This window comes from Adelges cooleyi, unplaced genomic scaffold, assembly GCF_023614345.1.
Source record: "Adelges cooleyi isolate 19-005CV unplaced genomic scaffold, UGA_ACOO_1.1 ACOO_flye_CR_arks_rails_tigmint_CR_PRNA_651, whole genome shotgun sequence".
Classification (NCBI taxonomy): Eukaryota; Metazoa; Arthropoda; class Insecta; order Hemiptera; family Adelgidae; genus Adelges; species Adelges cooleyi.
In genome coordinates this window covers 14,136,057-14,208,145 of record NW_026096352.1, presented here as the reverse complement: position 1 = coordinate 14,208,145, position 72,089 = coordinate 14,136,057, and the positions used below count along the sequence as shown (strand labels likewise).

At 33.4% G+C, this 72,089-nt stretch overlaps 2 protein-coding genes across 5 annotated transcripts in view; both read right to left on the bottom strand.

Moving 5' to 3' along the window:
• The window catches only part of LOC126844777 (ornithine aminotransferase, mitochondrial), a 12,468-nt gene extending 3,608 nt beyond the window's left edge, over positions 1-8,860 (bottom strand). The window contains exon 1 of one of the 3 annotated variants that reach the window (XM_050583183.1): positions 8,723-8,860. The gene's annotated coding sequence lies outside the window, so the exon portion shown is untranslated. Of the gene's footprint in view, positions 1-3,407; positions 3,550-5,688; positions 5,893-8,722 lie in introns of those variants that run through there. The other 2 variants (XM_050583185.1, XM_050583184.1) reach the window with 2 other exon arrangements.
• A 2,549-nt stretch (positions 8,861-11,409) lies between these two features.
• On the bottom strand, positions 11,410-71,686 carry LOC126844775 (uncharacterized). Of its 2 annotated transcripts, none has more exons than XM_050583175.1 (15): positions 71,032-71,686; positions 27,319-28,010; positions 26,138-26,400; positions 25,758-26,058; positions 25,441-25,671; positions 22,909-24,849; positions 22,498-22,651; positions 22,271-22,401; positions 20,084-20,344; positions 16,024-16,140; positions 15,683-15,946; positions 15,326-15,609; positions 14,953-15,245; positions 14,418-14,734; positions 11,410-14,261 (listed from the first exon to the last, which is right to left on the bottom strand). In XM_050583175.1, the coding sequence occupies exons 2-15, from the start codon at positions 27,865-27,867 to the stop codon at positions 14,052-14,054; spliced, it is 5,316 nt and encodes a 1,771-aa protein (XP_050439132.1). In that variant the 5' UTR covers positions 27,868-28,010; positions 71,032-71,686; the 3' UTR covers positions 11,410-14,051. The 2 variants fall into 2 exon arrangements, with proteins under 2 accessions (XP_050439132.1, XP_050439133.1); XM_050583176.1 differs by having other exon boundaries at positions 25,758-26,055.
• Between the last annotated feature and the right edge of the window lie 403 nt (positions 71,687-72,089).

Genomic DNA, 72,089 nt, shown 5'->3' with positions numbered 1-72,089 from the left:
AATATGCATAAAAACAGATGTATGGGATTATAATTTTTATGCATTACAATACAACCGGACACAATCTAGTATTTTTGTATATTACACACGTGTCACATAATAATATCTATGATATGATATTATAGGTAAAATGCATTTTATATTTTTATCTTTTATAAAATTGTAAATTCCAAATTGAATACTTTCAAAAAATAATTTTACTTATAAATTTTGTGTTTATTTTGACTATTTTAAGCAGGGGGTAAAAGCGGTTTGAAAAAAACGTTTCTTTACAAGAATGAAATTTCGGAATTTTCTTTACCGGTTTTTACTTCCTGATTTTAAATGCAATTATGCAAAATCGCTTAGTTTCTATTTTTCCCGGGCCGGTCAGATCATGTCTAACCGCCCCTGATAGTATCGTTAATGGATGGCAAGTATTATTATTGTATACCTTTTTTTAACGATTTATAATAAAATAGCTTAATTAGCTGATACGAGCATTTCGGCCACACAATAATGGTCTACCCGGACGGTTATCGACTAAAGGATAATTATTAAGATATTGAAGTGTTCCCATAAAAGATTAATGACCGTTTTGATGAATAATATCCAATACTTAACAAAAACACTTTCCGTGTCTTTGCATTCGAACGGGCTTATATTGTTACGTCAATTCAACACTAAACACAGATAAAGAATACACACAATAATTATTACCGTCATCATTATTTCGTTTATCGAATCTCAGACATTGCATTATACAATTATTTATTCAACGGGTCTTGACGGTCATACGATTTGAGCACAGCACAAGTTTATTAGTCAGATTTTTAAATACTATTTTCTATTTCAGATATATCCCTATCGTTTTTTAAATTTATATTTGTATTAATGCTGTGAACAATTCGAAAACAATTATTACTACTATTAATCTGGTAGTTTATAGTTGTGCTCTTATTAATCACTACAGGTTATGAAAATTAAGAATAATCTATTTAAATAACCGAAAAACAGTTAAAATATTATACTATACTATTATACAGTATAATTGTAGCAAATTATTGTTGTAATTCAATCTAGTCCAGACGGAATAAACGTTAATTTATTTCATTTGCCTACTATTCAAAATATCGATTAAACTTTGATATTGATAATTACTACACAACATATTACTTGCAGGCCTATTTCTTATCTCTATTTTTTTTTTTTAGTTTTAAACGTACAAAAATATATAAAAAACACAGTTAAAAATTATAATCAACTATAAATTTGAATACACAGCGATTTAAATATATATTTTAGTTCACTTATAAATAGAGATACCCAAAAATTGTTTACTTACTGTAGTATATAATGTGAGGGGGGGGGGCATGAAATTTTTAAACTATTTTTTTCAAAACTATTATTTCATAATATAATCTATAGTTAAAAGGATTATTAGAGTATATTTTTTTTTAAAAATAGAAAACAAATAAACGTGATAACTTTGTATTTTTTAAACTAAAAGAAAAAGACAATTTACAAAATTAATGTTTTATACTGACTGACAATGAGGTATAAGCATTTAAACCACTATAAGAAAAAGGAAATCTGTGGAGTAGTGCGCATAAATTTAAAAAAAAATGTTTGCTGTTTTTCAAAAACCTTGTGTATTTTATAGTCTTATGAATTAGTAAATAAGGAGTAGGGGGAACTAACACTTAGTAACTAAGTGAAGTAAACCGACCGGGTTCGGATATTTATTTTAATAAAACAATCGACAATTTTTAATTTATTTAGAAGCATAGATATAGGCTATAGCATTCGAGATATAACATGAAAACCCAAATAAAAATCATTAACCCTTACTCTGTTGGGATTGACATCATTTTTTAATTTTTTTTTGTAAGGCTAGTATTTGGACCGAAGTTTTAAAAAGTGGACTGATGGCTGTTTGTTAAGTATGTTTAAAAAATGTTCACTTAACGTCATAGGTTTATTAAAATTCTTTCAATTTAAATTTATTTTTTTAAGAATTGTGATCAGTAAAAAAAAAGGTGTAATAGAACGTCGAATTATATTTATGCATATCGTGTACCAATTTATAATTTGCACTGTTTTGCTTGACAATCAAATAACTAATATAATAGTAATAATATTATACGGCGCTCATAACATATTCAGAGATTATTCCAAAATGTATCATAATATGAAGCAATTACTATAAAAATAATTACAAACTCAAAATAATATTTTAATAAATGGTTTGTACTTAAACCCCTTCGGTCCCATAACCGCGCTTATGGCTCTTTTATCTACATGGAATATAGTGCTGAAAAACAGCATACTTAAATTGTAAAGCTACAATAAATAATTATTACATGTTTATAATTTTGCTGATAACCAAATACAATTTCTTATATTAAATTTATTATTTTGTTTAAATTGATTGATATTATATTTATAATTGCGTGCATTTCATTATAATATATAATAATAGAATACTATATTTTTCAATAATAACTGACGCAATTAAACGAGCAATAAAATTGCCTGTCAGATCTACTTCGAATTAAAAAAACAAAAATAACGTTGAGCATAATAAATATAATAGAACTAGACAAGTGTTAAAAGAAGTGTCATATTTTTATTGATACATATATTTTGTCAAAATTATTTTTGTTTTACCAAAGTAATTAACTAAAATGTAAACAGCAAATAGTCATACCTATTTGTTATTTGTACACATATTACATAACACATTAAAAGAGAGATACTAAAAGCTTAAAAGTAAGATGTACAAAAATACAATGAGTAGACTTTTTGACTTAATAGCCTTTTCTTCGGGCATTGAGAAGCTCAGACCCTACAAATGTCTTATAGCCTCGGTGGATTTTAAGTAAAAGAAAAGGCTTACTTTGGGCTAATTATAAATAGTCGATAAATATAGTATACTTATCTTTAAAGAAGTTAGAGATATAATGTTACGAACTCATTTAACCAAAAAGTCGGTTTAATCTAAATTGAATAACAGTAAGTTCCATAGAAATGCAATAAAATAGGGTGCATACAATTGAAAGACACCGATAAACTCAGATATGGCATTTTTTTTTTAAACATAAAAGTATAAAACATAAAAATTATTTTTAAAAAGACATAAACTTTTTAAAAATAATTATTGTATTTTTCGAAAATGATTGAACTCGATAACGCTTTAACATCAGACGGTTAAAATGGTTTAGTAACATTTCATTATTTTCAGTTATTACTTAAAAAAAAAACAATCGGGATTGCACTTGTATTAAGAAGTTGCAGTCACTCCACTTTACACCGATGCAAAATTTGTGCTAGACAAATAAACGACAATATTCTATGCTATATTCATTTCTGTTTGATCAATTCCTACCAATAAGGCGAAAAAAAAGCTATTATTACATTTGACTTACATTTTATTGGAGAAGGCAATAGTGTTGACAGTCCGGACGAGACGCACTGAATGAGACGGTGTGTCGTGACGGATGATAATATGCACTATATCTTGTCGTTGCACAAGTCTGCTAGCATTTATCTGGGTTCGATGTACAAGTGAAATACTTAACAAACTATAGGGTATAATAATATATGTATTATTTGCCTTTCGTGCAACGAGTAAAATTGAATTGTCGAGATAACGTCGATATATACATATAGATTGGAACAGTATAACATTTTAATATGTTAGTCCTGTTGTAGGATTTATGATACTTATTTTGTTTTCACTCATTAAGTATTATTTGTGTACACGAATAGAGATCATTTTCAAATTATCTTTACAGTAATTAATGATTTTTAAACCGTTACCGTCGCAGTTATTTTACCATTAAACTCGAACGTTCTAAACGATAACTCCTCGGGCTTAGATATTTGATTAAACGGATGAACCCAATCAACCAAAAATGAAAAAGCCAACGAAATAAACTGACGTATTACACTAATAGACAAAAACGGCTGAACAAGAAACAAAATGTACCTAATTTATAAGTGCTATTTTCTAATTGTCTAGTCTTTGTACGTTGTGTACAAAGACTGGAAGTTGTTTCCATGTTAGGTTAAATTAGTTCTTTAATAAAGTTGTAAAAAAACACTGATTTATTATATTTTCAACACGTTTTGTATTCTTCTTCAAAATTATTCCAATTATAGATACTTAAAAGTTAGAACTCATCTCGGAATCAGTATGTGAGTTTTAGTTTTTTTTAACGTAAATGAACATTTAAACTTTTATATAAATTTATTTTTATAGACTTTAAGAGTCTGTACAATGTACAATATGTCATAACTCATAGTATTAAAAATTGAAGAAATAAATTGTAAACATAATATTATGTTCGCTTTCAGAATTTTTTTTAAGGATACTACATAAATGTAGTATGATTTCTCTCTTAATTTTAGCGCTATATGTGTATGGCCATTTATATTTGAAATCAGAATTTAAAAATTTCCTATCACGTTAAAAAAAACAAAAAAAACCATAGTGATTTTGAGTGAAAATCTTAGATATAAATCTAAAAATATATGTGCACACTGTACATTTATATTATATATAATCAGTTATAGAATTGGTTTTAAGTTATTTACTTAAAACAAATATACTACAAATTCTATTTGAATAAGTCGGAAAATGCTTGAAAGTGTGTTTTTTAACAATTTTAAAAGAGGTTGTCAAAAAAACCTACTCCAGATTTGGATTAAAACGATCAAAATAATTTTATTAGGTACTATTTATTAGTACTATATTTTTGTAGAATATGAATTCAATTAAATACCAACAAACCCATTTTGAATAGATGGGTTTAATCAGATTTTCGATAAAACAAATTACTCTGTAAACAAATATCTTAAATTTGAAAAAAAATATTTTTTAGCGGCACACGCAAAAGAAGGACAAAAAGCTTATGTATAACACCAGACTCGAAATTCCTGCGTACGCTTATACCCTGTCATGTTTTAAGATGTTTCTATACGGTTTCACTACAAAATAATACACATATTTAAATGGCTAATGACAATAATCAAACCGATACACATGATATCAGCTGGTTAGTATTAGATGCATTCAGCAGTAATTACCAAAATTACTTGCACTAACAAAATTCAATGATTAGTACGGTCGGTCGACATGATTAACTGAAAATCCTAAGTTGTTATATCGTCACTAATTGTAAGTAATCATATTACGTAACATTACATTTTTTACATTAAAACGGGTTAGCCAGATTACTTACATATCTAGTTCCTAATGTTCAGTGAATAATAATTATAATTCAGCTATTTGTTGTATTTAAATTAAGTCTATACATATACACACTCTCGTTTGTAGTATTAAATAACTAGAGGATTTTTAGGTTTTTACATTTATTTATTGGCCTAATGCAGCTCTATACATGCATATAATATGTGGACAATTTATTGACCCGAGAATTTGTTAAGAAAATATAATTGCGCATATTTTGAAAATTAGGAATTATTTTTTACGGGTTTGGGCATTTTTGTTTTGAACATATTTTACCGGGTTTGAATGGAACGTCAAGTGAATATTTTAAGGTTTTCTTTTTTTTCGGTGGATTTTAGCATAATATTTTACAGCATTTAAAACGGGTCAATACGCTTTGGGGGGTGGAAATAACTATATATAATGTAATATTGTATAATTAATAAGGTATTTTAAAATAGTCGACACGTACTTACGTGTATTTATACTGCATGTGCGAATGGGCAGAATGTGTATATATATATATAATATATTATGTTACAGGTTTGTCTGCAGAAGCATAACGACGATGATGATGAAACTATTACAATATTGTTTTATCCTATTAAGCGGATTGCCAGACACTCAGTTGGCCAGAACTACACACACTCAAAGTATAGCAATGAATGAATGACCGACAGGTAGTACCTAGTATGATATACTAATATTATAACACTTTTGCTCAACCGGTCTACTATGGTGCTGGTCAAAAGATGACCTTTGATTATAGCTACACTAACATAATATAATATAAAAATGATTTACAATGAAATAGCTCGTGTTTGGAGAAGCACAGTTTTCATTACATTGTAAGTAATACCTGGTTGCTTGTTATTTCATTATCGACAAACTGATAGTTCTAATCAATTATAATGATTACTAATTAATTAGTATACCTACGCGTCTACTTGGGCAGGGACACTAAATAATTCAATTTATTATAATATTATTTCAATCAATGCCGTCAACGTTGTATGTATTTTTTATATTTAAATAAATATATTTAAGGGGATTGAAAGCGAGCGGTTTTTAAGCAGTTTTATATAGGCATTATAATAGGAAAAATTAGGTTTTTAATAAATTTCGTTCATGTCGATTAATAAAAAAAATCAGTTTCCGACATAACTTAGTAAAGTTATCAAACAACTCGTATCCCTTTACAGAATTGAAATCGGATCATCCTGAGTAGTTGACATTTTTTCAGGCTTTTTAGTCTAAAAAGTAAAAACGAAAACCAGACCCCTTTCAATCTCTCGAAGAGGAATTCTAAAGTGTAAACAGATGTTTTGATTTAATTTTTTTAAATTTCAAAAATTAATGAACTAAACTTTTCAAAATGAGGTAAATAAAACTATCAAAAATAATAAAAATATTTTTGTTTTTACATAAACTAGATAATAGGAAATCATTTCTAAAAACTAATACGTTCATACAACTAAAACTTTCTTTAGTTTTATGAAATAATTTGACTAAATTTAACATAGTAACAATTTAACTTTTTTTTTTAATTACTGTTTACAAAGTACACACTTTTTTTAAACATTTTATTTGGTATTAGAGTTTGCTAATAATATGTTCTTATTCTTCAATGAAGATATAATTACTCATTCTTAATATAATAAAAACCTTTAGGACAAACAACAGTGCATAGACAAAATAAAAATGTTTCTTTTAAAAATATTGTGATTGAAATTCATTATTGAGATATGCGATTATAAATAAATACATAAACTTTTAAATATTTCGATAGTTATAAAAAAAAATGTTAAGCATAATAAACTTAAAAAATAAATAAAGTAAAATAATAAAATTTTATATTTAGTTTTCTTCTTTACTGAAACATTTTAGTAAGTTTATAAAACTCAAAACTGAAATTTACATGACAATAGTTGGGGAAAGTATAATTGTAAGATTTAATAGTATTATAAAATAGTAGGCCTAACTAGTTTTCCATTGGATGTAAAGTGTGTACAGGTAATAAACCATTAAATATAGTCGAGCAACTATGCGATAATATTGTTATTGCAAGTCTTATTGTTTAATTTTCCGTTGCTTGTTCAAATAACGTTTAACTTGTTTACCGTCAAAGTTGTTGATTTTTAAACGATAAAAAAAAATCAAATATTTTTTTTCGCCTCTCTCTTTCAAAACAGTGTCCCGATAATATTATTCACTACAACATATTTAGATATTATTCTTGACTACAACATCGACACCGAACACATAAATGGGCATATCTAGCACGTGAACAGTGACAAAGTTTCTGTGTACAACCTAAGTACTACTATCGAGTACTGCGAGACTTAGGCAACCGATTCGATAACAGTTGACAAATATTTATGACAGTTTTATCAAATACACATAATAATAATAATATACAGCTATATTAGAACTCAGCTTGAAAAACCTTAATCCATAACGTTCATACAAATTACAATAAAACAAAAAACCATAAACAACAATAAATGGCAATAAGAATTACTATGGATTAATAGTAATATTAACTTTAAAATTTGTTACAACTTATACATTTGTGGAATTTTTGTTTTTTTTTTTTTGGGAGGGGGGGTGTAAATTATGTCTCAGGAAATACACTTTTCTAAAGGACAGTTCAACTTTTGCATAAAAAATGCATCTAGATTTTCTATCTTTTGATACAGATACTTAATACAAGCATCTATATATAAAATTTGTCTGTACATTGATACTGTAAATACATTTTTAAAGGGTTGTTAACTAAAAGACGTCTTGATGATTGGAAAAAAAAATGTTTTTGAAAATCCACCACCTTTTTGGTAACTTTACATATATGTAAAAATTGTTTAATTAAAAACTCTCACTAGTCATTTAGTTGTCAAATTTGTGTGGAAATGTCAAATGTTATTATTCGCGTTAAAGCAGACTTTGTAATGATTTATAAATCAATGTATAGACTTGTTTGATTGATAAACTGATACCCCTATCGATACCAATTGATACATAATACATTGTTATTTATCAAACATGTATTGATCACCATACTTGATACATGCCTACATCCGAGTACACCTAACATCTATACAAAATTAAACATCAATATTTAAGACATTGTCTAGGTCATTCTGGCTCGACGACTTCCCTATAACTCGGATTGTTTTATAAAAAATTGCCTATGGCAAAATGTAGATACACTATGTATAATATCATACACTAGGTATATGATGTCTTGACCTTCGATTGTCTATTATGGGCGTGCCTACTTTTTCGTTAAAACCGATTAGAGTGTTGAGACAAGTGCATATTATACTGCACAAAATAAAATCTAAGCAATTTATCGGTTTGATGGAAAAAACAAAATAAAGCGTGTAACAATTATAGGGATTTAAATGAAAATTTTCGAAAAAAATTGACTCGATTGTTTAACAACTGTTTTTAATACCCAAGTTGTGTGAAGTAGGTAGTCTTAAAATAATAATAATAACGTGTACTTACAATCGAATGGGTTTTGCAGTAAGTGAATCTGGGAGCAGTGCATATGGCAGTCGACAGGAATCGCCAAAAATGTAAAATGACTTGCACCCAAACGGGTTGTGTGTATTTATATTGTTTCTCGAACAACCTGTTATCTCGGAGATATAAATAAGTACAAGTACAACTTATACACTCGAGTGATCTGCCGAGCTACTTCGTTCAAGACACTCCATAGCGCGATCACATGATAGTCGATAAACCCGTCGGCGGCCGTCTTAGATAATCAAAGACTACTTTGGGTCCACTCGATAGGATTGCACCAACGTCTGGTGTAAAATATCACTAGAGTAGGCGGTAGACAAGTGGTAAACGTGAAAAAGCAGATTAAACACATCCAAGAGAATGATTTGAAAAAAAGACCACACCCTATTTGAGTATAATTTTGACTTTAGTCCACCGAGTGGGTACTTATATTATAATATGTAGCTACCTATAGTTTTCTCAGAAGTTATCGGTTGTTCTAGATTTTCAGACTACGGTTCAAATTGCATTTGCAACCGGACAGTGCAATTGCCAAATGTAGACAAGTGTCCAGAGGGTATAGGCCTGGACCTAACTACCTTTAATTTTTATTTGACGGAATTTTAGCAGGTAAGTACAAAGGTAGGTCGTGACAATTTTGGGTTACAGCAATTTATTCTATGACAGCAATTGTGTTGGCAAAAAAAACATAATATTAATAACATTACATAACACCCAGCCTGTGCCTTTTAACACATTATGTCCGTTTACAGGTTGCCGTTGCATTTTCCCGAGAATGGTCGGACCAATTAGATGATTCTTTCAAAGAAAACAAATGTCTTCGATGCGAATCAGATGCTAAATTAGTTATTAGTACTTAGACCATTGATTTTATATTATTATATTATACCGGGTGATTTTTTCAACGCCATACAACAGTTTTCTCTTAAAATAACTGCTATTTTGTAGTTTTTCTTTTTTAAAAAAATGTTGTTGATGTATCTATTTTAGTATTTTCTAGAGCTTTATCAACTTGAAACTTAAATGGTATAACGTATATATTTTATTAACTTTTTAAATAAACAATAATTTGCTGACATTTTTTACTGGTCGATAAACAGTTTTGAATAAATAGTTAAAAGGTATTTAAGTTTAAAATTTAGAGTTATTTTCATTTGCGCGCATTTTTTAGTCGCACTCCACCTCCCGTTCTAAATTTTAAACTGGTTATCGACCAGCCAAATATTTCAAAGTAAACCATTTTCTATTTAAAAAGTTAGTTGAATACATGCATTACCATTTAAGTTTCAAAATCTGATAAAGCTCTAATTATAAACTAAAATAAATACATAAATAAAACTGTTTTAAAAAAAAGAAACACTACAAAATTACAATATTATTTTAAGAGTTAACTAGTGTGTGTAGGGCATTAAGTTGCCTCTACAGTAGTATTTCTTAAGGTGCATTGTTATAGACAATTGTTCACTAAAATAACATTAAGCTAAATAATTTTTAAACGTACATATTATCATAGGAAATATTGAATCTATGTTGATATTTATTTTTTTTTTCAATTTTTATAACAATATAGGATTTGTTTTTCTAAAAAAAACATATGTTTATACTTCGAACAGAACTTACTTAAAAATACTCAGATTTAAGAAAAAACATTCGAATTCTTCATAACATTTTCAAGGCATCGATCGAGGCATAGTTTTAAAAATAATTTTTAGTTAATTAATCATTTCAATGTGAAAAACTGCAATTTTGAACTGAAATAATTAATTAACAAAACACAATTTTAAATTATGCCACGATTAAAAATGTTATGAAGAATTCAAAAATGTTTTCAAAACTTAAACCGGACAATTCTTAGGAACAGTACGTTTGAAGTAGAATGAGTTGGCCCTTAAATAAATCACGTGGCGTGTTATATAATATTATAATAAAATAAATGCTTAGACTTAATTAAGTAACGACCGACGAACACCATAAAATGAAATGGATTTAATTGGATTTACTAAGTCAATAACACTCCGGAGTGCATCGTGCGTTATCTCTGGTGAATATGTTAATATCTATAAGAACGTTTATAGCTCAAGTACGATATTGGGCAATGACCATGGTGATTCTGTGTAAGGCCAATTTTTAAAATTAATACTAAATGAGAAAACCTAGTATTTGATTATTTATAAAAATTCACCCGACTTCAGTGAGGCCATCAAATATATATGAAAATAATAGTAATAACTATTAATCTTAGTTAGAATGTTATTAGACTATATTATTATAACAAGAATAAAAATGATGTCATTGAGAAAAATAAATAATAACACTAAAATGTAATACGGTAATTTTGGTTAGCAAACAGCATTTACGTTGTTTGTTCAACATTATTAATGGTTACGGTAACACAGTTTGTTAGTACAGTTTGTCACTTTTTGTGCCAAAATAACATTATAAATAATTTTACAGTTCCGATAAAAACAACAGAGGAAGATCATTGTTACAACATAGCTGGGAAACGGCAAATCTTTGTCGCAGAGTCCAAGTAAAAAAAAAAAAAAAATACCTATACACAAAAGTTGTTTAATAATCATTCAGGTAAAAATAAATGAATAAATAAAACTTCTTTTAAACATTTTTTGGCAAATAAAACAGTTTATTTGATTTTTCTCTTTTGACAATTATTTACCAAACGACATTGAAAGCTGGAAAGTATTGTCCAGAAAGCACACCAAAAACGTACAATAGTGTACATTTTTTCGTTTAAATATTATACAATATATATTGTTATAAGTGTATACAATAGGATTATCTTTAATTTAAATATATATATATATATACGATTATATCGTTATTATGGGATGCATAATATTGTGTTGTACGAAAACGCAATGGTGACAACAAGCCGTATCGATAGTTTGACTCGCGTCAACAATTTACTGTAGTATTTTTTTCAATACAGGTAAGTACTTCTTAATAATACATAAATAACCAGCACTACTATAGTTTTTGATAAAATTCATAAGATCCCGGAAATTATTTTAAAGTACACTTTACAAAATATAAATGGTCGTCGACACACAGAGCGAGTGTGGGCAAAAAATGTTTAATAAAACAAAGACTAATTAATATTATTATCACTCCAAAACATGTACACCTAAATACTGATCCGAGAACATTGGTAAACATAATAACAATAGTATATTATGTTATTATATTCTCAAATCCACATCACATCAATCTTAATCTCGATAAGAAATAATAAAAATTACAGAAAAAACTAGATATATATAGGTATATATGTATATATATTATTATTATAAACCTACTACCTATGTTATACAATATTATTCGACGAGTGGATGGTAAATATGGTCGTTATACATTTATAATTAAAAATACTTACAAGTAAAAATTATCGTTAATAATTATTATAGTAATATAATATAATAATGTATTTTTAAAATTGTAATCACAGGGCAATCAGCGGTGGACGTTAAAAAAAAAAAAAACAAACAAGAGATACAAATTAGTGACCGTAGTCCATATATATATATGGACACAAATCGAACTACAATTATTATGAATTAGTTAAATCGAATCGAAGATAAAAAAAAAAAAACAAAAGCAAGCTTCCATAATATTATGTTTCCCTTACAACGGTTCTCGCGGGTTCCTTATCTGTCGTAACCTAAGTTCTCACGGTGGTAAATAAATAACGACATTATACCCTGTAAGTATATCAATCTCAAAATCTTAACGGTTTTGTTCACACTTTGCCAATTGTTTTTTTTTACTATTATTATAATATCACGAACAACCAACGTTCTTAATATTATATGATGCGGCAAGCAAAAAGCGACAACTCTTGTCGACAAGAAGTTTTTATGGCAAACTTCTACGTGTAATAACCTTAGTTAAGTTTTTTTTAGCCAAAAATGTGTACCCGGTCTCACGAATTGTTGAAAACTCAATCAAGAAAATTTAGAAAATAACATTGACATACATAATTTTTTGAAATTTTGCCGACAACCGAACCCTTCTTTTGGCTTTCCGCATCACATATTATGAGTTTTTAACAACTTGTAAACAATGAACACAACCAATAATAGAATCTAAGGGAAAAAATGTATCGAGCAACAAAATGTTGTGGTAATAACCAAACCATTTACGTCGTAGGTACAGCATTATCGTTTTTGTAGAGATAATTAATTATTATACACAATTATTATATTATTTTAAACATCGTGTTAATAGTAATAATAATAATATCATTAATTTAAGGAAAATACTCATTTGTTTATCATTTTTTGCTACTGAACACGAGATTGAATTTAATGACAAAATGTATGAGGAAAAAATGATGTTCAATTTAACAATAATTAATAATAAAACGGGTACTGTTTTGAACCGTTTAAAGATTAAACGGCCATGTGGAATTCCAAGTATATTGCCCGGAAACTATACTATACTTATCCTAATAGTTAATAAACTAAACCTATATATTTGTATATAATATATATCTACTTTTTTAAATTTTACAAATTTGTCACAACAATACCAGTAAAGGGGGGGGGAGGGGAGAGGGGGAATCATAAAACTGATTGGTAACTGTCGTTCTATGTAAACGAAGAAAAAAATGGCCGCGCATTTTAGTGTAAAATAAAATAAAATCATAACGTAAAAAAAATATAATACGTATGTATAATATAATAAAATCGACATTCGTTGTAAATTGTACTGTATCATTGTTATTATTATATGCTATAATATTTATTTACATGAATCTATATAATATTAATAAATATTTATAGAATGTTCAATGGATACTATATAAAAAGTAACAACAATGAAATAATAATTGTTAAATAATTTACATTGGTTTTTTTTAAACACGGCGGTTAAAAAAAAAATAAAATAAACTTAAAAGTCTAGATGTGTAAACCAGGTTACACGATATCACAATGAAAAAAATTAATCTTAAACAAAGAGAAAAAAAATACATCCGTCTTATTAAAAAATAAAATTAACTTTATAGTCCTTATGCTCAAATAAGCACCGTCGTAGAGTAATCGTAAACAATACATAATTATTTAAATAAAATAATAACAAAAAAAAAAAAAAGTCTATTATTCTATTTTGTTGGATTGATTTTTTTTTTTTTTTTTAGCTACAAGAGAAGGGGATGGACGTCTGGTATTTGTTTGTCTGGTCAAATATAAGTACAAGTCAAGTTAAGCGTGACAAAGTTTTTTAAAAATATTTTTTTATATAGTATTAATAATAATAAATGTAATAATAATAACATTAAAACCTAATATCGTTAATTTTCCGTCTTTTGCTGGCGCAGCAGAACCGCCACCGCGTCTTTGATGGAGTGATACATGATGTTCTTGATCTGGAGTTTGTCCTCGTGGTTGGTGTGACTCTTGGACAGTTCGCGAAACTCGTCTGTCAAACGGACACACTCGACCACGTGTTCGGGCGACACGAAATCTTCGGCCACTTTGATGCAATTATGCAAGTTTCTCACCTACACGCATAAACCGAACAAACGCGAACGTTAGCATAATTAGTGTTTAAAGTAGTAGTATAAATAGCCGGGTCCGCAGACATTGGGGCGACAAGCAGGAGTAACTCTAAACACAGCAGATTACACAGCGGACAAGACGCCGCTGTCGTTTCTTACCTGATGAGGTGCCCCGGCCGGGACAAATATGGCATCGCCAAGACACTGCACCACGGCGTAACCCTCGACACCGTACTCGTTGTACAACCTTGCCCTGAGATCGGCGTCCAGATACGACGATTGGTCGTGTATAGGATCGTGGTTGGGTTCGGGCGGTTTGCCTTTTTCGGCGCTCACTTTGTTCAAAAGGTCACGTATGGCGTCCGCGTCGTCAGCGTGGTAAATGTGCCACACCGCCCCGGGCATTTCTCTCGGTTCGCGGGCCCGTCGCCTGCTGGCCATGTCGCAATCGGCTTCGTCGATCGCACGGTACCCTTCTACAACAGAAACGACAAACTCGTTGCATGACAACAATATTTGATTTGGAACAGCGCTACAAGCGAGGAATCGGAAATTGTGTGCAGCGAAACCACGCAAGAGTAACTTGCGGGAGACGTTGAGCAAATGAAAGGAAGTAGGGAGGGATAAGTGGATTGACTTTGGTGCAAGAAGAACGCGAGAGATAGTGTGACGGTACTCGGATATTTTTTACTACCTTTGACGTGCCAATCGTGCTCTTCTTGGATTTTGTCGCCTTTGTTGTTGCTGTCGCGAGTGATGCCCACAAACGTCATAACGTTGACGGCATCGGACACGTCCAAATGAAGATTGGTGCCGCTCATCAACCGTTTGCCGTTCACACGTTTACCGGCATCGCCGTAAGCAGAGTACATTTTCGGACCGAGATCGGGTCGCACGAAACTCACCGGTAACCTTGACGCCAAATTTAGTATACCATCGCGGTGACAGTAGTCCTGCAGCGGCAGTGCTTCCATCAAGTTGTTGAACCTGAAATATCGGACGAACAACAACGGGGGTTAATCAAAAGTTTACAGCGAAAGGGACATGCCCCGTCAATGCGTTTTTACCGTGTGGGTAACGTTTCAGAAAAGTCCGCCGTGCCCGGCCAATCTTTGAGTTTCAGCAACATCTTTTTGCCGGAGCTGTCCGCCAACCGTCTGCTACAGTCCTCGAAACCGTCCCAGAAAGTTTTCATCCCTTTTTTGGTTACTACGTCGCCAGTGGAGCAATCGATGAGATCGTTTTTGGTACTGCCAAAGTCCCGCGAAAACGATTCGGGACTCCACAGTGTCGGGTCCAGTCTTCTTCCCAAGTCGCTCACCATCACCGGTTGTCCCCTTTTCCATTGTTCCTGCGAACGAACCACAAATCACGTTAGACCAAGCGAGCCCCGTCTTGGCAAGTCTTAGAACGTCGTCGCTTACCTGGAATATACCGTAGTTGTCAGAACACTCGGGGTCGAGTAGTCTGAGCATTTTGCCTTCGCACAGCCACGTGTGAGGAACGTTCGGATAGAGTTTTTGGCTGTCTGCTAGCGTCATCGTGCGCACCGGCCACTTATTCTCGTGCCTGGCGTTTAGATACTTGTTAGGTCTCCGGACGAAATGCTTGAGAGGCTCTTTTTTCGGTGACTCCGGTTGCTGCATCAGTGCTTCGAAAGACCGACCTGCTGCTGCACTGGTCGAGCTCTGAAAAAACAAAAAAAAATAATAATCACAACCGATTCTTCATCGATAACATCAAAACGCCGCGCCGTTCGTCTTACCCCGGCGACTGGCTTTTCTGCAGGACTATCCACCGGTTGTTGTTTACTACATCCGGCATCGGAATTCTCGGCGAAATCCATTTTGTCAACCGACCCGTCATCGGCAGTAACGCCGTTCTGAAACAACGTCAGAACAACCATTATTATACTATAGAAAATAATAATACGGTTCTAAGTTTGTCGCACGCAAGCTATGTACCTAAAAACATACGTGCCCCTGTCTCCAAGCGAACTCGACTCGACTTCATTAAAAAATCACACTTACACGAGGATTGTCATTGGTCTATTATAGGAAGCACACCGACGTGCGACGCTTATTGTGTCAGTCGAATTTGGGTTTCTAAGTTCCATTACATATTATGAAAAACACAAACCCCTCGGACACAGTTTCGACCGAATATAAAATATACTTAAGTTAATTATGTCGGGCGATTCGTTAAAGTACATTGCGAATCGTTTAACATTTAATGGGCCATTCAATGTCACAACTGACAACGGCGGCCATTAAATTTCAACCGACCGTTAAATTTACCAACGCTTTTCACATACCGCCGAGGCGTAACAATATTGACCTGATGGGGTCGTCAGATAAGGGTACACGTTTTTCATAGAAAGCATCAACTGTTTGAATGTGTAATTGATTGTGTATTAATGCAAAGGATTTATTTTTAAACAACACATGTTTCAGGAATAAATTAGTTTTTTACCACAATACAAAAAAAAAAAATGATTCGATATATTTTATAAAGTGCGTTTACACGACGATAGTCTAGTCGTGATAGGACAATAATAATTTACGTCCAACGGCACCATTGCATAAAGCAGCAGAGCGCCGATTTGTTGTCACGGTAAAACACAATTGTCATTGTCGGCTAATAGCTCGGCCAAGTCAGGTAATGTCGTATCGCGTGACAATGGCTATGGTTTGATTTATATCGCTTGTATAGTACCTCCTCTCAAAGGTGACTGTCGCGATGCCAACGACAACTGTCAACATTCAAAATGTCTGCCCGACTTCGTATAGAAGCCTAAGGTAGGTTCAGTTGTCAATAATGCGATAGCCTAAAGAAAAAGCACTTGAGACGGCAGGAGCTTTCCGTCAGATAGAAAAGAAATGTATTGCGATTATCTGCTGATCCGTGTTTTAATAAATAATAATAAATTCTAAACGTCCTTTACTCAAAAGCCCAAACATAACTACAAAGTTGTCAAGACAGCAATTTAAAAAAACACAGCCATTTGACAAAAGTCCCTCTTAAATTCTCCTTTTGACCGTTCATTCTAAATAGACCAAAATAAAGAGTAAATTAAAAAAAAAAAAATTATACTAATTAATATGTGATTGGCGCTTCATTCAACCGCTTGGACTCGCTTTACAGGTTTAAATAAATAATAAAAAGCCATTGAGGTTGTTGAGTGTTTATATTTGTTTTCGTCGTTCCGGTTATGTAATATATAATTTGAAAACGTCAAGACTAATTTCATTGTTCACATTCAGCTGATGGTAAATGTGTGTTTCTAGTACATAGTATTATTGTTAAAGTGACAAACGCGAAGCATGGCCAGAAGACGGATAACAATGACGGCGAAAAAAAAAAAGAAGAGCAAGTGTATTATATAAAATATTATATTATATTGGGGAGAGATATTTTTTTTTTTACTGGCAAAAATTATTTATATTGTATTTTCAAACTAAACGAGATTAAGCGAAATTCGATTTTTACCAGCTCATCAACAACGGCCGATGGTGCCATCAAATTATATTTTTTTTTATAATGTAGTCATTTATTCAACGTGAAAATAACCAGTAAACATAATTGCCTTCGAAAGAGAACATTGTCACTGATACGCAGAAATTATTAATGGGTTATTTGAAGCATAATATATACACTACCGTGGTCGTAAAAAAAAAATATATAAAACCTATTGTTTTCTATACTTCTATAAACATATAGAAGTATATTGACAAACATAGAAAACCGCGGCGGTTATAAGTCACAAATTTGCAAAGTTCATCTCAACGTGACGCGACGAGTTGGCATATTTCATACTTGACCGAGTAGAATACTTAATTTCAAAATACTATCACATACAGTAAAAAAATAAATCAAAATTACCGATTTTCTTTTATAAATACTCATCAGTACAACAGTGTAAAAACTGTTTGTATACTTATATTAAGTGTTAAAAATATTTTAAAATATACAATATGTTTGCAGATTGAACCCAATCAATAGACAATCCATTCGGCTATGTTTCATAACAAGACCACGTCCCACGTGCATACTATAATAATGTAAAGCTCTATTATGTAATTTTGTTAAAATGTTAAAAAACAGTTTATCAAAAAAAAAAAATAATAATAATAATAACTAATTTGAAACCGTTTCAAATACTGTTACGAGAACCCGTAACCCCCCCCCCCCCACTCGTCGAAATGGGAAAATAGTAATTTTAAAATAAAAAAAAAAGGAGATAATCTTCGCGGTGTTTATAATTCGTATGAACTATACAGATAATGCTGTTAGAACAATAATTGCTAAATTATTTGCTAATAAACGCTAAAAAAACATCATCGAAGCTAAATCAATTTTCTATTTATCAAACGAAATTCGTCGACTTTGTTATTTGCTCGACGATAATACATAATATTACGTCTATTATTATCATTATTATTATTTTTAACATAATAATATAACATACCTATTACTATTATTATTATTATTAAAAAATATAGAAACTTCAATACCGCAGGCGAGTTTCACAAGTCGTTTGCGCAACGCCCATTATCAATATATTATTATAATATAATATATTAAAATATTATTATATGTATTACACGAGATATACTCATTCTTTCGCTCTCTCTTACCCATCTTCCTATTGTCGTGGCCAAATCAACTACAAGTACACCACAAGCCGTCGAGTACACTCAAAAAATGTAACATACTGTTTTATAACTATATTTTAGCTTCGATGCGGAGCAGAGATGCTATTTTAACTTCAAACTATTTCAACACTGCAACTCGCCCGAGGAAACCAAACCGTGTGCGAATGAAATAATGACATAATAACATGCTCGTTGTATTTATAATTATTTTTCTATTTTTACAAGCACAACAACACAAAATAACCGAGTTCAAATTACTAGTCATCGAAACAGACCGTTTGACGTGTTAATTAAAAGAAAATAAGGTCGTTAAAAAAAAATGAGCTACGTTTGTGTAGATTATTAATTAAGTCAAATAAATGTATCTTATGTACATATGTATATAAAACAAAAACTGTTTTTCTACATACTAGCTCGGTTCAAACAGTTTTTACGTTTTAATAAAAGCTAATTCACTAGGAAATGTCTACGAATGCAATTTTAATCGAAAACCCATTCTTGGAAAAGAAACTAATTTTTATTAAATTCCTCCTGAACAGTTGTTCTTTTGGCTGATTCGATTCATAAGCGGGATTTTCGGTTAACAGCGGTTTCTACACAACAATACCTATCAGCCGAAGTACCTGTATAGTTTCAAAAAGAAGGTGGTAGTCGTTGTTTTTGTTTGCCAAAAGCACTTTGGAAACGAATCGGCTTAACTCGGAACACGGTTTTGTAAGGGACACGATAAGGAATTACACAACGATGCAATTATTGTTTGCCCCGATAATACTATTTTCTCGGTCTAGTGGGAATCGAAATCCCGAATAACTTCAAAAGTTTTGATCGATCGTTCGTAGGAAAAACAACAACACAATGTTCTGTTTTCAAAGTACAACCACTGGGACAACTTTTAAGTGATCCATATTGGATATAGCCACTAATCTCGCAGGTTCAATGTTTACAGATATAACCACTAATCCAGCTCTAAGAACAATTAAACATAGTCCCCAACAACGAATTACAACCGTACTAGGAGTTACTATCAGTGTGTCCCAGTCTCGCCGGTCCGGGTGAACCAATACTTGACGTGGGAGTTTAACTGTGTGTTTGTGCATAAGTATTGGGAAATACCTGGATACGACAATAATTACTACCGACTTATGTGAAATAAGACTTAAGAGAAATTACCTTTAGAGCGGCGTCGGCGGGTACTTCGTGGGTCGGACAACCGCATTCCAATTTGATGTCGAACGCCATGCAAACTTCGTGCATGCTTGCACACACCAAGTTCAAAGAGTCTCCGGCCACGATTTGGGTCAACATGAGCTTTTCAATGTCGTGGTTTTGTCGGTTCCAGCACGTTATCCACATGTAAGCGTCCCTTTCCCGAAGGTCCTTTTTGCTCATCGAAGCCGTATCGACTGGCCTTGCCGTGCCGTTGACACGAGACTGTAAAAAAAAATGCAATGGACACAAGTTAGGTTAGGTCGGGTTATAGATACAACTACAAGTGAGCAAAATATAGGCGATTGTTCGATACAAAAATTCGACTATACGACAATATGGCATGAGTATAACATAATATAGTCATTGGCGGAAAGGTAGAGGACAGGTCCATTAAAAACACTGCAAGTTTAAATTAGGACTTACATTTCAATCATATTCGACACATCTCTCTTTTTCTATCTCTAAAAAACACAATCTAAAACCATAGTTAGTTTTTTAATTGTCTGATCAGATCTTGCAACACAGTCGTTTAGCTAATATTGTAAAAAAAAAAATACAAAAGAAACATGTCTTTTTTGAGCGACTGAGCAGTAGTCTTCATCACTAAAAATACTTGATACTTGGAAAATTAAGTTAAATGTAAGAAAATACAAGTTTTTGTGTTATTGTAATAGCAAATAAACTGCGTCGTAAAATTTTAAGAACACATTTTTGTTAATTTATTTTTACTTATCATTAATGTTTTCCCGATTTGTCATCTAAACTTTCGTTAATATAAAAATATATTAAATTTTAACTTCGTACCTATCATTCTTTTTTATCAATTTTTAAAAAAGTTTGGCTGTCCAGAAAAAGGGTTTTACAAAATACCTGTTCGTTAGGCGAACAAATAAAATACTTGACCAATGTAATTTTCTTTTTTTTTTCCCCTGTGACACATTTGGTCCAAAACGGTAACAAGAAGAGTATTCTTTTTAATAAATAGAGTACAATAATATAAATACTATCATATTAATAATATATTTATAAAAAAATTAAAGCTCTTGTGAGGGGGGGGGGGGTCACCCCATACATCACTCTAAGACACCATGTAATGACGTCACTGCTACTAATTTCATGTTTCCAGAAAACCGTTTAAAAAACAAATTGTTTCTTTTGTTTGCGATTATTTTTATACAATAAAATATAATATTTTACATTCCGCCCAAACAACAATTCCATTAACGCCGAAATTGTTTTATCTATTTTATACATGGAAAATATCTACTAAAAGGCATCGCCTGACTGCTTTAAAAGCGAACGCCGGCGTTTAATTTTATTCGGATTTGCTTTTTACATTTTTATTAAAAGTTTTTTTTAAATGGAAACCAAGGGAGGACCCTTTTAGGGTGATATTTTTTTAATCGAGTGGTCCGGGGCGGCAATATACAGCCGCGATTTATTTAAATACAGACTAGCGTAAATGTTTTTTTAAGCGTTTCCCAGTAAAATTATTGCCGGCAAATGAGTTTGAATATTTTACAGTAGGTGGTAGGCACGCCAGCCAAATCTCGTCGACATTATAATAACAAAAAAAACCTTTTAAACACAACACAAACCGGCAAAAGTGTTTGCCATCGTTGTGAGCCTCTGGGCATACACAAATTATACAATTTAATCGTGGGCTGTAAAAATCAATATCGCAATCGGATGACGGCGATTTGTAATAGCCTGCAAATGGTGTTTTCGTAACAGATTTTGTTTACTACAACAGCAATAGCGTATGTTTACCGGCTATGATGTTTGAGCGTGGATTAATATGATTTAATTTAGTAAAAAAACACACACACAATCAAGTAGATAAGACCGATTGTAGTAATAGACACACCTAATGAGAACTGCTATTTGTATATTTTTTTTATATCAGTAATCGTTTGACGCCAACGGCCGCCGTTTAAAAAAGAAAATAACAATAAAAAAACGGTTATTCGTATGCAAAATATAAAACTAATCGGAACACGGGGTTTGAGAAGGAATACTGTTTTTAGAAAACACAACAGTCTACTTGGAGTGAAGAGTTTTGAACGAGAGGGGAAGTAAAACGGAAGTAGCTAAAATAGGTTAGGTCAGGTGATCGCCAACAGCTCTGGTCTAGCAACTACATCTTACCCGAACGCAGCCGATGCAAACTCCAAAACCGCATTTGTTACAAGCCCAGTGGTAATTGAATATGGTGGTAAGGCAGACGTCGCACATTTCCCTTACCCCGGTTGCAGCTTTTTTCCAGGCAACGGGATTCCCTGAAAATGTCAAATAAAAATTAATAAAACACCCGTCACCGGAACATTCAACGGCTACAAAACATCATGCGATCGACGACCGGGCGCAGATCTTACTTTGTGCGAACGGCGACAATGTCAAAGCCTCGTTCTCTTCTTTGACCAGGTAACAAAACTGTTGGCCGGCTTCCTCCAGCACTTTCCTGGCCATGAGCGTGTCCAGCGTGGCCATATTTAGGGTCGTGTTTGGCATCCACAAGTTGACGTCATCCTGCGAAAATACACCAAACACGATCAAAATTCTCAGTTCATTCGGATTAGCGTTTGGCTCCCAAAATCCAGCAGTCGATACTTGGACAGTTAATTTATCACAGCTGTCATTTTAACGCATAAATCGTGCAATTTTGTAAAACCCATCATAATGCATACTTCGAGAACATTTAACGGGAGTGGGGGGGGGGGGGCTATGCTTTTGAGAGCCAGTTTTAGGGTAGATTTTTTTTGTTGTCGGTTGATTTGGACACTTACCCGAGTGACGTCTTTGAACGGGTCGGGAAAACCGGCGCTGCACAGTTGTCCGTACTTGTTGGAGTACAGCAAGCGAAACGCGTAGAATCGGCAAAATATGTTATCTACTTCTTCTTGTGTGGGCGGTCTGTTTTTCAATTTGATGGAGAACAATCGGCATTCACGGCATTTATTTATCTTAGGGCCGGCCGTGAGGCACGGCCCTGCCTGAAAAAAATACTGCCCGATTTTGTAACCATTGCCGAGCTTCGTTTTTTTCGGGGGGACCGACACTTTGGGCTTTCTGCCCCGTTTTTTGGGCACTTTGACAGCCGACGACGTCCGTTTGTCGGGTGTCGCTTGCGACGAGCCACCGCCGTCCGCCGTTTCGTCGTAGTTCTCGCTGTCCGAAACCGTGGTGGCGCTCGACGCTTTCCTCTTTTTCGACGCCCTGCCGTCCGCGTCCGATTCGCACGACGACATCTCCGACAAACCCTTGGCCGACGTGGACGGCTGCAAGTTTTCGCACGGCAAAACCGGCGGCCCTTCGTCCGCCGGAAGCTCGTCTATCCGGGCAGCGGTCGACGAAGACGACGACGGCGACGACGTTCCCTTCAGGTCTTGGGCCCACGTGTGCCGCTGCAGCCACGCTTTCTTCAGTTTGTGATGATGCGGTCTGGGACCACCACTGCCGGACGGGATATCTGTGTACGGCGCAGGCATAAGCACGGGCGGCGTCTCGTCCCCGACCGGTTCGTCGTTGCCGGCGGCCCGCGGCGAATCCTCCTCTTTCACCAGAGCCGGCGGCGAAGGTTCATCGTCTTCTTCGTCCATTTCCTGCTGTTGTTCTTGCGGCGCTTCTTTTTCAGCGGCAGGCTTCGGCTCGTCGTTAGCCGGCGAATCCGACTTGCTGCCGCCGTCTCCGTCGTGCCCGTTTACAGGAGAAACAGTTACACGGTTTTCAGCGTACGCATCTGCCGGCACGTTGTAGTACGCACTAACGGGTACGTGCACGTCTGCGGCGTACGAATATACGGTCACGGTGGAATCCGAGTACACGTTCGGGGGCACGTTGGCGTTGGTGTACGTGACGTTTCTAGTGACGTCCACGTTGGCGTACGCGTCCACCGGGAACCTGGGCTGTTCGTCGGCGTCCGTGTCGCCCCCGGATTCGAACTCGGCCGTCGGTCCGGTGGACGCCGAACGAGAAAGGTGGCTGTTGCCAGTGATGGCTAGGTCCAGGGGTTCGCATTGGTCGGCCGTCGTCAGCGGCACCGGTACGGCACAGTCGGTCGGGTACTTAGTGTAGCCGTTGGCGTGTGCCGGCGGCGGCGTGTCCTTGCGGTCTTGGGTCGACGGTGGCGACGCTACGTCGGGCGGGTATGCAGACGGGACCGGCGGCGTCCCCATGATAGGCGTCTGCCGGTAAGGCGGATAGTACGTGGGCTGGTGGCGGACGGCCAGCGGCGGCAGATGTTGGCGGCCGTAAATTTGTCCGGGATAAGGGTAGATGGACACGGACGGGCTGCCCATCAGCGGACGGCCGTTGTTTTGCGTGCCGGACGCCGCGTTCTGCGGCCGCATTGTAAGATTGGCGGCGGCGTTGCGGTTGATCATCTGCCCCGGTGGCGGCGGATAATGGACAGCGGGCGCCGGCGGCGGCGGGGCCCGGGCCTGTTTGGCCGATTCCGCGGCCGGCGACTTGCGATTACCGGTGGGCGACTCGCCGTAGTAACCGGCCTCGGGCCTGCCGCCATTGCCGTTCTTGTACGACGCGTCGTTCCTGACTATCACCGACGAAGGGGAGGGCGAGGCGGGGTACACGGTACCGGCGGGCGGCTGCATGTAATGAGCGTATGAGATCATATTGTGGTTGACGCCGTCGTTCACGTTCAGTAACATATTGTTTTTGACGGTTTCGTAACCCGTTTTCGGCGACTGCTGGTTAACTGTGCATGTTTGCTACAAAACAAAACAAACAAGCGCATAAAACGTGGGCCACGACTGGTTTACCGGCACGAGCAACAACAATGCAACGTGAAAATGGGTAATGATTCGAATAACGGTTCGTCTACGTTTTGGTCGTTATTTATTGTCATTATTATTAGCTTCGGTCGAGGAAGTAATGGTTTTGCACAAATAAGTATTATGAAAATTATATTTTTTTTATCAAAACACAAGATAACCACTTCCGATTTCATATAGGCGGTTTGGTTAGGGATTTGTGTTGAAGATAGATTTGGCAAATTTGAAGAAAAAAAACGTTTTACCTATTTTTACGGCGTGGAACAATACGAACCGTCATAAGGCAACGTCGTAACGGTAAATAAACATAATAGTAATATTAATATAGTGTCGACGAATCTCTCTTTCTGCGAAGTAGAAAGCCGTATAGAGGCTCACACAGTTAAGTAATTATTTTATAGTATAAATAGATAACGACAATGACAATACACAAACATTCGGGCAAACGTTAGTATTATAATCGATCCGGATGTGTAGTGTTTGTAAAATGTATATATATATATATATCCGTGCCGTTGTTGTACTCACCGGTGAAGATCTGGAGTGAGACGATGGTGTCGGTATGGGAGTCAACCTGGGAGGAACCGACGCCGTGTATCTGTTGGGGTCCGTGTTGGACTTGTCCTTCCAGTTTTCGGATCCTCGACCGATTGGAGCCAACAGAGGTATTCCCTTGTTGGCTTCCGGTCGGCTTTTCGATCCTTGAGGAGGGTAAACGTTCCTCGGTGGGGTGGGCAAGCTAGAAATCCAGTTGGAACGCTAAAAAAACAAGAAAAATGTTATCAAAACGACAGTATTAAGAAGATTAACGTCTATCGTCTCTGCCTTTGATGCGCTACGCTTACTTTTTGTTGGTGGGCCAGCTTCAAGCTCTCTTCGAAATGCTGGTGGACGGCAGCCTCGGCCTTTTGCTTCTCCGAGTTTTCTTTGATCTGCTGCTGTGCCTGGTGCACGTTCATCTGACCGTGGTTCATCATCCTCTCGAGTTCCATGCGCCTGTAATCGCGAGACTCTGCGGCCACGAGCTGACCCGAAGGGCCTGGACCTTTGCCGCCGCCGCCGCCGTTGTCGTTGAACTTTGCTTTCTGCGCTTCCTTGTACTTGGCCGAGGAGTCTTTGTTGTCAGCGGCCGCGTTGTTGCTTCTGCTGAAACACACAATATTATTATTATATTATACAATTGAAAAATGGTAGTTTGTGCACAAATGGTGCGCTGAAATTTCACCTGGCGTTCTGCATGAGTTGTTGTTGCTTTTGCTGATGCTCGCTGAGACGTTGATAGTAGCTGATGGGTTTTTGATGGCCGCCGTTGGGGAACGAAATCGGCACGGGCGGTCTCCACACCATGCCGGGCACGGGCTGCATTGTGGGCGGCGGATGGAAAGGCTGAAAGGGTAGCGCCTGAGGAATTTGTGCCGCGTTCGACATGAACAGTTGCGCCTGATGATGAACGCTATCGGCGTGCCTCGAGGGTCCGTCCACGGGGTGCTGTATACAAACACGAAGAGACGAAGGTAATTAACAAGACAGGTACTTGACGCGGGAAACGGCGGTCGTCACCGGTTTCTTTATAACGGTTAGGCACGATTTATTGTCGGCTATACCTGCCGGTAATGGCGATCGCTTTGGCAAACCGTTTGTTTCCGGACGACCGCAATCGTACATTAATCGTATTTGGAACGGCTTACGACGAGACAAACGGCGTGTTGCGGTTTGCGGATTGTCGTTGTCGACGACAGTTAAGGTTTTTTTTACTACCTACCGAATTACCGAAGGGAAAATCCGGGCGGAAAAAAACAAGACAAAAGATATACGTGACCTACGCCGTCACGGTGATCGAGTGCCGGATATGGATAGTGACTTTGGGCGGGCGATCGATAGGTATTTTTTTGTTTTATGATTCAGATTCCGTACGGTTCTTATGCATATTTTCACCACGACAACTGTTATCTCTTATCATTTATCATTTATCTCTTTTCTCTTTATCACAGATTAAATAAAACTAGTTAGTGCACTTGATGGTAAAACAATAGATTTTCAAATAACAATTATTCGATTGGCTTAAACTTAATTCTCAGTAGGGTCAAAATACAATGGCGAAAATATCGTACACACTTTTTACAATAATAACGTAAACTGATAAGAAATATTGATAACAAGTAGTTGATTAACGATGGTTGATGGTGATAACATTTAATATGTTTGATAACATTTCTTAGACCACACTGTATAACAGAAGGATTATTTTTATCATTATTTGGTCACGCTGACCTGAGATTATTAAGGTTTGTTTACATTTTTCGATATTTTTAGAGTGCACTATCTGGTTTTATTTAATCTCATCTCTTATCGTATGAAAGTGAAAATGGCGTCATGAATCCAGTCCAATAACACATCCATGTTTACCTGTAACAAGTTGGGATCCCTCCAGAGTCGGCCGCTGTTGAACGGCTGTTGTTCGCCACCGAGCGGCGACGTGGCCGCACCGTGGTCGTCGGATCCGCTGAACGCGCTCGAGTGGGACCCGGACCTTTCGTCGCTTCGGGACGAGCTCAGTCCCGAATCGGACCTGTCCACCTCAGTGTTGTACGCGGAAGGCTGTTGTTGTTGCTGTTGCTGATGTTTATGATGCTGCTGTTGCAGTTGCTGGTGCAACTGGTGTTGTTGTTGCTGCAGCTGTTGCAGTTGATGTTGCTGCTGCAGCGCGGACGCGTTGACCGCGACGGCCGACAGGTACTGTTGAGTGGCGGCCGCCACTACGGCCGCTGCTGCCTGATCATGCTGTTGCTGCTGTTGTTGTTGTTGTTGTTTGTGCATTTGTTGTTGTTGTTGTTGTTGATAAGACGATTGGAATGTTCTTCTGGGACCACCGCCACCGCCGCCGCCACCGTTAACGCGACCGCCGCCGCCGTCAGTATTGCCGTTGCCGTTGCCGCCGCCGGGTCCTCCGTCCATTGAACGCGGCTGTGCCCAACGCGCCGTTCCAGAAACATTATCCGTGAGAATGCCTGGGCCTGCCCACGCCAAAGGCGGTCCGTGACCTGACGTTTTTATCCGCTTTGCTCACACTTTACGTTCAAAGATTTCGGCCTAGGCCACTGTAAACAAAAAAAACCAGGCACAATTTAGTCAAGTAAAAAAATATTGGACGGGGTGAAGTCCGACAGAATGGCCGTCGCTAATAAAATGCATTGTTTATGATTTACATAATTAGTTTTGTAAAAAATCAAGTACAAACAATATTATATATTGTTATGTTAGCTTATACTAACTTCGTATAATACTAGTATAAGCTATACTTAGTATAGATATTGTCTTATATACTATATATATATATATATATATATATATATATATATTCTTTAAAAATCTATAAGTTCTTCGCCCAATCCGGTTTCTAATTATGTGTACCAGATTAAGCCCCCGGGTTAAGATAACAAAACGTTTAAATATTTTTCAGCATTATTTTATATTAAAAAAAAATATATATTCGAATAACAGTTTTTAAACGAGCTTTCGAGCTTTTGAAAATTGTGTTTGCAAAATGTTCATAATATTTTCAATTGCATGCCAACGTTTTGGAAAAATAACATTTTTGAAACATCTATTCACCGTTTGTCATACGCTTTAACTTAAACCGAAAAATATAAATACCCTTTTTCGGGTAAAATATATCAAATTATAATAATATTATGTTGACAATCGCAGTCACTAATATTTTCCACACCAAACCAGCTTTTTGGGGTTGCTGAGAGAGCTATATTTTGCGTTAGAGGACAAACGGTTAATCCAATTTATATACATATATATAATATATACATACACTGTTTACGACCCGCACACGTTTTGCCAGCAAGGGTTTAGGGAAATAAATTCTAAACGACCCTTCACTTGGGCTGCTGCGTGAGTGCAATTTCCAAAAGAGGAGGGGGTGGGGTTGGTCGGAAAACAAAACCTAACCCGGTCAAGAGGGCAAACCGGGCATTGCATTTGTAGGGTACGGGTAAAATAAACAACGACCTACTCAAGATGAGTTAAGGATGAGGGGGGGGGGGGTGTTGGGGTCTCGGAATTGTTAATGCAATATTATAATGTAGACACTACGAGTGGTCAGTAAAAAAGAAAAAAAAAATACAGGAACACTGCACAGATCCAAACACGGTCACATACTCCTGGTATAAGTACCTGGTACTTATTATTATTATTATTATAATTATTAATCGAGTCACGTCCCACTCGAGTCGTTGCGAATATGTAAACAACAAATACCCAAACAGATGGCAATACGGTCAAGTGCACAGATAAGACGAAAGCGGAATTATTAGTGTTGTGGGCATCTTCAACAAATTGGCAATAATAATGTGTACAGAGCATGGCGATGGCCGTCGCGTTTTTAATAACACACACTTCAAAAAGAAGCTCTAAAATTTAATAATAATATTATAAACACACACTGCAAGTACTAAACGGTATTATACAACAGCCATGATACATATATATATATATTCCATGCTATTTTCAATGTTATAAAAAAGTTATAACAAAAACAACGGTTTCAAAAAAACTCAAGTCAGCCGGCCGTGTATAACGTTATATGGGTATTGTTGGCAATGATCCTGGCACAGAGCTGTATTCCCACAAGCAGCGCACAGTCGTTGGTGTTTATAACAAATGGTGTAATGTGAACATATAAGCTCTGTATGAAATCATTATATACAGGAGAAAAACCGCCGGTCACTCTCTTTTTGCTGGTAAAAGGCTGTTACCCATAAAAAGCTGATGTCTAAACTGCTAAACTCGATTCAATTTCTTAAAAAAAAAAACCGCCCCGTTGGTGTTGGATCAGCTACAACATAATATTGTGTTATAACGGTTGACGTATCCGGTACTGAATCAATTAATATACATCTCTGTTTGTTTTGGCGCTGCAAAATACTTAACATGCGTATCATCAATCGAATTTTTAATGCGGTGTTTTTAATTCATTTCAATACTTTCGCTTTGTTCTATTATTTTTCCCACCGATCTGCCGCTTCGACTACAAAGAAGGAAGCGCATGTCTATTAACATAACAATGTATGTATATTATTATTATGGTAATTATTTAGCACAGTATAATCTATGCACAGTTATTATCGTTCAGCGTAGGGGTCTCAATGATATAATAATAATAATACTATGTAATTATCATATTATGCACACCGCGCTACTTATTGGCAAGACGACCTCGAACGGCGGCGATGAGTTGGAATTGAAAACGATTTTTTCGATTAAATATATTTTTTATTTTTAGATTCCATTCATGTTTATATCGACGGACGACTTTGGGCGGACGTCCATTGTGGTAGCATAATAAATTGCATATAGTATTAATAACACAATGATTGCGTTAAAAGTTCAAGGCCACTTCCGCAACCTCGGCGACTCTAATAAAAATAGTTTTTTTTTTCATTCTGCGTTGGAGTCGTTTCTGGAAAATCTAAAATATAATAAGACTCACGTAGACTGGAAGATTGGAAGGCTTGTAGGGGACGAAGAGTTGGTAGGCTCGGCAGCAACGGTCTAACAGTATAGATTTGTAAATTAGGTAAATACTTAGGTAAAACTGCGGTATTAAAAGTTATACTAACGCGTGAAGTAGGTATATAATGTGAAAATAAAAAAAGTAAAAGTGTTCAGGTTGATACGTTTTAAACAAACAAATGCGTTTGCCGGGCTTGTGACAATATTATATTAACGCTGTACGTATGTTGCACGCAATATTATATTATAAAAAATGTTGTCGAAGTAAAAGACGGAATTTGTGACGTTCTATTTTCTTTATTTACACCAACGGGTCACCTACATTTCCAAGGAGACGACAACAAGACTGCAAAACAGAATAAACGCGGAAAACGATAAAATATTTATATTATTATAAAAAAAAGAAGAAAATTGTGTCGAACCGACGACGGACACTGTGTCGGCACGTTTTGGGATAAAAAATATTAAAAAAATACCTAACGAAATTGTACGGATTTCAAGGCCGAGTCGAAATGGCAATTCGTTTCGCGGAATACAATCCAATTAAAAAAAAAAACGAGCCGGTATATTTTTAAATTATTACTATTCTAGTATTTATTATTACTATATACTGTTGTCGCTATGTGTACACGCGCAACGTTTGCATAATATAATAATATATTCTAATCAGTAAAGTCCGGGTAAACAAACGGCGCTAAACGAGCTTGACATCTGATTCCCATAGCGGTTGTGGGCACAGTTGTTGTTGTACACAATGTTATTTAATTCTGTCCAAAACAGATCCGGTAAAAAAATAAAAAAATACTCCCCTCGATATTGTTTAATTAATTATGGCAAAATTGATTTGTTTTGTACAACAAAAAACCGGACGGTACTTACACACGATATGTGAATATATATGTGGTGTAACATTGCCTGAATTCTTGGCGATCATTAACTGTTATCGATACAGAAAAAAAAAATAAACAACCTCGACAAGACAAGAGAATAGTAGTTTGTTTAAGTGTGATAATTGAACCCAGAACCGCTTGTCAGAGTCATTTCACGATTTATGTACGTTCATTTTAAACGCATATTATTGTCGCCACGTTGACTTGTCAAACTTGTACAAATCTCAAGGAAACGAGAAAAAAATATATACATATTTACAAAATAATTGAGATAATATTGATATGCTTTGGGTGAGATTTGCACAAAACTTCCGGTTAAGCCGAACTGGGTGAAATAGAAAATAAAAACCAATACCTCCTTCTCAAGCCGGAGCATGGAAAAAAACCAACGACGACGTTTTGGTCGCTTAAAAAACAGTAAAAAAACGCACGTGCAAAATAAATGTATTAGGTATAGACGTTTATCCGGTAGAGTAATAAAAAACAGAATCAAACAGAATTTTTTTTTTTTTATCCGAACTCGAGTCCATTTTAAATTTATTCGGAAAAACATGTTCTCCACGTGGAATGCACCACAGAAGACGCAAAGATCTTTATAAGGAAACATATTGTTATTATTTTATCATGTTAAAAAAAAATAATAAAAAACAACCACACTATTGCTGTTATACGATTTCTCTCAGTAAACAGGTTACACTTGTGTGAGAGTAATGCCATCGATTTGAGATAATAATATATAATATAAAATACTTAATATATTTTATACAATATTATATGTTCTATATATAATGCATATATTATTCAAAGTGACTCGAAAGGAAAAGGGTCATTCTAAAAAATGTAAATTATATATTTATTTATACAGAGTGATGGCAGAGTTTTTTCTTTTTGAAACCGATGAAAATGAGTGTCTTCTCCTTAATAAATCACCCTGTATAAATAATATTATATATTTAAATTTGGACAAAGAGCTAAACGCAATTGAATTCCATTTTGGTTGTACATTATTATTTTGAAAATGACAAACGTCACTACTGAATGCAATGTGTGTTGTTAAAATAAAAACACATTTTTAATTAAAACTCCTTTCGACATTTCCTTTGACGGTAAAGACACATATGTTATTATATTTTAATAATATCAGTTATTGTCGATGGCTTATAATGCACACACTTGTTACAAGTACGCTTTTTCATACCATTAGACAGACAATTGAATGCGCTTTATTATTACTGTTATTTTTTTTTTTTACTTGTTCTTTAAACACCAAATTTATATTTGTCGCGGTGTTAACATTTACAACGAAAACTTTGTAGTACAATTTTATCAAAAGTAAAAAAAAAATTATTCAATTGGCTCACCTGGACAATTTCAATATTGTGATGTCGCATACCATAATATTATTTATTATGTTTTCCAATAATAACGATTATGTCGGTTTTTATAATTCAAGGATTTGTCGAAAAAAAAATTCCTTAACATTATTATAGCCGAACGACTATGACCGTCGGCAGGCGAACAGGTGGTTTCTTAAACAACAAGTGGAGGTCAAGCAATTATGCGAGACACGTCACCGATGACGACCAAGACGGGTCTTTCTCTCTCAGTTTTCTCCCGTTAGTCTGTGCATAATAATAATAATATTATACAAGCAGCAAGTAGGTACGCGGATTCGGCCTGCTGCAGACAGCTGAGTTTTATAAAAATAAATATATATATATATATATTCCATTCCAACAAAGGACTACCGCGCACAACCATGAATAGCATTAAATAAAAAAAATGTAGGTACACGTTACCTACATAGTACTGTATATATATAAAACGGGAGTAAATAATACAATAAGAAAGGAGTAGTATAGTAATATATAAACACAATATAATATACAATATAAAGTGAGCAACGCTGCTGTATACAAACGTTATATTTTTGTTCACTCAGTCACGCACAGCACGTCGTTTTACTATATAATAAAATATATTATATATGTATACAACCGTGTGTATAATTATATATAGTATAAATATACATATATATATATATATATAATATTTAAAAAATTATATTATAATAATACAAAATATATAACTCTCTCCGGACGCAAAGCCTATAATAGGTCACACGGTTCCTTTTTCACCACATCTTTGGTAATTTTAATTTTAATAATTAACGAGTACCCAATATAATATGCAGAACCTGCGCATAACATCTATTATTATTATTACTACTATTTTTTTTTTTAGGCAATAATAATAACAATAACGAAACGATGACGTGATACTGGAAGGGATAAAAAATCGCGTTCAAGGCCGCCGTCGCGTCGCCACGCACAATAGAAATTAAAAAAAAAAAAAAAAAATACATTTAAGTATAACGATACAATGGAGTATATACTAGGTACAATCGAAGACGTGTATTATTATTTAATAAAAACGAAACCGATTCGGGTTATATTATTATTATTACAATATTATATTGTGTTATTAATAGTTATAAGGAAAAACTAGATCATCAAAGGAAATCTACCATAGCCAATGTCCACAAATTACTGTATGCATATACATGTACATTCCCTCTCGCCCAAGGCATCTAGTGAAAACTGGGAAGTCATCAAAACACAAATAAAATTGAACGAATAAACTCCCCTCTCCTCCCCTTACGAGGTGTTTATTGTATTCTATTTGGAAAATACCTTATGCCGACCGGTGCATACACGGTATACCACAACAACTAGGTTAGATCGTCGATGGTAATAATATTTTCTGGCAATATTAAAAATTGCAGGAACCGGGTTAAACGTTAAAAAAAAAAAAGCAAATGGAAAAAAAAACCACATCATTATAAAATCAATACATTCCCAGCTTCGGCGTCGAGGCTAAAAAAATGTGTGTGTTGAATTTATGCAATCACCAGAGGCGCGGCCGGCAAATATTAAACCGGGCTCGTACCAAAAGGTAAATAGGTTGAAAATGTTATTTAGATTAAAAAAAAATCAAACAAAAGTATTACATTTTTTCGTATAATATAAAAAAAAAAACTGGAAATCAAATAACAGACACACGTGGTTACCATTTAGGACCGGTAGGTGTAGCCTGTATAATATATTCCTACATAAATAATAATTTCACTTTAATTTTTAGCAAACAAATTTCAAAATACTTAAGTGTCTTAGACGTTTTTTTTTGTAGTGGAATACTGTTGACTTTAATTTACATTTTACCATTAAAAAGCAGTGTGCGTTGCATTTTGCGATCAATGAACCTAATTGTCTATGCGCCATTTTTTTTTTTTAAACTAGAGTAGCTATACTACCTTCATTATTTAAAACTGGTTATTCCGTCGCGACGGTGTCGCCAATAGTAATAACACCGTAACCGCCGCCAACGTTTCACGCAAATGACTTGAGATTACATCGTTATTTTCATACAGCTAACCGGACGCGTGCAACAATGGTCAACAGTTGGCGGTAAATATTTAAGTACCCGTGTACACTATTGAGGTACTACACACTTAGGAGCGTCAGACATTAAACAATAACAACCGTTTGATTGTGACACACAATAATTGATGTATTTCCTAAAGCCAGTGTAGCTATGGTACCTAAACAGTATGAGCGAACATACAAATTAGCGGTCACCACTTACTGCAGTCGTGTAGGACGTGTCCTGTTTAGGTATTCAACACCGTCCGAGGCATCCCTTCGTCGCCTTTTAAAGTCTATGTGATTATGTAGAAAAGTAATTATAATAGATTACATATTTTGAATTCGTCCATACTGCTGCGATGGCCCTACACGAATTGCTATACCCAAGTCGCCCAAATTTCCTTGTAAGCCTTATGGCGGCAACGGACAATACAACAATGTCTCCTTTAACCATTTGTCTCGCCATCTCGAATGTGGTTTTTAGTTTTAGCGTCTTCACAACTGGTTTGGTTTATGCAAACATTTATTTTTATTTATTTTGTTTAACGATTTACATTTTCACATATTATTATTATACCTACAGCGAATCGCTGAATGGGAATTTTACAAAATTCCAAGTCTGAATTGAATTCACTCGTGTGTTTACAAAAAAAAAAAAAAAAGTGGTTTGACGCCTTCTTGTTAACGACCTCGGCATCAGTACCTAACCCGAGTAGTGACACTACTGCAGTATAAATTAACATAACGAACACCGGTAAAAACGGTTAAACGATTTTCAAAATGGAACGCACACAAAATCCCCATCAATAGGTAGAACGGGTAGAAATTAACGCGTCATTATAATATTATAGTGAACAACCTATACTAACGGTGTAATGATATTGTATAATAAGTAAAAAAAAAAAGCTAAACATAAAAAAAAACAACATTAAACGCCCCATAGGTAGAACGAAAATATTAAATAACGATTATGTCTTGAGACAAAATTAAAAAGAAAATGTTTTAATCGAGAACGATAAAAAAAACAGAAAGCGGTAACGCCCAGCGACAATATTTTGAAACCGTTGACCCTCTTAAAAAAAAAAAAAAACAATATTTACATGCCAAGAAAAAAATAAAATCAAGAGACACGCGGACAGAATAAAAACAAGCGACGGGAATTGATGAGTAGTTTAAAAAAAAAAAATTGTTTTTATAGTATTATCAAGAAAGATAATAAGAGTATTATGTTCAAGTGTCGATTGCTCACTACCTCCTAATTGAAAGTGTTGACGTAGTAGCTGTAAAAAAAAATGTACAAAGACATTGTTTGGAAGATTTTTTTTAATCGATAAGCGTTTGTCTACAAAGTTGTGAGCTTCATTTTTGTAATAGGTTATACTTGGAACACGGTATTACTCAATAACGTTTGAAACTAGTAGTGTACTATCATACAATAAGCACACTAAATTATGGTCGTATAACGTTTTTTTTTAGGTCGAATATATTTATGCGAGACTGATTTTTTAGATTGTATGTTTATTTTTTTGAAATAGTACCTGCGCGAATTCGCCGTGTGAAATAGGTCGAATACCTCAAGTGCTATGTTTTGAAAAACAAAGAGTAATAATTAACAAGTTAGTTTTGACTTATATACAAACTTATAATAATAAATCATACAGAAACTACATGGGCGGAAATTTTGCCATTGGATAATATAGTGGATCAAAAAGTTCACGGTGTCTTAGGCCTTGTAACTGTATTAATTCATGTTTTTAGTAGACTAAATTTATTATGGTATCATAAAAAAAAGAATAAACCGAAAATGTATTTATTTTTTGTAAATTGTAGTATTGATATTGGCGTTATATTACTATGATATGCTTTTGAATTTGTTCAAAACTCTTATTGATTCGGGTTTTTTTTTTTTAATTAAAACCCAATATTTTAGAAAATTTTTAATAACAATAACCTAACCGTTTTTACATTATTGTGTACACCGTTTACTATTATAACATGATACGATAATGATAGTAATGGTGTATTTTCTTTCTCGCGCATTAACTGGCGCCAATTCTGAGAAGACATGAGCCTTTATCATAATAAAAATATTATATAATAGTTGAATATAATAATAATACAATGTACTATCTATAGTAGGTAGTATAATATGGAATACCGGTTGCTCGTTTCAAGTTCCAGATCACGACCGCAGGTTAAAAGGAGAAAAAAAACCATCATTATTTTTATACCATTATCGAATAATGATAATGCAGGTATGTGTGTATCTTGTGTAGCAAACGCGGTATTGTGAAAATGACCAACTCCTATACACTCACAACCACCACCGGTCAGGTTAGCCGGTTCATTCTACAATATCGCATTAGTTATATATACATACATACACGGGTACTTACAGTTATTATGACCGTCGACCATCTGGAGTGTTTATTTTACTCTCCGAGCGAAAGACAAACATGGAAAAGGTTGTTAGAAGTAATACAATACAATATATAATTATTGTGACTTTCCAACGGCAAAAACCACAAGTAACATTGTTACAGACTACAGTGTACCTATGTCAAGTAATGGATTTCGACAAATAAAAACCAACATCGCAGAATACAGATCACGGTCAAAAATAATGACTATAGAGTACCTACTCACAAGTTAAGAAAACGTCGTTTAAAAAGCGCGTTGTATGATATTGCCAGAAAGTAGTGTTGTATATTTTAGAAGAAATATATACATATATACTTTATATTTAAAATTGTTTTCTGACATTTTTAAACATAATATTTATAACAAAACAAACAACTATAATCTCTTCTTTTTGTATCGTTCCAATATTATTACTTAAGCTTAGTAACAAAAAATACAATTTAACTATAACCACCTGGATCCAAAAGTAGAATCAGATTTTAGAAATTTAACCAATTTGGAAAACAGAATTCTTGAAAAATACTTTTTTCAAAATTTCGTTTTGGTTTAAATTATATGATAGCGTTACAAATAAAATTAATCGTATGCAAATTGATCATCGTCTTCGTCGCTAAGATTCACAACGAAAACATAGTGCGGTTGCCAACAACATAAAATGTAGCCAAGATTCGACCAGTCTAGAATTATAATATTATTATATAATATTTGTTGCTGGACCGACTAGAAATTCTACTATTTAATCATAATAATTAAATGATAATTTCTAACCCGACCTAGCCTAACCCAACCAAACTGTATACAAAGAATAATGTAAATGTAGTTTTTTTTTTTGTTACATAGGACTGTTAAAAAACAACGTTGAACAAATTTTTATAAAATAACATAAAACTAAAAGCCACTTGACTTATATTTGCCCAAATCGTTTGAGATAATTAACTCAATGACAAATTTTTTTCCCGATATCATGAAATGTACTCAAAGCAAGTAGTTTAATAATTGAATTTTTTTATTGTACGGCTAAGGTTATGCCCAAGATAACAAATAGGCGTGTAACCTAGTTTAGGTAAGTTTGGTACATGCTCATATTACATGTCAGTACTCAGTTGTCAAAACTTATCTATGCAATGGTTATTTTCGAATAGCAATTTTTCAAAACAATAATTGTTTTGTGTATTGAATAGCATAACAGATCAATTATCATCATAGACCTTATAATATATATTTGCCATGGATTTGTTGCTAGCCGCTTAAAAAACATAGTATAATAACGGGTTTGTGTTTTGTCTTGATCAAGGAAAAATAAATAAATAAGCAAAAAAAAAAAAAACAGCACCACAAAACAAAGAGGAACGCTATAAATACATTATTGCACACGAGCTTTAAAACCGCCATATTATTATTATCGTGACAACTATGAACGTGTAATGCGCTAATGGCTTCGTTGAGAATATATTATAGTTCTTATTACAAATGCATACTTAAGATGAAGATGATATTATTATCTCAAACATTATATTTTATATCTATCGGATCTCGTAAGTGAAGAAAAAACTATTCAAAATACACAATAATACAATATAGTCTTCTGAACGATAAAAAAAATGTATTTTAAATTTAAATTTAAAAAAATATTATATCAATTATTGCTCAAACAAAGGTATAACGCAGCAAATAGGTGTATTCGCATAATAGCAACGCAAAACGATTTCATTATTATTATTATTATTACTATTATCATGTATTAGTCTCGAGTAAATACAATGTTTTACAAACGCACATCATAACAGCGTATTATTATAGTTGTTTTACGGTGCATCTGGTTACAAACGCATTATAATGGTAAAAAAAACAAGTACAATAACGATAGGGTTTTGACAAAAAAAAAAAAATACCAGACATAATATTAGAACGGTTTTTGCGAGAAGGAGCTCACAGTCATAATCGGATCATCATGATCTACAAATAAATATGGCCCATAAACTTGTGAAAATGTGCATTGGCCTCTACACGAGGTCTGAGCGTGCAAGATCAAAACTTAAGTAATACTGTTATCGTGACTTGTAAGGAGGCGGTTAACGCTTTTTTGTACACCTTATTTATATATATAAAACCTTCACGAAAACGATTAAAAAAACGAAAAAAGAGAAAACTCGCCATAAGGAAATCCGTTCGTTTGTTCAGTGAAATAAAAATATACAACGCTAAAGTCGCAGAGAAATATAATATAATATTATAATTATTATTATTATAATAGTTTGGGTAACGGTCAGTGTTATGATGTGCGCGCGGATCAAATGCATATTTTTATCAAGTGAAATTAATAATCATAATGACGTTGTTACGAAATAAATTTACATCTAACTTGTATCAATAGAACATTATATTATTATAACGCAGCGGTCTTTGTTAATATAAGAAATAGTTGCTTAAGAAAAAAAAAACCCAATAACAATTATTATTTTCAACGCGATAGCTGTGTATTAACCACGTGTTGCACACTCAATACATATTATTATAAAATATGCTTATCTGCTGACCGAGCAAGCGAATATGTACGTTTTGTTTTGACCCAGTAATTATTATTATTAATGTAGCAATGTAAACACAAAATACTATACACCCATCATGATAATATTTGTACGTTGTGGGCGACCATCGAAATTATACACACACACACACAATGATAGCATAACTAATATTATTACAGTTCACATCGCACACGGCTGGACCGATGTTATCTTCTATAATTGAAAAAAAAAAAAATAATAATAATGATGATAATTATACAGTCATCGCTCGTCGTTATCGTTTTGAAAAATACTATTATACTTTGCCATAGGATCGCCTCAAGGTCGACCGGTAAGCGGTAACGCGTTAAATAGGCTTAAATTTTGAGGGGAAAACAATAATAGTTTCATCTGAAGCCAAGCCAAGAAATTCGGGTAAAAATTCTATGAGATTTATTACAATCAACACCTGACAATTACAAACGGTATTAACACCTTTAATTGAGACGTGTAATTTTCAAAACCAGTTAAAAAAACATTTTGAAAACGTGTTTTTTTTTTACTATAAGTAGCTGCACTTAATTTTCACGGTATGTAAAACTATTATTGAGTAATATAACGGCTCAAACTGTGTAGAGACAATCTCTGGTTGGTTTTTGAAATCGCCCATTTGAAAAAAATGATTTGTTGTTGTTTTAGCTAGTAGGTGATAAAATTTAATACAATTAGACACATGTGGGGTGTTTTTCAGTGCTCTAAGTGGTAGTTTAAGTCATTTCAACAACAACCTTATACCACCCCGACGAATTGACGGAGCTGAGAAATCAGCTAGGGGTTTTTTTTTTTGTGAATTTTTGACAAGATTTGTTTTGTTGGCATTAATTTTTGAAAAGTGTCCAGTAGCGATTAACGGCGGGGGGTCTCGATACCGAAATTAATTTTATAGTTTATATATATATATATATATATATATATATATAATATAAAACAATTATTTCGGTAACGTCCAGACGAAAAGCGGGGGAGGATAAATAGCGTGAATGTGTGTGTGTAGAAAAAATGTACCGGATGCGTATGTGTTTTGCAATAATAATAATAAATAGTAATTGTTATTGCTCTGTGCGCGATAATTATACTGGCCATTAGCCGGGCACGTTATGGTCGTTCGGATTTAACAACCGCGGCCGTCCCTGCGTTATTAAAAAATATAGGAACCATGCCCGCACGTTTTTTACACGCTCTCAAGATGTAAAACAACAACAATAACCTTTTTTTTTTCTCTTTGTACTTACATGACGTATATATAATATAATATAGGACCTACCGTACCGTACCGTGTTTATAATATTATGCATGCTCATAGTGCTTACACGGTCGGGGTACGTTTGATGGGCCAATTCTTTTTTTTTTCGGACGTTTCCGTCGACTCGTTGCACACACAACAAAATAATAATGTAACACACATACCGTTTGGAGTTACCGGTCGTTACGGTATTATAATTATTATTAAAAAGAATACATATATACTTATATACTGTATATTTTTTTGTCTAGTGAACTTGGGCCAAGCCCGTCGTGATCGCGAACCGACGAGCCGGAATGCAATGTGAACTCAGAAAAGTCACCGGAAACTGTTGAAAAAATAAAAAACTGGCGGATAAAGAGCGCTCACACACAAATACACACACGTTATACATAATAATTTCACGAATTTATATATATATATATTATTTATACATGTATACACGGTTCGAACCGGTCGGAATGTCGACAATAATAATAATAATTGGACGGCGAATAGAAACCTTAGGGCAAACAAAAAGAAAACTCTAAAAAAACATGATATTATAACGTTACAACTAACATGGTATTATAGCTCACGAGCGATTAAACTGCCAGATTAAAAAAAAAAAAAACTATAGTATATTTACACACTGATAAGGTTTATAGCTGGTTATTATAACTTATGTCTTTCTAGTTATTTTTTTTACGGTTCTCTTTAATTAGTATTTGTTGAATTGGAACTAGATTAAAACCCACATAATATATTATAATATACTGTATTGATAGGCTTAAATTATGTATACAGAGCGTCTTGCATAGTAGCAAGAATATAAATATTATAAACATGAAATGTGTACGGCTCGAATTTTGGCAATAACCTAAATAGTGGTGTTTAATTTTTTTTTTTTTAAACTTGGCCCGATGCCTTTTATCCGATTTTTAAAAGCTAACAATCAATCGGTCGTTTAAAAGTGACACGTTGACTTTTGGCTGAGTCGAATGGTAGGTAAAGTAATAATTAATTACATTATTTGAATGTTTTTTTTTCAAGCCCGGTCGAGTTAAACGTGGATTCTTGCAAAAATAATATGGTAAAATAGACGGGTTATCAAATAAAAGGCTTATACAATTTAGTCATAACTAAAATTTACACAGGTGTAATTTTTATCAAAGAGTGTTTTTATTTTTGCTATAAAATCCATTGGTATTTGATACATTATTGAATATTGTTATAATACAAAACGAATGATTTCCTTAAACACTATGCAAAACGTTCTTTTTTTGCCTTTACTGAACAAAAAAAAAAAGATTCTTATGAAATGGTATAACCATAATGACTTAGACGCTTAAGCATTCTTGTCTGGAAAAAAATAGCATTTTGTTACAAACAAAAATTGAATTAAAAAAATTTAACTGTAAAGAATTGATATTGTTAGTTATTACCTAGTTTTTTAAATGCTAATAAGATGTTTATTGTATTTCAAAAACACTTGACAGGAAACATTCCAAGGACGACGAAAACACATAATGCATTGATGCCCGACACTTTTGGGTGAAAATAAGATCAAACAAATTTAAAAACAAGTAAAACTTGATTGGAATCAATTTGCATTTACCCAGTAAAATATTCAAATAAAATATATATTATGTAATTACCTTTTCAAACATTTTGTCTAAGCAATTTTTTTTAATATATGAAAAAAACTATAATATGTGTATGATATGACTGTCGCGCAAATGTATATAATTTGTATATCAGTATAAAAAGTAATTAATATCGAAACCAAAATTGTCCAAGTCGCCCATCGACACCTGTTGGCTGCGTGACTTAATGTTTTTGGTTGGTTTTTTTCCCTCGATTTGCTTACAAAAACCGTACACGGTACACATAGTAAACAAATTTCGCTGATTTTTTTTTGGTCTGGAAAAACCAAAAAAGTACTCTATCACCTATTCTATCCGATTCACGAGCGCGTACACTCGAAATCGTTATTTTTCTATATCTAAAGAAAAACATCAAAACAAAAAAAAACACTATAAAATAATGAATAAAAAATTATCCCATTAGATAATAATATTGTTGTCACGTGATTTCCGCGATATGCATGCGTTGTGCCAATGTCATGTGTTGTTAAAGATTGGACGCACACAAAAATAAAAAAACGGTTGTACGCTGTCAACTCGGTGTTATTAGTGCAAACAACTCAATTAAAACCACTCATTGTGTTCGTTGCATATCTAACACACACAAAACCGACCAGACCGATAAAAAAAAAAACATTAATTTGTCGGATTTCACTTGAACTAGTTAAAAAAAAACCCAATGCGACGCCAATCATATTATAATGACGGCCGAGTGGTTACGCGCATATACGACGGCGATAAACACAATGTTCTCGGCTCAAAATATTATAATGTGTTGTTCTGAGACACTACTTTGTTGTCTTATGGAAATATATGTTAATTAGTACAAATTTTATACTCGGCGCGAAATTAATAAAAAAAAAAAACCTGTCATTTCAGTCCGCCGATTTGGACGCGATTAGCGAATAGCTGTTGAAAAACCATATTATACATATTATTACCAATTAACACCTTTTGGTGCTTTTGACAGCGTTGTTATGTGCTTCATTAAACGCTTTAACGGTTACATTACACCTAAACTATTAATATTTTTTAATAAACGTCGGAAAATATATATTAAGATATTAATAATATAAATAATACAAATTTTAATTAGCTCGACATCACCGCGTGTAAATAGTAATTGGATAATTGTACAAAAGCAATAAAAGTAGAAATAAAATAATCAAGTCACAAAAGCACTTAAGCGCGGTCTCACTTGATCGAACTGGTTAGAATTTTAACGAAGCAGTTTCGACAAGTGAGAACATTAATTTTTCTAATTAGATGCAATTAAAATAATTGACGGATAACCTCTAGGGAAATTTAATACACTGACACGCGCTTAGCATTGAAATATTAACATCATAATATTATTACGATTACTACTACTACTACTTAAATCCCAAAGAGCTCTTCGCCGTGGTCGACATAAGTAACGCCTGCCTGCAATGGTTAAACTCCAACTGGTAGGTGTAGTAATGTACATTTTACAGTGGTCATAAATATTACTAATGACTTAAGGCAAGCCTGTATGGACGCAGAGATCCGAGTATAATTATTTGGGTCACTCGATCCTCTGGATAGAAAAAAACCTCAGAGGCGCCTAAGTGGAAAGTATTTAGTTAAGAAGAATTGCTACGCAATAGGTTTTGGCATGAAATTTACAGATATATATATTTTTTTTTTCAGTTTAAATCCCGTTTCCGTATGCAATTCTAAGTTAATTTACTAATTTATAAATGCCAAAAAACGGTTTTAAATACATTAAACACATTAACCGAGATGTATAATTTTAACTTGAACAAACTTACAGTTTAACTAACTTTACTTTTATTTAATAAAGAAAATAATATACTACATACCCAGTTAACAATATTAGAACAAACGACTATTTGGAACAAAAAAAAAAAATAAAAAAAATAGGTAAAATATTATTTTATCTACCCACATTACTCAACCACGCTCTACCTCCAGTCTTAAATTATAAGTTTAAAACTGGTCACCGAGCAGTACAAAATTGCAGCGAATTATTTTTACTTTAAAAAGTCAGTTAAGTATGCGGTTCCATTTAAGTTTCAAAAGTTGATAGCACTCTGGAAAATACTAAAAATAAGGTAAACATTTATACAACAAAATAGGTATATAAAAATGTTTCCAAAAAGAAAAAATAAACTATAAAATGAGCGTCTTACGTTAAACGGACCATCCGGTATTATGATACTTTTCTAGTAGAGAAAATAAATGGGGACTTCTTGCTAATTGGCTGAGAATAATTAAATATTTATTAGAATATTTTTCAAATGTTTAAATAACACTCAAACAATAACACTCAAAAAAATTGAAATTCCATTAATAACATGAAAATGGAATTTAGAAAAATGTATCTTTTGGAATTGTCGTAGTCCTACATTTTCTAACCGATAAATTGTTTTATACATACTGATATTTTATCAAAGACATTAACATATTAAAAACGATGAGGTATATATAGAAATGGCACGACTCCAATATACTCCAACGGATTGTTCCATTGCGGAATTATTATATACATGACTAACGCCGCCCTGACAAATTTACATATTATAATACACAGTTGCTACTACGTGGGGCACGTCAAAACGGCGGCGTGACACGTTTAAGTGTAAAAAAAAAAACTATACAAGTTATTCGCATTTCTGTCACAGAATCCGTGCTAACGTTTAACGGATGGCGGCAAATAAATGATAATTATTTCGGCACACGTGCAATCTTTATAGTGAGAAGCGCATATAATAAATAATATGATATGACTAATTGGTTTAAAATAGAGCACGTCGAGCGATTGCACTGGGGACCTTGACAGTGATACTTATTATATTCAAGATGGTACATGTATAGATACAGATTTTCAGTTAAGATAAAAAAAACCAGACAGGTGCGACAAAGGTCGAACACCTTCGATAGAACGCATTGATTATTATTATTGTTGTTGTTGTTCGCTGTATAAACGGACACGCACGTTGTTTTTCTTTTTTATCAGATATATAATATACTTAGGAGTTTTTTTTTGTTTTTATGAAAATACGGTGTTCGACCAGAGAGCGTTATTGTAGATAATGCCAGATACGATTTTTAACAAATAAAACCGTTTTGACCGTAGTATTATTCTAAGTACCTACAACATCTAACGTATTAGAGAAAGAGAGAGAGAAAAACAAAAAAATGACATGTGTTTAAATATTTACAAAATATACCAAACAGGAACGGTTATATAACCGCTCGATGTTTTCATGGAGATCCCATTTAAAAAAAATAAGGATGTTTTCAAAAAAAGTGTCTATGGCAGTCTGGCAAAAAAAATGACAACCAATAAACAATCCTTATTACTGTTTTAATAAGTATAGGTACACACAATCGATCAAAATCAAAATTAAAATTTTATAAAACATTACCTAGGTATAATTTACTTCTTAATAAATAGAGGGTATCACGTCCCCTTAAAAGTTTTAAACAGTTTTTAGTTTTTATTAGTTGAAATACAAATTTATAAAACCCTCAAAGAACACATTAAATCGCACTAAGACAACAGATAAAATTCTTTAGGTACTTATCGTTGTCATATTATTTCTGTGGTAGGTAATATATAGTAATATATAATAAGTTGACTGAAGTTGGTGTGTGACCGTATGTTAATTTTGGTGTTATTTCAAGGTGGTAAATATGGTAATATGTCTGGTTGTTTTTATAATATGTTGCTAATAAGTCAATTAAATACTTTGATTTGACGTTCGGAAATTGCAAGTACTGCTCTCCCTCCTTTCAACATATTATATTATATTAACCAAACATAAACTTTCGGTTCAATATTTAATTGCTGGTATCATAAAGAATATATGCAATTATAGAATAATAACAAAACAATTTCGGAATTTTATCATAAATAATTGGAAATAAATATATTATCAACTCGTGTCATCCTACTACAGACTTAATACGTTGTTTCAAAGTTATTGTTTATTCAATGCTTAATTTTTTAGTCAAAATGTTAAACTCAATCATTTGTTATGGAACTTTTTTAATTGTAAACACTTGTTTATTTGAAATTTTTAGCTTGTTTGTAAATAATTGGTAATCATAATTCGCTGATATCAAGGTTAAGATGTAGGTGTAAAGATTTTCCTAAAAGTCCTTGATACAGTTTTTTTATTAAAATACCTACGTGTCCTCCATACGACTAGTATTTACTTAAAATAAATCATAATAAAAATAATGAATCCACTGACATTTGGAATTAGTTAATATAATAGGTAATTAATACATTTGAGTAATATTAAAACAGCTACTTGCTACACATTTTACAAAACTATTAATATGCTAAATTAAATTGAAAAAATATTAGTTAAGAAAATCACCATTTATTATAATAGGTATAGTTTCTTACTCGTATAAAAGCATATTTTATTACAAACAGGTTTTTTTTTACATTTAAGAACATTAGTATAAACAAAAAAAACGTGGAACTGATAAGCTGTATAACACGGTAATGAGCTGACCTAATGCACACTTATGGCCGGCTTAAAAAAAACAAATTGCGTAGGAAGTTGTAACGAGGCCTAGGAAAGGATATACCAGCTGTGTTATTATTATGTTGCCAACGATTGTGGAAAGTGCTTCGTTTACAGTAAACCTGATATTAATAAATAATACATAAAATTCTAAAAGTTTTACATCTATAAGAGATTGAAAAATCGCTCATTTCTGTCCTTACTTCTGTGTTGTCTAAAAAAATGTTTTATTGTTTAAAAATTAACTAAACAACGGTGGAGACTTGTCAAAGCTGTATACAGTCGTATCAAAAAACAATTATCTATATCTTACTCTCAGAAGAATTTCAGGAAAAGTTATCTGACGTCCATGAATTAGATAAAGTTTCTTATTGCAACATTTTTTTTTCTTTTGATTACATGACGGTTTTCAATAACAATTTCAAGACCAATTTATATGTTAATTTTATGATTACAAACAGTAAGGCTTAAACCAGTAAATGAATACGGCTACCACATCTCCTGGACGGAATTGGGCATTACACGAATAATTTGTCTTTTATTTAGATGAAGCAATACAAATATAAAAAAAAAACACATATATTTCATTTGATCATTTATTATCGGGAGAATTATCAAAACATTATTATCCGTAACTTTTTAGAAATTGCTCGTTGAACTCATTTTATTTATAATATGTGCTTCAAAATAACCATGCTTCGTTTAGTAATACAGAACAAGTATTTTTTTTAACTTTAATAATTATTATTAATACACTAAGTATGGTATGATAAATACAGTTTTTAATTTTGAAAGAAAAAAATATTATTTAATTGAACTTTTTATAAATAAAAAATAACATTTTTTCGTTTTTATTTTGTAAATAGTTTTTTTTAAATTAACTAACCGAGATGATATTTTATCTATAAATAAATTGAAAATAAAGCGATTATCCATCATCTATTGAGTTATAAATATAGTCATTAGTTATCAAATTGTATTGTTTAAATTTATCTCGATACTTAGGTAAATCTTTGCATGTTAGAATCGGCCAATTCGCCGGGGGTTTTACACTGGCAATCTTTACGGGCTGTAAAATAATAATAGTACTTGTCAAAAACCGTTAACTTCAGTACTGTCACGCTATGCTTTGCCACGGTATTCAGTGTAATGTGTCGATTGTTCAAGGTTCAAGCGTTGTGGCGCTTGAGGCCGGTAAAAAACAAAAACCCAATTCTCAAGCAGCATTCGGTACCCAAACCAAGGAAAATACTGAACGGCATTGTTGAAAAATATGATAATGTTAATGTTATTTTTATTGTATTATTATTATTCAATCGGTTGTTGCAATTGTGAATAAAAAAAAAATCAAAACGACATTGTGCCGGCTCCCACGACAAAAGGAGATAAATAATCTGTCTGGACAACGTGGTCGACGATGACGCAGCTCATCCGTTGTATTTGCTCAACACGACACGATCATCGTTTATTTATAATAATAAATATATGCACGTTATTACTATCGTTATGCGCGTACAATGTTTGACCCAGTGCTGAATATATAAATATAAATTCAACCGATTTGAATTTTGTTTCACTTCCCTTCCCGTTTGTAAAAAAAAAAAAAAAAACCGTGATAATTATTACTGCTTGATGGGGTACCGATTTATCATCATCCGACTTATAAAGAGATAGTGTACATGCGATCTGTTCGAACAGATAATAATGATACATACATATATATATATATATATATATATTGTATGTATACATTATAACGCGCCACATTGTCGACGGGCGAATAGAGAGAGTGGGCGGAGGAGTCGTGTATGCGCATCCAAGGAGAAACAACGTATTACATGTATGTATATATATAGAACATCAACCCAATACTGGTGTTACGGGGGGAAATAAAAATAAAAAAAGACCAACTCTTATAATATATACTATACACGATTTTCGGAGGGGGGGAGAAGTGGATAGGGGTTTACTTTGAAAAATAAAGGCGAAGAACTGACTATATATTGTATTATATACCCCGGAGGCATCGACGACCGGTTTGTGTGGTGTGTTTTGCTCGTCAGATCGGGTTTAGTATATATTATTAGTTGTTTATATATACATATATATAGACTATTATATAATAAATGTGTTGGTCCGAACAATGCGATGACCGAGCACAGCTCTGGTACTGCTGTGACTAGATGGCGATGCAGGAGACTATATAAACCGGTTACCGGTTATCCGCCGCTTGCTTAAGTCACAGTATAAATAACGTGACGAGCACACACATATACACAACACGGCGACTCTCCCGGTGTGGTTAGGGAGGCAAGGTAAGTAGTATAGTATACACGAGAAGGGCACAGGGGAAAACGCGGAAGGCGGTGCAGAGAGTACACTTAATATATTGTTATTATAATGTGGACCGTGGTCGACACTCGACTCTCGAGGCGATAAATCCTAATAGATATTATGAAAATGTATATGTCTATATATATATATATACGTAATATAATATATGCAAACAGGGTAATCTATAAGTTTGAAAAATTATTTTTTTTTTGTCAAAAGGTGAATTTTATCTTGAATAGTTTGCGCATTGGAGATGCCTCTTCTTTAAAAAGTTTAAAAGGAACCTTCAAAATACCATTAGTAATATTCTGTTAGCAATTAAAATTTAAAAAAATAACGTTTTACTCATCTGACTGTCTTAAAGTTATAGCCATTCAAGATATTATTGCCCTATTAAGAAAAATTTATAATTTGAATCGGATACTTTTGTAAGTGTTCTTTTATAAAATGTGTTACATATAAATATCTAGTAGTTCTATTATTTTAAAGAAGGAAAATGCACAATTATAATTAATCAATAGTCTAAATTATTGTCATTTCATACTCGGTATGAAATTCATAGGCAGGCCATAGATATTATATATTCAAACTCAATTGAACATTTTAACAGCAAAAGCATGGTCGACCTAGTTGATTTGAATATGGAATGATCCAGAACAAAAATTTGACACCTTTTAGCCTTTTAATACGTTAATATTTTTGAGATTTTCTATTGTTGAATTTTTTTAATAAAATACACGATGATTTTGTTATTTCTACAAGATATTTCTAAAACCAACAAAGAATCATTCAGTTTATTGCCAGTTGTATTATACATATGTAAACCAACCAAGCGCTGCTAAGATTATTCATCGTTGGCCAAAGAGCAACTATTAGCATAGAACTATATTATAAAGAAAATATATGAGCAGCTATTTTCATCGGGATATAATTCTGTTGATACTATACCAGATATTTTAGGAAACCTTGCAATTATCGCGAAACTCGGTGAATAAACATGCAAGTATACAATCATTTTCAATATTTTAAATATTAATGAATAGTTCAATTAGTATTAATAGTTATAGTCCTAATTTGGGGTTACAACGCGGTTAAATAAACGTATACGTATTTAGGTATTGCTATACCTAAATATGAAATCAAGTAAAACATATTTTTGTATAAGCTGGTATGGTTCAGAGTGTTATTATTTCTTTTGTTCTTAACACGTTTTTAGTTTCGAACGCATACCCTAGTAGGTGTTGGTTTTTTAATGATGTGTGTTTTTCATGTAGGCGCCGCTTTTAAGTACATATTAACAATTTCATCTATACAGCGACAATGTGCCAATCATCATAATATTAATTATGTCAAACAGCTCTCGCAAAGGTCGACGACTTCGGCAATGGGACGTTATTATGTCATGCAAATAATCATATGGCAACAACTGAAATAATAGATTTTGATTTGAGCGTAACTTATATGGTGGCGTTCTAGTCTGACCCGTTTGGGACGTCTGTAAGTTCATTGGAGTTCAAAAATATTTATTTCCTAAAAAAAACAAAACTACAAATACCTATCAAATGAACACTATTACAAATGAACAATGAAAAATCAATTGTTCAAATTAAATATTATGCTAAGTTTTTTTAAAATGTGGGTTTTTTTTAATATACTAATACACTAATTTAATATTAAGAGTATGCTTTATAAATTATAATGGTAACTTTAAAATGCGTTCGTTCATATAAGACAATCGATCTAAAAAAACATTTTGGCCGGAAAACGACCTACAAAACAAGTACCGAAATTAAGTAGAGGAAGGCCGATTATTATAATAATAATAATAATTTGTGGCCCGGATGTAGTTTATTGTAACAGCTGTATTTGAAATTGAAAAATGTGTCGACCTAACATAATATAATGATTATTATTACTGTTTGTATTCAACGCGTTTGCTACACGTGCAAAAATTAGTTAACGACCACACGAGCGCGTTACCTATATGTCATATTATGTGGCAAATAAAAAGTAAGACGCATGTAGGTAAGTAGTAAAGAAAATGTATCATTAAAAATCAAGGTTTAAAAAAAAAATCCTATATTTTTAAGTCTTGGAAATGTACAGCGTTGGTAAATTATATGAAAACACGCGTTCAATTAGAACTACTTGTTAAAACTTGGTTTTTATAATAACATTAAGAAATAGCGCATTTCTCAAAAATACGTTTAAATTAAACGCAAATCTACTAAATTATATATTCGTATTGAATTTGAAATAATATTTTTCTATTAAACTAATTGATTTAAATTTGTTACAATCATTATTTTAGTCGAGATTTCAAACAAATTTTGATTTTTAATTCCATAATAATATTATGTTTGATTAACATAATATTACTCTTTTTAGATTGACCAATTTTCGTTTTTTATTTTAAATAATATTTCTTCTGATTAATTGATTTGGTCCGAGAAACACGAGCGACTGGCTTAAAAGATTTGCCGTGCAAGAGCGGCTTATTATTATTTTAGCTTCGATGCAATTTTTTTTCTCAACTTTACTATTCCACCTTCGCTCTAAACATTATCGCGCAGATGACGACACACAATCTAGTATAATGTAGAGCCTTTGACATGAATTTACCGACACAACCCGGTGGTTATTTTTGTATTTTGTACATTATAAAAAAACAAACAAACAAATATTTATCCAGACGCCGCTATGTGTTTTGTTTGCACAGTAATAAAACTCAACGCGAAAAAATATTACGTTATTATCGTGCACTATATTATACTGTATTAAAATAATATGAATGAAGCTGTTAAATGATAAAGGTTAAGAAGATGCGACTAAATATAGGTACTACACATCATACACCGAGACAAAACACAAACTATGAAAATCGAGTAATCGGATTATAATAAGAGCTTTGTAAACAAACATTAAAATACAATACATAACAATATACACAAGGGTGGCAAAAAAAACTATAAATCCCAACTCTTGAATTGTATACGTGCGAATGCGATAAAGAAAAATGTAAATATGATAAAAATAAAATCAAAAAGAAAGTCCATTGAATTGTATACAAACAAATAAAATCATTCATTATACACCAACACGCATAAAAATTAGAATTTGTGAATCCTACAAATTGTTTTTAATTGCCTAGCACTAATAAACAACACATGCGGCCTAATACACATATTCATTTCCTGTTTTTCTTATATAAAAAAATAAATATACATATATACCATACACGTGGCGGCGCACTATTTGAGAAGGTTTGAGAAGAAAATAACAAAATCTTTAATTTTCTGTGCCGTTCCGTTTGCCGTATATACATAATATATATTATAAATACCAAATCATTTCAATTTTATTCCATATAATATTATTTCGCAACACTACCAGTTGTCATGACAATAAGGTTCATTAGAATTTGCTCGAGATTTAATTATTATGTAGATACACAATTAAGATATAAACTCTTGAGAAAAACGGTCAAATTTTGACGGATTTCGTTTTGCTGATATTTGTAATTCAATTTTGAAGTGTAGACAAGCTAAAGTCGAATGAGAGTTAATTAAACTAATTTTGAGTACCAGCGCGAAGACCGATCATTTAAATTGTATTCAGTTAAATTCCATTTGGGCTTATACATAGTTGTCAAAAAATAAAACACTAATAATTGGGTCGAAGCAAAAAGGAATCTTGTTACAATTTTGTTGGCCATTGATAAATTACCGTGATTTATTTCTTTAGATAAATTGATATTATGGTTTGTGTATTTGTCCACTATGTCGAAATGTTGAACTGTTTAAGTTGTTTAAAATGTCTACAAATAATTTTTTGATTGCTTTAAGACATGTTGTTTTTGCGAACAATTATTTGCAATAAATAAAATATAACACATATTTCTAATAGCGATAATTTTTTTTTTATACATAATAGAATATATAATTTTAAAATATTAATAACATTAAATTCATCCATCATTTGTTGGTAGAAAAAAGGAAAAACTATATAGCTCTTCCTTATAAGAAACACAATGATAAAAATATGCTATTAAACTATTCAAAATCAACTCTATCAATGATTTTTTATTTCGAGCATGATCTATTAATTAAATTGCGGTTTCCGTCGAGTGTATAATATTAAAATAAAGAAAGAGAGATTTATAGGGTGTGTGTGCAAGCGAAATATTACCACTCGGATTTCCTATTTGACAAACGATACACGTGGTTATAATATTTATGCTATAGGGTTTATAGCGTGAACAATCAATTTTTTTTTTGCTTTTAATAAAAAATGTTTGTGTTTGGTAAGTATAACGGAGCGTTTCTCGCCCTGTCGATAGAGTCATAAAACCCAAATTAAAGTTAGTTAATTTCCTGGAAATAAATTCCGTGTACACAAAAGCGTTCGAATAACGAGCATTGCCAATGAAATGTAAAAGAATATTATTATTATTATTACAATACAATAAACAAAGTTAATAGCGCGCCTCGAGAGCCGGTTTTGTAGCCATTTTGCGTTTGTTTTATGCGCTTTTTTATTGCCCCACCGAAAACCGGACAAATTAATGGCTTCGTATTTTTTATATTTTTTTAATATAAAACACCACGCTGGGAATGATTTAAATTTCACAAATGCTAGGATTTAAATAAAATCACAGTACACGGTGGTGTTGAATAAAATAGCGCAGATATTTTATTATACAATATTCGTTATTAGCAAAACATTGTACAGACAGAGCGCGTGCAGAATGCAGAGGAAACACAATTTTAATAATTAAATAAGATGCCGTCTTCGAGACTGTGATAAAATTGGGCGTGAATAGACTCTTGGCATTTCCATATCACGCTGTGTTCCCAAAAAGTCTGATTTACATTCTGAAAAAAGTTCAATTGATTTCTTCGTCGTCTCTTCTGTGCTCTGCAGTGCCGGCTATAAGCTGTTACTAGTTTTCAATATTTTAGAATAGTTAAAACAAATATTAAGAAAAAGTAGTCGATACTACAAACCTCAGAGAGACGATGAGGAGTTTAAAACTTTTTTCAGGACGGAAATAAGGACAATGGTCTACTTTATTAAAAAAAAAAGCTTTTTTGAGTTATAAAAGTTGAAGAACAATAAAAGCAAAACAAAATTAAACATCAAGACATACCTCTCTCCCCGTGTTAATATATATATGTTCATAAATTTTAGTTTTTGCGAAAAGTTGCCTAAGTTCTCTTAAATTAATCACGGTCGAGAGGCCTCTTAATCGTTTTAAACAAAATCCAGGAACTTTATCGGCTTATGAATTCAAATTCGCTGACTGAATGAGTTTCCTTAATATTATATTGAACAAATATAGCCGAACGAACAATAAGTTACTTTGACCGGTTTTGAAAAGCAGGTTAGGATAAAGTATAATCTTTATATTTTATTTGTATTTTGTTTTTACCGAGTGCTTTACTCGTCACGCGTTCCTTCCCTCGTTTCACCTATTTTTCATTAAGTACACGTCCGTGCACTTTTGCGGGAAACGAGGCTTTTCCCAAAACAAAAGAGCTATACTTACGCCCCGGGGGGAGGGGGGCGTTTCCTAAAGTAATCGAAAACTTACGGCGTAAGACACGACTTAAGTCCTTTTTACCGGGAAGAAAGGCACTCTTCATAAGAGCCGCCAATGCATTTTATCCAGGCGAGTCATCCGACCATATTATACATTATTCTTGAAAGATAACGATAACAATTTATAAGCGGCAAATTTTTTATCGCATAAAAGTGTCAGCCGCTGTGCAAGTAAGAACTTCTCGGTATGTATTTTACATAATATACTCAAGCGATACTTCCACATAACGTGCATAATTTACACGGTATAGGGCGTTGCTGCGCCCACTAAAGCCCAACCGGGTAAAAAACAAAAACCTTTTTTTAAATATATTATACAATAATATTGTATTATTAATATCAACGACCAGACTCATTTTCTGTTGATAATCTCTGTGTGTGATATACGAAACCGCTAATACAATATTATCTTTAGAACGGTTTTTTTTGTTCCGTTTGTTTTTTTTCTCAATGATAAAAATCAATTACACGGTTTTTTTAATCTCTGAGTCGAGTATGCGGCGTTCAAATAACGAAGGTCAATAGTCCTGGAGACAAGCCTGACAAGGAGAGGGGTAAAATTAAACCAACTCCACGCATACTAATAATTATTGTACACGCCGGTTCGACGGTTTTTTTTTTAGAAAGGCAGCCGGCAGAAATAATAATAAAAAAAATTACAGGTATATATGTATATGTACAATATACAGGTTCGTGTGTATATGGTGTGCTATACATAATACAATATACTGTTACCGCGTGCATGCTTATGTAATAATAATAATGCCTATTATAGGCGTGCGTTTGTAGTTTTATTTTTATTTTTTAAACAGTTGCCCGTGACCCTATACAAAACGTTGTGTGCAACGATACCGACCTCTGGTTAGATTTATAATAGTAATAATAATAATAGTACCTACTAAGTACTACCTAAAGGTAAAGAAAAGTTTTAATTATGGATTAATGATTTTATTTTATTCGCAACAGATTACATCCGTTTTGTATGCGCGTAACACGGAACCGCAAAGAAAGAAAACTTGGGTACTTCTTCACTTTTTTAAACTTGATCAATAGTAGGTATAATATTGTATTCTATACGTTATATTATGTAAAGCACGCGGGATAGAGGGAGGGGAACTCTCGGCTATTGTCGTGCATGTTAATATGTAATAATAATATAATAACATGGTAAAAAAAAACATAAACGGCGCAAATCTCCCACGGTCGTTCCACTAAACTGTGTTGTTTCGTGCCGGTTAAAAAACAAGGCCATCAGTGCACATATTTTACTATACACGGTTACAATACGCACGAGCATCGAGCATCGAAATAGATAATATTTTTATGAACACTTTTACCGGGTCAAAGACTAATAAATAATACCCCCGCCCCTCTTTCGGGCCAAGCATATTAAAGTCGACCGCGTGGGCGAGCAGGAGAAATCAAAAAACCTTTTTATTTTATTTTAATAATAGCGATAAAATAATATCATACCTATTTATGTATTATTAAAACTGGTTTTGAAAACGAGCCGGACAAGTACATGCGAATTGTGACTTTTTTTCAATGTTGTTTACAAAGCGGTTTTTTAACTTATATATTTACATAAATTGTTTATATATATATATATATGCGTGTACGATAAGTAATGAATGTATACCGGCTGTACGAATTGTGTTGTACTGTATAGCCTCGACGGGTAAGGGCAAAAACCGAACCGGAGAAAGAAAGTGAATTCACAAATGTGAATGCCGGCGGCGGCCTACTTGAGATATGCTGTATGTGTGTTAGGTACGTTTCATACATGCGGTAGAGCTGTTGCTGTTATAAATATTACACACACACAATGAGAAGTTTATAGAACAGGCGATTTTCGTGCAAGTGGTAAGTATCCTACCAAAAGGACACACCGAAAAGTCACCGGCCGAATTAAGACATTTTCTACTCACTTGGTGCCAAAAAAATTGTTCTAAAAACGTTCACGATATATATATATATATATATTTTAAATACTAATTTTATACTTTGAAGTCTTGATTTTACACACAACACAAGGTCAACGAAATTCTAAAAACAAATAGAATTACTATACGTACTAGGACTGTGGACTTGGAGCATATTTTGCTTATTTTTTTGGCATGAGAAAAATCTAGAAGAGTGCTATGGGCATTAGTGTGTCACGCCACGCCATTTTTTTTATTTGAAATTCGAAAGTCCTTATTTTTGTTTTTTTTTTTTAATTGCGACGTTTTAAGTAGTAAGTATTGCACTCGGCTTGGCACAAATACATAATATTTAGTAATATGTACCCGAATTTTTAAAAACAATTTTTAAGTTTCCGTGTTACCATTTTTGAGATTGCTAGAAGTATTTTCTTTATTATTTATATTTATGTCTTTTTTTTGGGGCTTTTAAAGTTTGTTTTGATGATTTCAAATTATTCAAGTCCCGAACCACGATTGTATGTAGCCCGCAATATTGTATAATAAATTAGTATTGTCTTTTCATGTAAACAGCGATATTAAAAAAATTATGAATCAGCAAATGGTAGGTATTTAAACGACTACGCACGGCTTGCTTATGTATTAAGAAGGCGGGTAGGTAGTATGGACATATTGTCTTAGGCTCTAGGAAATAATCCTACAGTTCATGCCTATTGTATCTTAGAACAAGACCACGAATCGTATTCTAATTCAAAAGTCAATCGTTTTTTTAAGGCATACTCCGTGCAGACGATAAAGTATACACCATTTTTTATTAACACATTTTTTATTGATTACAATAATTGCGATTCTTTTTAAAAACCCAGCGTTTTTTTTTTTGCACGCAGTAATTGCAGAAACAATCAAGTCGACTACGTTAAAAAATCAATTGAAATCACTGAGTTCAAATTCAAATTCAAATAATGAAATATTTATGAGCTTCGGTTGCGCCGAAAATTATAAGAAGAACGCGCCATTGATAATGGTTCGTTAAACAGAAGAAAAAAAAATCGACTCGATTATAGGTCGACCTATTGTCGTTACAATAAAAGAAAAGAAAAAGACACATAACATATTCTACAAAAAAGTTACCGGGTCGGTTTTATTATTTTCTTTTATTATTATACTATATTAGGTATATTATATTATATTATTATTATTACATTTTTTTTATTGGGGTCGGCGTCGATTAACCGTTATTATAATAATGGAATATCGCCGCGGGTATGCTGCACCTGTAACGACTGTAATTTTGATGATCGTTTTTGAAATTCATATTAGCTTTGTCGTTGAGCGCATCTTCAGGTGTTTTTACCAGCCCAACTTATCTACAATTCCACCGCCAAGTACTCTTGAATCATAGCTGATGTAAAAAACAATTTAAAAAAAAAACAAGTAATAGTTCTTACTAAACGATTTTATCTAAATAAAGTATTATTGTAACGCGAAAATATAAGCACCAACATATTTCTATTACTATAATTAATTATTCTTCTTAAAAAAAAGGGCGTTTATCCCAATTAATTATAAACAAATAAATAAGCTGATCGGTTTTTGTCAGATAAATCAATATAAATAGTATTTTTTTTTATTACTTATAGATTTTTATTCTAAATGTATTATTATTGTAAATACAATACAAGAAACAGTTTTTCTCCAGTAGAGAGTCAAGTCACCCGGAAGCAAACGCATAAAGAAATGTATATTATGTGGATAACAAATTAAAAACACAAGACGTACAAATAGTCATCGGCATTGGTATTACGCGTTATTATCTTTGAAAAACAAAATTGTTTTACATTTAAATATTAAATACCCAACACTCGAGTGCAATTACAGCGTTGGGTGTCGCTATTGCTATTCTGTTTGGTTCACCAAACGTTGAAGTTAATTATTACAATGCACACTTTAAGTAACGGTATATATACCTACTATATTCCGTGCTGTAATATATCATAGGCAAGTATGGACCGAGAGAGACAAATTATAATATTAGGTATACCTGTTGTGTTGTTTTCGAAACGCTCGTAGTATTATTAGGTAGGTATATCGTTTACCTTGTCCATAGACAATAACATATTATACGGATGGAAAAAAATATTAAGTGGCAAAAACGAAAACCGTCATTAGCTCTTAGTTTTTAACGAAACTAGGTATTTAAGTTTTCATTGAAACCATACAAAAAATAATAAGAGTTATTAGAGTTAAGTACTTCGGTTTAAGTATTATTGATTCGAATTTGCGATGGAATGCAGACCTTGGTGATATGGATCTGCCACAGCCCACAAGCATACCTTTCTGGGGTGCATTAACATGAATGCATTATTACTTTAAATAGTATTTAAAATAAAACTTACTGAATAAAAAAAAATGATATATATATATACATATGGACTTAGATACTTGCCAGGGAAATTCCAGACCTTGTGCGCGCTTAAACCTAAACCGAAGTATTCGGTGTACTCGGTTGTGCTTGGTCTGGATTATTCGAAAATGTTTTTGACTTAGGTTCGCTCTAATATCCAGAGCCATACTTCGGATAGTTTGCAAGTTTAATGTTTATAGTAGAGCTCATCACCTATATAATTATGTAACATATACATAGCACGGTCGGCCGAGAGTAAGTATACAACAACTCCAAGTCAATTAATATATATACAAAATGGTATTCGGTCAATACTGAACTCTGCCAATGCGGTGTGCAAGCCGGCGCAGCATTTCGGATATCCGGTCGGGTCTTAAGTAAATTCAAAATATTTGTACAGGTATTCAGGAATCCAGTAAGAGATATAGTGTTACCGAATCGTGGAATAATAGCTGACGGCGAAGGACTAATAAAAGTACACGCCTCGTAGAAGTAAGGGAAACAAAAATAAAACAGATCTTTTCGTTTTATATCGGACACCAGCTTTATTGCCAACCGACATGTATATAGTTTTACATGTCAACAATGGCGCAAAGACCAATGAAATGCTGATTGTTTTTCAAAAAGTTTTAGTGCGTCTACCCTAACGGGTGGTCTTTACCTCTTGTATAACTCTCAATGCATTTCTTCTCGACGATACATAAAAACGTACCTCCCTCACTCTCGTTTTGTTTCCTTCGTTGAACATATAAAAATCAGTCTGAGTCATCGTTTAGTAGTATACCGAAGTGAATATCAAAAAGGGAAGAGCACAGCGTCGAAAAATCAATAAGTCGTCGTAAAGCATAAACAAAAAATAGTTTTCAAAATGGACGGCTTTCGCATGATTAAAGTTTTTGCCTGGAGATTCGACGTTTTAATTTAATGTATTTATTCAACGATTTTGAAACCACTGTACTGATTTCTTTGCATGTAGCAAGTCTGTAGATCAGAAAATGTATATTAAATTGGGTAAAACATTTGAAATGTTTCAACAGTTTTAAAAAAAAGTCAAATTACTTCCAAATTTGTAAGAAATATTCTTTAGATGGTACTATACCAGCAATATACTGTACATTACTATATTATATTAATATACAGTATATATATTAATAACAACGATAACGAATTTTTATAGACACACACGATAAACCCCAATTGTACCATTGCCCAATATTTACAATGTAAATTGAATCACATTATAGCGTTTATAATGCTTTTGTCGATTTTTGTATTTCTACCGTCTACAGATTTTTACATCTAGGCGCGTTTTCAAAGTGACCTACGATGTGACCATTTGCACTAACTGTACTTAAAATATTTAACAATATTAAAACTATAGGTTAAACTCTACTTAAAATTTAAATATACAGTTGTAATAACTGCTTAAGACCTGCTGTTATTTTTTATGAATTGTATTATATAGACATATATTATTATCTTAAACTGACGGTTTTATAAAAAAAAATACATATATATTATTTGAAAAAAAAAAACGTTAATAAATACAAGTAGATACAATTGTTTCTTTTTCATTATAAGGACACCGAGTGTATGAGCTTACATAACGCCATCTACACCGTCTTGGTTTGATAATAATACACAAGTAAAATTGTATTACATATAATTCGTATATTTTATTCGGCCTAACCGTCTTTAGAATAATAGTTTAAAATTCACAATAAAAAAAAACCGTATTTGCGCTATACATTTAGCATAATATATTTTAATATATTATAGATATGCACACATTATACGGTTTGTTGTGTAAGCGCAAAATACAGTGTTCCAGAGTACAGTTTTCTATAGATGGCATTGATATGGTGTACATTTTTTCATTCATAAATATTTACTCGAAATCACATTATTATCACAGACCGACATCCTGATGCAAGTATACATTATATATTTATACATTACAGTCGCTCATTATTTAGGTATTATATTATTATTATTATTATAGCTTTTCGCTAATCGCGTTGCCCCGTTATCATTATCGGTCAAATGCCAATACAGATACGGGTTTCATGATATGATATTTGTTTTCACCTGTCATTGTTTCGACAGTTAACGCACGAATAATAATAATAACGACGACTATATGATTGTGAATAGGAAAAACACATCAAGACCGTGATGGTTAGCTGGACAATGCAAAAAATCTATGCTACAACTTTAACATTGTGTATTGTACTACCTCATCTGACCACACGAGTTTACACGGATAGTCTAGTTAAGTTATTGGTATAGAAAAAAAACCGGTACCACTTGGCCTAAATCGTAAAATCTATTTTCTTTTTTTTATTAATTTTTTCACTGCGGTTTTGATATTCAAATGAAATATTATATTATACTCTACCCACACCATCTCCGTAGGAAAAACAAAAAAGCAGCTTCTCGTCTAAAATATAAGATTGTAGACGCCGACAAGATGGCCGCGGTTAAGTAGTCGGGTGAACCTCAAGCGTGATGGCCGCGTGCCGTCCTTGAATTTACAGAATAAAAAAACAACGGTTTTTTTTTCTCTCTTTTAGATTTCCCTCGTTCTGAACAGCTAACCACGGAATTAAGCCGCTTGTTTTAGGAGAGTGTGTAAAAATACAACAAATTATAATATATATAGTGTACAAAACATAATTTATTATAATGATGATAATAACAATAATTATCACCGTGTGGAGCCGTTCCCATTAAGCCGGTTCGCGCGAGGCCTGGTTTGATAATCAAACAATGGACTATAATATCTATATATATATATATTGAAATATAATAATTTAACATCAAGTATGTGCGTGTGTCCTAAATGTAAATTATGTATTTTTTAATGCCGGCAAAAATATAGTGCGAAAGAATTTAGTCAAAAACGGTTGTTGCAAGATTCGGTCACTGAAAAACTGCAGAAATTACAATTTTAATTTTAATTAAATTAGCTACGAAAATAAATATGGAAATTATTGAAAATAGTAAGTTGTTGTGGTAAAAATGTCAACCGGTCAATAACCAGTTTTATAATATATCATCATGTGCGAACGACACATTCTCGACTGCATTCCCGTTTCACCTAACATTTTTCAATGATAATAATAAATATAAATGTATTTATTCGAAAAATAATTATTTAAAATAACAGGTTGTCCGATACAAAAAAAAATTGTATTTAAGCAAATAACATAATATATTATTTGAAATAAAAAGTTTACAAAAAAAGAACGTGCCGAAACTTTCACAGATTGGAATAATAATTTGATAGATAATATTCACAAGTTAAGTGACCAATCGCTTTGAAGGCGGACAAGATGAAGTAATATGTATTGAACAAATATTTATCAAACAAACTATTATCTGAAACAACGGATAATTGGTTTTTTTTTTAAGCACCCTGTATACAAACCTATAAATAATTTAATAGGCCATGGAAAATTTTCTCTGACGTTCTCTCGCGCGTGCATACCGGTAATCAGCTCGGACTTGGAAGTTTCACACTATTGTTTTTTGTATAGGTACATTATTATATTAAATGTATGTGTGAATTTTAATACCGCTATATATACCCACGGCGGACCTAGAGAGGTGGATAAAACGTTGTGCGCACATGTACACACACACACATTACAGTGATTTTGTTTTTATCGCGGAATACTATATAAATTATAATATTGTCGGCTCTTTAACGTCCGCATTTTTTTAAATGACAATAAATATAATAATATTAATTTATTACACGGCCGAGGTTGTGCGCAACGAATTTCCCAACAATTTTTTACAAAAAACTTGTTTGGCAACACTTCTCCAGCCGAACCCAAGTCGTCGATAAGACGCGATTAATGTTAGCTCTTGCTCGAAACGCTATTATCGCACAGGCTGTTAAACGTGCAGTTTCCAAGTATTAGAATATATTTTTTTTTACTTGATATACGCATGTAACCGAGTGTTATCGAGTTAACGAAATCAGTTTTATTTTTCTACAATAAAAAACCGTTGATAAACAACACAGGCAATAGGTGCAGGCCAGAGAAGTATATAAACTTTTTTTTATAAACTTTTCTCATAAAAACATGCGTTATATGTACCTAAATAAAAAAAAACTGAAATATTCAAAACTATTATTTTCAGTAAGTCCTCGAATCTACTTGAAAACTTCCCGATTCAGATACTTAAATTTTTACTCGATTACCGATATTATGATGTATGATAAAGAGAAATTAAGTTCGGTCGCATAGCCTATTTTTTAACCATAATATTATCTTATACAAAATTAAAGATCCTAACGATGAGACGAACCGGATTGATGATAATAACACTAAAAAAAAATTATGGTAATACTACTATTATGTCCCACTAAAACACCAATATTTCACACTACTAAACATTTTGAAAATATAATTGTATTATTCGTTGGAGACAAAAGAAACATCTCGCAAGACCGTTTCAATGCTGAAATACTACAATTCCATACAGGGGAGGGTGGCCGAGGGTAGGGAACAAAGCATCCCTATTCGCTGTGCAAAATTATTATTATTCCACCGTACTAAAAACATGTCTCAATGCACACCAGCGGAGACGGGTAATAAATGGCGGGAATGTGGGCAAAGTCACCACGGTTAAAGGGTAAAATACCTATCAAATGTTCAACATACAAGATTTATATCGTCGTCCCGACCGAATAAATTACTCTCCAAGAGAACACTGTGTTGCTGTAGCAACCCGGTCGTTTCGCGCTTGTGGTAAAGCTATATGCAAATAAGCTATAAACAAATAAGCGCAAGTGTATTTTTTAAATTAATCGAAAAACGGTACCAGGACGTCGTCACATAAGAGTTTAATAATAAAAACAAAACCGAGCTCGAAGATGTGGGAAAAAAATTGACGGAACTCGAAATTATTAAATTACAGAAGATTATTAAAAAAATATAAATACATATTTAATCTACTCTCTGACATTCCATTTTTCACACGTCGGATGATGATAAAATTAATATGTATAGACAAAAAAAAACACATACACACACAGCACACTACAGTCTACACTCGCTCAGCAGTCTTGGAAATATGATAGTACACAATAATAATTATAATAATATATATAATAGTGTGTTTACATAATACTCTATATCTGGTTCACTTGTCTGGGCGCTTCTGGAAAAACGCTAACAAACGCTTTGGGCGACAAAAAAAAAAATTTAATTAAAAGAAAAAATATATATTAAAAAAAAAACCTATTTTAACACGCCGATTTCATATAAACACACGCCACAGCGTCGTCAGACAAATTAATTGTAATTGCTCAAAACTCAAATTTCATATTCGATATCGTGCACACCAGATTGCCTGGGGTTGGGTTAGCACCAAAAAAAAAAACCCGGTCAATTGCCGGAAGGGAAATTTATTTTTTATCTAGTGCGATGGCGTGTTAAAAAAACCACTCGATAAAAAACGTGACGACCGCAGACCGAGACACAATGTACAATACATATCCTGTATTATACAATATATTATATACTATATACTTATCATTATGCGTACCTATACCTGTACGCGTATCTTAGTTCGGGACGTCTTGTCACAACAATTTTAAATCAATACAATCTTTGGAAATGGAAATAATATTGAAAAAAAAATAAGTTCTTTTTAACAGAATTTTAAAGTGATAGTTTTTCAGTCCAATTCAGAGTGAATATACATGTTTATAATATGTTTTCAACTTCAAATATCAAAATTAAAACTTCTTTAACTTATTTCGACAATTGAAATACAACAAAACGAAGACTTGAGAAGATGGAAACAAAAAGAAAAGTCAAATAAAAAGCTATACCTTTAGTGACCATTGACGGTAAAAAATCTACTTTTAGGTGTTTCTAAAGTGAGTCATGACATAAGAAAAGCGGCGATTTAGACATTTCCATCACAAAGAGCCGTCAAGTCAGCCGAAAATTTACTCATAAGTAACACTCTCCATCCAATAAAAAATATACATATTTTTTAGCAAAAGTTCTCAACTGTCAAAACGTGTAGGTAACGTTTGTTTGCGTTCCGTCGCATCTGTAACGCATAAAAATCATGTTTCCGAGACAAAAGTATGGTTCACACCGTTTGTGGTCTAATTTATTAGAAAATAATCACAACGTCCCAGCTGTATCTACGCCGATTCCATAAAAACATAATATAATATAATAATGTCACAGTATGTAAATATAGATTAGAAAGTGCACGTCAATATCGATAGTGTAATTAAGGCTCCCAGTTGTCGAATAGAGACAAATAACGCACACACAACCCGAGTGGGGAAATAAAATAATATTAAAAAACCAACACCGTTTAAATTAAATAAAAAAAAATAGATAATATAACGAGCTATCGTGTTGGCTGCACGCGATACACTTAGTATGCGGTTATCATCATCATCATCATATTATTGTGTTCAAACCCAGCTAAAATGTGCAAGTCGGAGACGGCCGAAACAAAAGAAGACATTGTATCCTGAAGATTCCTTTATTGTATTAATTTACAACGGGCAACAACAACAGTAATAATAATGATTATAGTAATAATAACGTTACTACTAAACAGCTAAGATAATGATAATTCGTTATTACCGGTATTTCGATGCATAAATAAATGATTATTGTGTTACAACCGGATGCGACTAAAATTTAATAAACGCAACGATGATGATAATGATAATAATAATAATAATAATACATCCGAAAAGACGAGCCCGGTCATGCCGCGGTCGGCCGGTCATTATTATTTTACACATTTTACAACATTACATATAATATATACTATCTATATATACAAAAACCTTGGGGAGTGATTATTATGCGCTCTTTTACCTCTACAGAACAAACGCAAGACACCTCGTGTGTCTTGTGTATTAAAATATAACAGGACCTAGGAATATTTATAATATTCGACGGAGGTCAAAAACACTTTGAACCGGACGAGAGGGGTTCGAGAGCCGTAGCACCGTATTTCTGTATAGTAATAATGTGATTTTTTTAAAATAAATTTATTATAATATAATATATATATATATATATATAAATGAAATGCCTCTGTACGATAACGCCGACTCCTGTAGGAAATATTTTACTACATTAGATAGGTAGGTAGGTGCTATACAATAATTATTACTACTACTGCTGCTGCTGCTGCTGCTACTACTGCTACTACTACTACTACTGGTTGTTATTACCTGTGAAAGCGATAAAATTTAAAATTTAAAAAAAGTAAAACGCCGGTTTCCGAGCACATATACATGTACATAATATCATTCACAACCGTTTACGGCGTTAACGACAATGCGATATTATATTGTTACTGCTAATCAACTATAATACATTAACAACGGGCAACGGTAAATCGTATAATGGCCGGCGGTCGCCTTGAAAAAAAAAGAACAGTCACGCGATACCAGACCGTACCTATATACCTAGTACACGAGAGTAACAATGAAATAATACTTAAACACTTGCGCTAGTGTCCGACAAAAGTTATTTAACGAACCACGCCGTCACAACGCAGCTGTGCTCAAAAATTATTATTAATATATACATATAATATTATATATATATATATTTTTTTTATCAACTCAAGAGACCTAAGAGACCGCCGGGTTAGCCCCCTCTTTTTTCTCTGGCACACTGCACACCACAACGCAAAAACATGCTTACAACAGTATATTTCTTTCGGCGACTTCGGGTATTTTTTTACTGTGTTAGCTCGAAAACCTTTTTTTTTTTTGTTTCCATCGAATAATAAAAAGCCAATACCGAAACATCCCTCTGTGTAAACATTAGTTAACGTTAGCCGTCGTTAGTGCGGAAGAATTATGTATATTTTCAGTTATGCACCGAGTGAGATAGAAATATTAAAGATGGCAGCTCCGTCAAAGCGGCCCGATAAAAAAAAAATGATATTAGGCCCTTTTATTATTATTATTAAATCGCGTACTATCGACCCAAAAGGTTAACATAATATAACATTATAATTAATCGAAAGTTCGGATAAGCCACATTTTTTTGGTGGCACGTCGCCAGTTTTGTATTGGCCTCCGGTGGAGTTTTCCATAACTATTGCCCTAACCATTACCGCATTTAATATAATGTTATTATTCAGATCAATAAGCATCATTATAAATTGAAGATTTACTAGCATATAGTGAACCGGGCAACGGCTCGTGCGTGAGATATCGCCATGAAAACCTATAAAATAACATTGCACGATGTTCGGCCGACCGTGAGTCGTCGATAATAACTACCGTGGCGGAAAATCGAAAAAGGCAAGAGAAGAGCAATGGAAAATTGGGTAAGACAAAACCGTCTTATATACTACCGAGATTGGAGACCTACTCATTGTTTTGTATAACACGGTATAATGTTTGGACCTAGGACATTATGTAATTGACATTTTATTATTGTTGTCAACAATACAGTGATTTGAAAGTGTGCAAGAAGTCAAGACGACGAATGTTTTTAATGATATCTTTTACCGTTTTGACCGTACCCGGTGGTCTCCTATTGTCCGCCTCCTTTTTTTTCACGCGTTTACTTTTCCCCTTTAAGACCCGCCGTAGCCTTTTACTTGTATATTTATTTAAATATAATATATAATATTCTATCGGAGAGACGACCTAACCTAACGTACCGGGCGAGGCCATAAAAAAACATTAACGACGGCAAGTTTTTAGGCGAGCTCGCACACACAAACCGCTATTTATTTTTCTCCTAAATGAATTTTAACGACCAGACGATAATGTTTTCGTACGGGCCCAGTTGGTATACCAACCGTTGGTTTTTTTTTCCTATTCTGTTTGTGTTACACACACACACATTTTACACGAAGACTGTTTAAAAAAATAATATATATATTATAAATATATATATATCATCGTAGTCGGGTCGTATACATATATATATTTTTTTTTCTTCTAATATAATTATTGTAATTCAGCCGTCGCAGTTGCAGTATACTACTATATAGCTGTACTTACTTATACAAGTCATAACAATATTATATTCCTTGCACACATCACATATATACATACACGGCACAACACCAATACACGACGTCGTTTATGGCACACAAACGCATTATTATGATAATGACGATTTAAATTTTTTTTTTTTTTAAAGAGAGACCCAGCAGTGAATAGAGTTTTTTAAAAAAATACACATACATATTTATTAATATAACAAACACACACACATACATAAGAAGTCTGTCCGGCTGTAGGCCGTAAGTATTTCATCCACAGCACACGGACGGAATAGATTTATTTATTATATTGATGATTAATTTTTTGGGTTTTTTTTTCAAATCAAAACACTTAATCGTTGTTAAAAAATTCGGTTCGTTTAGTCGATGTTAATTGTTATAATAATATTATAAACGATTCGTTTAAAGAAAAAAAAACACAACTCACAAAACGCACTTTTTTCAGATTACACTTTTGCGAACGACTTTTAAGGTTCTTTTTAATTATTATTACTAAAACGTTTAGTTGTTTCTTATTTTAACGCCGTGTACAGCAACCGCTGCCAAATTAAATTAAATCACCATGGTTCGTTTTTTTAAAGGAAATATTGCGTCAACGAGTAGCGATTAAAATAATAATCGGTTAATATATTTAAGTTTTATTTTTAAAACAATCTACGCGATAGCGACGAAAAAACTTGTAAAAAAAATATATATATAATATGTTTCAAGGAATAAATGGTATTGAAATAATTACTCGTGGAATTAACACTACGGGATACTTAAATAATTATTATCTATTCATTTTTTTTTATATATATATACCTAGTAATAATAATAATAACAACAACATTAACCGCCGGTGTCGACGATTGGGATAGCTTTTTTTTAAATTTATTGTGTACATTTTTGTGATGCTTTTTGAACATTTTTTTTTTTTTTTGCAATTTTAGCCGAATTGACAATTATTTTCTCTCTCAAACACACATGTCACATACACATACATTAAACAATAAGTTCCAGAAATTTCACAGAAAGCTAGTTGAGCATTACAACAATAAAAACCATAATAATATATTAATGACCCCGTATGATTATACCGTTAATGATGATAATAATAGTGTACTATTATCGTTACGATACGGGGAAAACGTCGGCAGCCAAAAATATTATAATAATAATTATATTATTAATCTTAATAACGGCGTAGCCTCGGGCCTCGTTAAGAGACAATGATAATATTGTAGTTAAAAAAATTGTAACCAATCAAAGGCTTATCCTATTCTGTTTTTTTTTTTGCAGGGTTCATACAAGTCTGGGAATGAAAAATAAAAAAATTAGTTCACAATAAACTAGTCGGATCATCATAAATAACGACAAAAATCGAATGAGGTAATTTTTGTAAACGAATTTTGCACTTAATTGAGCAATGGGAAATAGAAAACTCTTAAGACCTGATTTCCAAATGTCGACAAAAAGTGACAGTGGTGTTTTTAGACTCAAAATACAGCCACCCGTCGTCTAACCACGTTATTACACAGTGTGTTAATTAACCGTAAAACGAGTGGATTTAATTTAAAGATATGTTATTTTCATTATTAGAAAAAAAAGTACAATCTATACATGAAATTCGAACAATAAGCATAATTAATGTTATGATTACAAAATCAGCAGTGTATGGCGTGTGTGGAGCTAACCGTCTATTGATGGAATTCCAATAATTTAAATAATAAAACGTGAAAATTTAAATGATGGTTTTTAAATGTCTTGTACTACTTTTATAAGTACACCTCTTTACTAGCATAATGCAAATTTGAAAAAAATGTACCTAAAACTTTTTCCGAAAATATTATAGTTTTACACAAAACTCGATGCTTGATAACTATTTGTTCGAATCTTTTTAAAAACAAAAAACATATTATGCTTAACTCAAATTAGATTGCACACGACTTAGGTTAAATGGCCCACTCCCGTTAAAAATAAGATCCTGTGTACTTTGGCTGGTAGGTAGTAAAGCGTTAGATACTCGAGATCAACACCTATAGGATTTCCAGGGGCTAAGTATGAACCCCGAATTTTAACGCCAACACCGATTGTCATTGTGTTGGTTGGTATATCGTAATTTTTTTATCCGAATCTTATTGAACTATTTTGCGCCTGTCGGTGGGGGGAGGGAGAAATAAAATAATAATAAAAAACACTGTGTCACGCGGTGGCGCCACGCGACCAGTGTCTCGCACAACAACCGGTTTGGGGGAAATCGTAGCAGCAGCAGCAGCCGCCTATGTTGCTGCCCTAGAAAGAAAGCAAAAAACACCCAGCCTCTGTATGAATCACCGAAAAAAACCAAAATAATAACGCAATATCGACCAACAACAATAATGTTATAGATGTACCGACACACATATTGTACCCTATTTATTGTGCACTACGACTCGTTCCACACTCTCTCCCTTCGCCTCTCTCTCGGTTCGCCGTCATCGTCCGTTTATAACCTTATCGACAATGATGTCACATAATATTGTACCGCGTACATAAAAAATGATCCGTGTACGTTGTCAACGTAAAGCATAATAATTAAAAAAAAAAAATTATAATAGGTATTGTTTTGTGCAGTACTCACAAATCGAACAAGCGAGGCGGATTGCGATGGTGGCGTTTGCGCTGGGCGTCCGCCGGTGGTTTGCGTGTCGTCGATCGTCGCCGTTCGGCTACCGTTGCCAAATGAACAATAATAACAGTATACAGTAATAATAATAATATCCTCGTGGTCGTTACGACCCGGTTGTCTTAAATAATAAAACCGACCCCTCGAGACCGTACACGAAGCGCTCGCCCGACACAATACACAAAAAAAACACACACACACACACGGTAACGGTTAGAAAATAATAGCGTGTGTAGGTCGAACCTTACGACGATAGCGTACGCCGAAAACTCGGTATTATAATATTATTATATTTGATCATAATATATGTAAAATGTCTACGGTGTTGAAGATGGGGTTGCGAAATCGATTATGAAAAAAAAAAATAATTAAGATCGCGTTATCACATACACACAAGGTCGACAGTTCCGTGTGATAAGGGTGTCGTCGGCGAACGGAAAAATAAAATAATAAGAACGGTCCGCGGTGGCCGGGAGAGCGCGGGGCGCGCGCGCAGCTGAACCGAAGCGAGTTAAGTAGTGTATATAGATATACAATATATATATATATCCAAGTATATAAAAACGTTATCAACGTGGATGACTGACACACGGGCAACGTGCTCTCACGGCGTACGGCAAGCGACTCCCGGGGCCTCGGCGAGCGGTGGTGCCCGCACGACGGCGGCCGACCGGCGGCGCGAGCGCTCCCCGTGGCGTTTTGCCTAAATTGACCGGCGGCGGCGGTTAACGATGACGCCACCGGAGAAGGGCTCCCCTTTTGAATTTAGGGGAAGAAAAAAAAATGTGCATTTCTAAACATCCCCTCCCCTTAAGTCTTAACACCACTCGCGGACGATTATACTAATCCAATAATTAGCTTTTGTATAAGTATAGTTAAAAGTAAATTTATATAAATTTAAAATCTTAAATAATGCATAATTTAAACCACAGATAATTGTGATAAAAATATGTATCTGTAACTTTAACTGTTTTGTATTAAAGAAATTATTAGTAAAGACCGGTGATCAATAA

Bases quoted from the DNA above. Each gene is read 5' to 3' on its own strand.
- LOC126844775 (XM_050583175.1), bottom strand. From the start codon at position 27,867: ATGGACGGAGGACCCGGCGGCGGCAACGGCAACGGCAATACTGACGGC. The intron at 22,402-22,497 runs GTAAGATCTGCG...TGACATTTTCAG, and splicing joins ATTGTCGCCGTTCGCACAAA to GGAATCCCGTTGCCTGGAAA. The intron at 14,735-14,952 runs GTAGTAAAAAAT...TTTCTGTTGTAG, and splicing joins GCACGATTGGCACGTCAAAG to AAGGGTACCGTGCGATCGAC.